The sequence below is a fragment of the Ammodytes marinus genome, assembly GCF_949987685.1.
Source record: "Ammodytes marinus genome assembly, chromosome: 6".
Lineage (NCBI taxonomy): Eukaryota > Metazoa > Chordata > Actinopteri > Uranoscopiformes > Ammodytidae > Ammodytes > Ammodytes marinus.
Window position 1 is genome coordinate 30908852 of NC_137235.1, and position 71631 is coordinate 30980482.

Here is a 71631-nt window from a genome sequence, read left to right on the forward strand (position 1 = left end):
GTTTGGTCAATTAAGCAAAGCAAGTTTTCTAAACACTTGAAAGTAACTCTGAACAAATTCAAATACAACATATTATAATTCAAAAGGTTTTAGTAAGATTCAAATGACAGATAGAACCAGTTAGATTAGAACACAGTCTGGGGGTCAGAACACAGGACCCTTGGAGCCAGCTTGTGTCTGGGGGTCAAAGCATAGGAAAATCAGAACCAACAAGAACAGCCTGGGACTCAGAACACAGGAGAAGACCCAACTGGATTATAACATCAGCCTGTCATACTCTAGGCCTACTCTACATTCCAGCCCTGAAGATTACAGGGAAAGATGAGAAGGTGCTCTTTCCGTGTGGTTGCCCCAGGTCGTCTTCCTGGTGTATTTCCTTGGCATGATGGCTTTTCTAAAATGTGTATGCCATTAAAATAAAACATGTTATGTAATATTACATTAAAATATGTTTAAGACTAAACTTAACTTGTGCCTCATGGTGGGGGAAAGTGACAGTGTCTCACTCTCCCCCACAGCATTTGGCTCACTTTCCCCCACCACCACAATTTGAGAAAAAACTACCTCTCTTAGCATTTCAGGCTAATCTTTAGCTAATATCATCACATGGTTTTTATATGTTGGTAGTTCATCAACACGTATGATAGAAGTTTTTCTAGTGAATCAATTTGCTTTGGCACAACAGTTGATTAAGTTGACAGCAAGAAAATTTACTTTTATTCATGCACTTTTTCAAAATACCTATTTTGGTGAAAAAAACATGCTTACCACAGCACCATGAGGTCCTCTTTTTCAGGGCCATGGGGAAATGAGAGGGGCTTGAAAACATATATCTCACATGACCAAAAATGTTTTCCGTTGCCTTGATACAGGGGGTGGCTCACATTACCCTATGCCTCAGATTCCCCCGTTCTCCCCTATGTTGTGTGTAGCTTTGAGGGGCTTCAACTTTCAACCCTGTGGTAAAATGATAATTCACTCATTACAGTCAAGAGTATTTATCAATATTAACCGATAAATTGAAAGGTTAAAAACAAGCCATAACACATAAAACACATACGTGACGTGAGATAGACAACTGAGGAGGGCTCGTCGACCGCATCCCAGCTCTCCGCTCAGTGATCCGCCTCCTCAGTCGAGCTGCCTCCGCTCGCTGATAGAGGAAACCCATCGCGAGGGCAAAGGAAATACTGGTCGGATCCATCCGATCGTGTGTTTGTGTTTCTATTCTAATCTGTGTATAATTTCTATATAGGAACAGTTAAAAAATATAACAAATGTAGGCCTATTCATTCAACATATTTATATACTATTTTAAAATGAAAGAGGCTAGGCTAGGGCTGTAGCACAGTTAACAGACGAGACGAGCTGATGATGACGTCATAGAGTCCGCTGCCGTTCCAATTGCACAAGTCCGAACTTTGCGTACTTGGAATTGAGAAACGGCTTAAGACTTGGTTACACGTGCTCTGAGTCTTCGTCTTGTTCTTTGTTAAAGCCATTATTCTACAACCACACACACCCACCCACCCACTCACACACACACACACACACACACACACACACACACACACACACACACACACACACACACACACACACACACACACACACACACAGAGAAACACTTATGAACAGATGCTCCTGCCTCTGCACGTGCGGAAGATTCACGTATGCTCTTCTTGTATTGTCCGTCTTCTTTTTATCTTACACATGCACACGCCCACACACGCACACACAGACACACACACACACACACACACAAATTCCGGCTTTCTTCTAAACACGGACAACTGAAACCTGATGTGTTTTTTTCCCACACAGCCTTGTACTTCGCTGGGAGAACTTTTATTCAGCAACTCACAATCATAACTCCCAAGTTTAACAAACTCAAAAGCCTTGCGTTTGTTATTCACTTATTGTGGATTCAATGTTGTTGCACACACCAAGGTCGGTCTATGAGCGGAGGCCGGAGGTTATGGAGTCAGCAGCTCAGCCGTTAGATAAACTGATGTTGTATTACAATTTTCTGTTCAGTTCTTGTTAATGTAAAAGGAATTTTATCTCCTTTTCTCAAATCTTCCAATTTCTCTGATGTTCTTAGATATTTGAGTTGCTTTGTTAAGGGCTGGTTTAGGAGCTGATGTTGGTGTGGCCTGCAAAGCCCACTGAGACACAAAGGGTTTTATACAAATAAACTTAACTTGTCTACAAATATGTAAATGTGACTTCCTCATATATATGATTTCAGATTTCCTTATGTTGAACTCACACAAACGGTGGGATCAGAACACCCACTACTGCTGCTGTCACATCATTCCCTGACTTTCCATGACTCCAATCATGAGGGGGCAATGTGAGCATGTCTGCACCTAGTGTATGGAGAGCTGTGTTTGTCAACGGTCCAATCAGGCACTGGTTTACAGCAGCTGGGGGCGAGATCATGCCACAGCGATAAGGAAGGATGATGGAGAAAACAGCTTGTCACACTATTAGACAACAGAAAAATGAAATAATTGATGTGCGATGGAAAAAGTGCACACACGGAGCACTGGCCTCCAGCGGATAGACTCACACAGCTGAACACTTGGTAGATTAAATATATGCATATGTTTGCTGTAGTCGAAGAAGTTTGCTTTGCCTACGGTGCCAAGTCATGTGACCAAACATACTTGGGCCATGAAATATTCCTTCTAATTGTAACTTTGACTGCAATTTCTTTCATATATTGATGACTATGTCTTATCTACATTACAATAAAAGTTAAATGTTCCTTTTATAAATGCTTGTTCTTCTTAGATTTTTCCCCAGAGATGACCGTTTTGGAGATGCTTACAAGGGGAAGCTTGGATCCCAGGTTGCACCCTGCTTATGCTGGACATATTATGCAGCCACATCAGGTGCTCAAAACCAAAATCCACACAAAGGTAAAAAAGTACTTTACACATAATGTATGGGTGTTCTCACAGTAATACATCACTTTGTTATGGGACAAGCAAACAAAGTAAAGCACACTCTCTCTCTCTCGCTCAACGGAGAGCGAGAGAGAAAGAGAGAGAAACAAACCTTTGCAGGCTATACAGCTGTTTATAAACAGGTATAAAAGTGTCATAAAAGAATGCGATTAATTTAGATGAATTAATCACAGAGCCTGTAATTAATTAGATTATTTTTTTTAATCGCTTGACAGCCCTAGTATATACGTAACATTACATTTCAGAGAGTTGTAACAAATAATAATAAAATTAATAACATTTTATGCATTTTATTACTGCAAAATACAGTGGTCAATATGAAAAAAGTGTATAAGGAATTATATCCGAAAGCATTTTATACTTTAAGAATTAGCTTTATAGCTTATAAAATTGACCGTGAACTCGCATTACGCAAAAAAAAAAGTCGGTTAAATTCAGTTTTATTGTCTTTGTAATTACTGTGTTTACTTTTTAATCAGCTAAGAAAGATGCAGCTGTCATTCTACAGAAGGAATAGGGAAATAGGGTTCATCAAATTACAAAATGAGTTTCTGTCAGTTTAAACTCAACAATAACATTATAAACATAATGAATTAGAACTGAAGTAGAAGAAAGACAAATAAATATAAATAGGCCTACAAATGAATGAACTATGGATGTAATGGGTCTTGGCTCTAGTTAGGCCTATAGTGAATGTGGCTTGGAGTGTTGTTCTGGTTCAACCTGACAAATTCAGAGGTTGTCATTTAAACCAAGTTGCAGTGTCCCCAGAAGCTGGTATTTGACTCTAACAAACACAGTCACTGTGCCTGTATAAAAGGCTCTGACTGTCGCTTTAAGAGCAGTTGCTCCCAGTCTATAGTGTATAAGTTAAGTTTCGTTTTCTGACAGTTAGTGCGAGAGAGAGATTCATGCAAGCCAGCAGGTTGCTCATCGTCCCTCTGTTACCTGCCTTATTATTTAATTCTCCTGTATTGAGTTCATGAAAATGTAAGTGCCTGTTACCTTGTTCCTTTATTGTGAGTGTCAATAATGTGTATGTGCAAGTTTGACGTTGGTTGTTAAACAGTGGTGTAGTCTATCTACGTGATACGCAGGTATACGCAGTATACCCACTAAGAAAGCTCCAGCATTTCCGTATGCCCACTAAAAAATGCGAAATGACACGTAACAAATTCGATATAGTGACAAAACTCAACTGTCATACTTTCATTCATAAATTCAACCTGTGCGCTGTGTCCCTGTGGAAGTCGCAACGGACTTATAATAGATAAGCGGGACCAGGCATTACCCCACGGCCCGTTTCATTGCGAACGGTTGGGTAAAAGAAAGGGCGATGCCCAACCCGAAAATACTGGCAGTGCGACGCAACATTCAGCTCAGTAGTCCCCTCGGGAGACGCGCACGGTGCTGTCGGAGCACACCAAAAGCGCGCAGGGACTTATTTTCTCTCAATGAGGAAAAAGTAATATTCTCAGTTTGCATAACCGGTCTGAAATTCATATTAACTTTTGCGAGCACTTCAAGATCGGATCAACAGTGCAGTTTTCATAGGCTTAGGTGGCGATTGATTCACCCTGTCAACTCATGCACTTTTTTTTTTTTTTTTTTTTTTTTTTTTTTAGTTTGTAGGCTATGTTTGATATCAACATCATATTATGCAAATGTAATGTACCATACAAAAAAATGTGGAATACAATGTGTTGGTCTGGATAGTTAATAGTCTAATACTTGAATCAGTTCATCTGGGAGATAATCCGAGGTTAATTGATCACGTCACGTTCACGTCCATGCACAGTGTGTATTGAGTTTATTTAAAAAAAAATGGAAATGGGACTGCCCTCAGTTGCACATGCACTGTATAGTCTATAGCCTATTTCTGCCTCGTCTGTGGAAAAAAAGATAGCTGGACAACAGAGTTCTACTGCTTAGTTCCTCTCACTGCATTTAAATGAATTCATTATATTACAGAGAAATATGTCCCGTAAAAGAAAAAGAGCACCACGCCCATCCCAGAGGACCCTGCATAATATTTTATTTTAAATTAATATTTTTATGGAAAATCCAAGTGTCTTTCTTCAATAGCTTCTAATTCACCCGACCCAGTGTCTCCAAATTCTTTGTTCACACAATTCTGCAGATTTAGCCTCTTAATTTTCCTCTCAAAGTACACCAGATTCATGCATTTCACTTAAAAAAGGTAAAAAAAATCTCCCGGGGGGGCATACCCCCGGATCCCCCTACAAGGGCCTAGAACAGACTTACTGATTTTTGTGTTTTTCTATTGTGTCACCAGAGGGCGGGAAACAATGTATTTTAATATAAAAAAAATCTGGGGGAGACCCCCATTCCCCCCCAATTTCATTTGGTAATAGAAATCCTAAACTCTGTGTTTCTAAAGGCAGGCTAAGGTGTAAAATGTGTTTTGCCTTTGCTGCACCTAATGCAGAAACAACAAAATTGTAAACTAACCACGGTGTAAGCCATATGTTTAATGTACAAATGCTATGCTGCATATTCAAGAAGAGGCTAGGAGGGAATCATCACAGTATACCCACTACAAAAAACTAGACTACACCACTTGTTAAGCTAAGTTAAGCAGCGTCGTTTGGTTGCTATGGCAGTTGGCTTATCACGTGAAAGGGAGATGTCCTGCACATGCAGTGTAGCCGCTCAGCCCCATGTCTGCTCTTTGGCGCGGCCATAGAGTCCCTTTATTTATCTGAGTATATTTTGTGTATGACCTTTTCCTGTATAATGAATGTTTAGTTATACCAGCCTGCTATACTGTATATGTTTAGCCAATAGGTATTTATTTATTATGCCTTATAAAACTAATGGTGTTTTATTTTACTGTTTTATAGAAAACTGGAAGACAATACAGAGGATTTAAATAAATACGTCTGAAAATAATATAGTCTAAAGAAAGCAACGTCTCATCATCATCATTCCTTGCACTCTGATCGGTGCACCATTCCTGGATGCTATTCATACCTTTGATCTAGCCCTCCTGCATTATCACTAAAACAGTGCCAGTGGTTTGGTAGGTGGCTGTTACTTGCAGGCATGCATGGTTAAACAGAGATCTGATGGCATAGACTTCTACGTAGCTTCTACAGTTAACCTTAAATTCTCAATTTCTAAGTTAAACATTTTCATAATTAACAATCGTACAAAAGGAAATAGCCTGCCGTCATAAGTATCAAACTTATGTTATCTGAGAGTTGAAGAAAAGCTGTCACAGCTTTGTCCATTTCCGTTCACTAGTTCACAAAGAGGGTTACTGTGTAGGCTACTGACTATGTGACAAAGAGGCAGAATGATAGGAACATGAAAACTATAGTTAATGCAATGGGACAAGTTCAGACACACAACCAGGTTTAGTAATGCAGTCGGGTTGAGACTTGTGACTCAAAGCCAGTGAAATGAAACTATCCCAGTAAACAAACAGTTGAACATTGTTATTTGAAAAGTGGGTGTGTTCTGTACGGTGGCGCTGAGCATTCACCAAATAAAAAAAAGTTTCAGAGCAGGATCTCGTAATTACGAGATAATATCTCGTAATTACGAGATAAGGATCTCGTAATTACGAGATAAGGATCTCGTAATTACGAGATAAGGATCACCCTCTCATTCATCAATAACGATGTGTGTGTGTGTGTGTGTGTGTGTGTTTGTGTGCAGACGAGGTGAACCTAGCCATAGGAAAACGTAGGCAATAGCCTTGGTTTCCGGACTACAATGGGCCCCATAATCAATACAATTATTTTAAATATTTGTTTACTGTTCATTCATTAATCAGCGATCGCATTGGGAAATGAGGGACACACTTTCACTTTGTATATGCAGTTTGTTCATTATGAGCCACCGGAGCCACCGTACTGTGTTGCCTCATCCAATCACAATGCCCGGTGGGCTAGTTCACTTTTACCTCCTGTTTGTTACTGTATCGGAACGCAGTTTTATTGAATGCTTTGATTAAATGCAGTCGTTAAACTCGGTGTAATCCATGACTCATACAAACACATAAGAACTTTCTACAAGGAGGGCATGACAATGATAGCCATGTCAACTTTGTGCAGATATGCAGTCACTGGGACTATTCAGGAGAAAAGCCCAGTCGGACCTCAGCAGCTGATCACGGGCGTAAAGCCGAAAGTGTGTCCCTCAGTAGCCTACCCGATGCGATCGCTGATTAATGAATGAACAGTAGCCTAAACAAATATTTAAAATAAGTTTATTGATTATGGGGCCCATTGTAGTCCGGAAACCAAGGCTATTGCCTACGTTTTCCTATGGCTAGGTTCACCTCGTCTGCACACAAATACACACACACAGACATCGTTATTGATGAATGAGAGGGCGATCCTTATCTCGTAATTACGAGATCCTTATCTCGGAATTACGAGATCTTTATCTCGTAATTACGAGATCCTTATCTCGTAATTACGAGATAATTATCTCGTAATTACGATTACGAGATATTATCTCGTAATTACGAGATACTTATCTCGTAATTACGAGATCCTGCAGTGAAACTTTTTTTTATTTGGTGAATGCTCAGCGCCACCGTAGTTCTGATAGTTTTGCTATAAAAGACTCTCCACTTGTCAACATAACATTCAGCTGAGGAAACACTTGTAAAGGTATGCTGTTTAAATTGAATGTAAGAAGAAAGCTTTGACTACATTGACTGATTATGTGACCAAACAATCTATGTTACCATTTATTTGATCAGTACTTGTTTTGATAGACTTTCTTCGTATTTTTCTTTTTTTTGTCTGTGAAGTTTTTGACAGAGATTACTGTTATGGAGATGCTACGAGGAAATGCTTGGATCCTTGGATGCACCCTGCTTCTGCTGGTCACATTTTGTGGTCAAAGTGCTCACTGCCAAAATCAACACGAAGGTATGTGACATAAAGACAGCAGCGTGACAGGCACAGTCAGGCCCGGATTAAATGGAAAGATTACACTAGGCATACCGCATTTTTTCGGTCCCCCTCCAAACGGATACTTTTTGATTTGGTGAAAAAACGACATACATTTGAACTGCCACACTGGTAACACTTTACAATAAGGTACACAAAAAAGAGTAGTTTCTGTTTTAAAAAGAGTAGTTACTGTTCCTAAAAGAGTATTTAGAGTAGTTACTGTTCCTAAAAGAGTATTTACTGTTCCTAAAAGAGTATTTACTGTTCCTAAAAGAGTATTTAGAGTAGTTACTGTTTCTACCTTATTGTAAAGTGTTACCGCCACACGATTATTATTATGCTCATTTATTTATTTAGGTATTTTCATGCAGCTTTCAAGCTTTGTTTCACTGTTTATATACAAATTGTTATATTGTTCAATAGTTGAAAGCATATATTCTAGGGATTCACCGAAAGTTCGGCCACCGAAATGGCAAAATAAATCATGTTCAATTACCAAATATTGACGAAATACTGACGAAATATTTGTTTAAGAGTTGTGCGTTTGTAAACAGGAGTAAAGAGAAACGTAACCGTGTTTGCGAGTTCACTTCTGTTCGTGAGCTCACTGCAGAAGCAGTTCTGTAAGGTGCGTGCAGAGTCTAGTGTGGGAGCAATTTTTCAAACTGGATGAAAAACAGTGCAGTGCAATGCTTTAATATATCATAAAGTTAAAACGGGAGATTTTTTTACCTTTTTATAGTGAAATGCATAAATCTGGTAGCCTGGAAATCCTGACCCTGATATCTTGAACGATAGAGGGTCTGGCGACGATCAATAGTAATTTCCAACTCTAGGGGCGGCTCCTACTCGTGCATTTCAAATGCCACTGCACGCAGTTGGATAGCACTACAACCAATCAGAGCGATGCACAAGTGACGTAAGCCCCGTTCGTTTAGCGAACAGCTGTTAAACTGTTCAATTAAACGTTTGCCGTTGTCGGTCGGCAAAACAGAACATTCCACTTACTTGCTAGTGAAAGCTATGAGTCCCGTCTTCCAATTCGTTAAGGGTCGAGGCCAAAGCAGTCTCAAACTCACACAACATATCCGCAGCCATCTTTGATGTTTACTATCACAGCTTCGACGTCGCATGCACGTCACTGTCGTCATCCGGTTACGTCCTCCCCAGAGCACCATATAAAGGGCTCTGGCGCGCCCATATTAGATAGAACCAATTGAAACGTTATACCAGATTTCTGGTAGTCTTGATAAGCTTCAACGGAGCGTCTCCAGACCAACACGCGCAGCAAATTTAATTTGCCAGCGCCTAGTGGCAGGTCTGGGAATGCCAGGCTATAAATCTGGTGCACTTTGAGAGGGAAATTAAGAGGCTAAATCTGAGGGATTTTGTGTGAACAAATATTTTGGAGACACTAGGTCAGATGAATTAGAATTAAAATCTATTGAAGAAAGACACATGGATTTTCCATAAAAATATTAATATTACAAAATAAAAATTCAGTGTCCTCTGGGATGGGCTTGGAGCTTTTTTATTTTACGGGACATATTTCTCTGTAATATAGTGAATGCATTTAAATGCAGTGAGAGGAACGAAGCAGAAGAACTCTGTTGTCCAGCTATATTTTTTTCCACAGATGAGGCTGAAATAGGCTATATACTATGCGAGGGCATAGGCGAGGGCAGCCCATAAACTCAAAACCGAGTGATAAGTTAACCTCGGATGAACTGATTCAATTATTAGGCTATTAACTATCCAGATGAAATCTTACATTTGCATAATTTGATGTCAATATCAAACACACATAGGTACTAAAATGTTATTATTTTTTTTTATTGCCTCTCACTGGGCCCCCAAGTGGAAATGGGCCTTAGGCACGTGCCTAGAATGCCTATGCCTAGATCCGGCCCTGGGCACAGGTGTGTCATGAGAGGAGAGCAAAACGAGTCCATCAACTGACAAAATATTTCTAAACAATACACTGCAGTTTGCCATTCTTTTCAGCATAAATGCACTGATACACTAAACATAGCAGGGTTTGATTTGAAACACAGTACGGGTACTGTTTTCATTAAAGAACACAATGGAAATAAGTTTAAATAAAAAACCTCTAAGTTGCCTCAGTTAGTTGACTTTTTTATAATTTGCTTATCATGCTTTGGCTACTTTTACAACAATGTATTGAGTAATGTTAAAGCAGTATGCATACTAGTATGTGGAGGATTCACTGGCTGGTGCAGCCTTTTATGATTAAAGTTACAAATCAGCTTGGCTGAAGTAAAATATACAATTGATTCTTGAAAAATGATTTGAAATATTCATACACATTCATCACACTTCTTGAAATCAACAACTTGAATCAATGACACCAATGTTTTATCAACTGTCCACAGATCCTGACTTGAGACTCATTCTGGTTGGAAAAACTGGGACAGGTAAAAGTGCTTCTGGGAACACCATCCTGGGTCGTGAAGACGTCTTTAAAGAGGAATGTTCTCCTGAATCTGTGACTAAAGGCTGTCAAGTAGAAGAGGCAAAAGATGGCAAGAGGAACATCGTTGTCATCGACAGCCCAGGGCTGTTTGACACAAACAAAACACAAGAAGAAGTGAAAGCGAATATTGAGGAGTGTGTTGACAAGTCAGTTCCTGGACCCCATGCTTTTCTGTTAGTGATCAGTCTCAAGTCAAGATTCACAGAAGAGGAAAGGTCCGCTGTGAAGTGGATCCAGGATAATTTTGGCTCAGATTCTTCCATGTATACCATTGTCCTGTTCACACATGCTGACTGGCTAGAGAAAGAGGGTAAATCTGTGCACGAATTTCTGAGAAAGAGCGAAAATCTGCGAAGGCTGGTAAACGAGTGCGGAGGAAGATACCATTCACTCAGCAATGACAAGAGACAAAACAGATCACAGGTCAGAGAGCTTATGGAAAAGATAGAGAAAATGGTGAAGTCCAATGGAGGAGGACACTACACCAATGCCATGTACCAGAAAGCCCAAGAGAAACTTGAAAAGGAGAGGAAAGAGAGGGAGGAGGAAGAGGAGCGAAGAGAGAAGGATGAGGAAGAGAGAATCAGAGAGGAGGAGAAAAAGAGGGCTTGGTGTAAATATGCAGCTTATACTTCCGTGGGACTTTTTTTAACAGGACAATGGTATGCCTCAACCGCTATCAGAGCAGCGGCTGTAGCACTTGGACTCAGTGAAGGTTATGATTGCACAAAAGAAATGTTTACTTAGTTATGAGACCTGTGTGAACAAAAGAAAATATGGAGGAGTAAATAATGGCTACACCTGAAAGTAATTGCCTCCACTCAGATTCATGTTAACTAAATCCTAACTTGATGTACAGCAGTGTGCATTTTACTTTTCTGTTTCCATTTTAACCTGTACTTTTTATTTTATTTAAATGTTTTACTTCTTTTCATTCGCTTTTAAATGTCTTCTAATGTGTTTTATGTATTTTAATCTTGCCCCTGTAAAGCACTTTGAGTGGCCTTGTGTTTGAATTGTGCTATATAAATAAACTTGCCTTGACTTGCCTTGCCTTGCATGCATTATTTGATATTGGAATGTATTTCAAGGTTTTCAATTGTGAGGGCCGAAAAATATTTTCAATAAAGTTTTAAATTCGCCTTGGATTCATTGCTAATTTTATTTATTCACTTTTTTGTATTTTTGGTTTTCTTTATGCCATAGCTTCAATGGCTTTCTGAACAAACTTTTAATGTGAGACAGAGTACTCCGTCAAATCCCAGAAATAAATTAGTAGACAACGACATATTCCTATGAAAATCTAAGAAAATCATGACTGTGCCAGGCCGTCAAATGTTAACCGTATTTGAGCCATCTGTGTTTTAGAAGGAAAAACTCACATTAGTATGACTAAAGGCTGATAGGTATAACTATATCAAAAGTGCATGCATTGTTTTTGGTATGTTGGAGATATTTAAAGCTCCCATATTAAAGTGTAACTGAACCCTTTTACTTGTTTTTTGAGATAGAAGCTGAATTAAATCACTATGTTGTTAAGGAACACTTATATGCTGGTGTTAACATTGAAAACAATTGCAATATGTTAAATATCGGCAATTTAAGAAATGTTTTGTATTGTAAATCATTTGAGAACTTTACTAAGATTTGAAAAAAACTTTTTTCCATCGGGTTCGAAAAATGACGTACTACTGTACTTTTGGTTCAGTAGTACGTCATCACGTCGCCGCAAAGCCGGTCACGCTCTTCATAGGTCCATGGCTGATCCATGAGCTACTACTGTTATACCATCCCTCCAAGGATGTTATTTCGGGGGTTAACACACTTCACTTCTATCGGCAGTGTGTCTGCATTATCTCACACTGTATAACACACACACACACACACACACACACACACGGACCCGGACTTGTTCATTACTTCACTTGATTGACACACGCTACCGCTCGCTCGCTCACACACAGACACACACAGACTGCCGCTCGTTCACTTGCGCTACTCGGTCTCCTAACACTACGATAGAAACACCCGCCAACAATTTAGAATAAGAAAGTCCTCCACCTCAGACGACCCATCTGTGTGGCATATGAGCTCACTGTGTAGCGATAGTGCCGTTAGACTTTGTGTCACTCGATATTTCAATGAAGTCATGTCATTCAGATCTTCCTGAGTGACAGCTACTAGCAGCTAGCCCCCTCCTTCACAGACATCGCGCGCCCCCTCCCTCCCGAAAGTCGGCCGGCTGATGTCGGAATGTTTTAAAACAATGGTTCTCAAACGGAATTCAGAATCCATGGTCTGAAAGCATTTTTCAAAATCGTGCAGTAGCTCAAACAGGGGGTTCAGTTACCCTTTAAACACTTTTCGGTTCTATTATACACCATATTATATGGTCTTAGTGGTCCCTAATACGTTTTTCTTTAATTGATTGCTGAAAAAAACTTTCAGATAATTTATTGTACTATGCTGATGTTCAGCTAATCTCACAATGGCCTATTTTTTAAAAAGAGCTGCAGCTCCCCTCGTAAATATACAATCTTTGAGCTCCCCCCGCCCCCTGTCCGGAAGCGAAGCCAGATACGCCTCGCCCTCTGTCAGTCGGGGCCGTGGACCAATAAGAAATAAGGGTGTGGGCTGCACAGTGGAAGCTTCTGGCTTTCCAGTTCCAGGTCAGAAACGAGGAGAATTCTGACTGGAGTATATTGGGGGGGAGGGGTGGGTGTTTCAGAAAGGGGGAGAGTGAGAAAAGGAGAGATTGTTATTTTTTAAAATATTTTGGCAGTCTCTAGGCACTAGGGTTGCTGAAATTTCCCGAAATGGCCCCTTTTCAAATCCCGGGATTTCAGAGCTCCTCACGGGATTTCCCGGGATTTCCCGTTGAAACCATTATTGCCCTTTAATACTACTTTAATGGGACTAAATCAATGCCAATAGATAAATAAATGCAGCAGAACAACGCTGTATTACATCACGTTTTATTTCTACTTAAATAACATGAAGAAAAGCCATTCAAATTAGGCAAAATATTTTCCAGAAGATGCCTATTGAAAACGGTGTTTTTATGAAGAAAATACGAAAACATTTTCACAGAGGTTCAATATCAAAACATGGCCAAAAAACGGTGTTTGGCGAACAAATGTATTTCAAACAATCTATTTTTATTTCTATGAACGAAATCAGTTTAAATTGAATATTTTCCAAAGGATAGGCAAATAACAAAAAATGCACTACCGATTGCTCTTAACGTGTGAAATAAGACATGACAGAACTAACAGCCTATTCAAACTGACACGCTAAGCAAGATTACTTTCCAGCTTTCCTTTCTTTTATTTTCATGAAGTGTGACTTCAAGAAACACTGCTCAGCCTGTTTCTGAGCTTTGTCACGAACTGACCACACCGAGAACGCTCTTTCTTCCACGGACGTCGGCTGTATGGTGGAAAGTGCAGAGTAGAGCTGCTGCAGGTGTTTGGGTCGCTCTTTGGTTGCCTCGAAGAGCGCAAACTCTTTTGAAATTATTTTGTGGAGGTCATTCCCATACCTCTGGTCTGGCTCGGGACATTGCATGCAGTCATTAGCCTCGTTCGACTTGGAGCCGTCTTGCTCAGACCTGCGCAACTATGAAGCCCGTCTTGCTGAGCGCACAACAAAAATGCTGTGCGCTCAGCAAGCCGAGCGTCATAATTGCGCAGGTCTGAGCAAGACGGCGACATCTCTAACGAGGCTAATGACTGCCTGCTGCAGATGTGCAGTAAGGCTCTGGGTCATCGTCTGCTCGCGTGGCTCTGGCTGATACGCATATTCTTGGGTATCATCAGACTCTTCCTCGGACACAGCACTTTCAGTATTGTAGAGGCGCTGGTATTTCGTATGCCTGCCTGTCTAAATAATATTTAAAAATATATCCCCCCTCAAAAAAAACTAAAAAAAAAAAAAAACGGGAGGACGGGTCCCGCGGCCAATTTCCGGTACTCCCGGACTGACTCATTTCACGGGAATCCCGAAATCCCGGGACCCGTCCAGCAACCCTACTAGGCACCCCGTCAACTCATGCACTTTTTTTTTTTTTTTTTTTAGTTTGTAGGCTATGCTTGATATCATATTATGCAAATGTAATGTACCATACAAAAAAATTTGGAATACAATGTGTTGGTCTGGATAGTTAATAGCCTAATACTTGAATCAGTTCATCTGGGAGATAATCCGAGGTTAATTGATCACGTCACGTTCACGTCCATGCACAGTGTGTATTGAGTTTATTTAAAAAAAAATGGAAATGGGACTGCCCTCAGTTGCACATGCACTGTGTATAGTCTATAGCCTATTTCTGCCTCGTCTGTGGAAAAAAAGATAGCTGGACAACAGAGTTCTACTGCTTAGTTCCTCTCACTGCATTTAAATGAATTCATTATATTACAGAGAAATATGTCCCGTAAAAGAAAAAGAGCACCAAGCCCATCCCAGAGGACCCTGCATAATATTTTATTTTAAATTAATATTTTTATGGAAAATCCAAGTGTCTTTCTTCAATAGCTTCTAATTCACCCGACCCAGTGTCTCCAAATTCTTTGTTCACACAATTCTGCAGATTTAGCCTCTTAATTTTCCTCTCAAAGTACACCAGATTCATGCATTTCACTTAAAAAAGGTAAAAAAAATCTCCCGGGGGGGCATACCCCCGGATCCCCCTACAAGGGCCTAGAACAGACTTACTGATTTGTGTGTTTTTCTATTGTGTCACCAGAGGGCGGGAAACAATGTATTTTAAAATAAAAAAAATCTGTGGGAGACCCCCATTCCCCCCCAATTTCATTTGGTAATAGAAATCCTAAAGTCTGTGTTTCTAAAGGCAGGCTAAGGTGTAAAATGTTTTTTGCCTTTGCTGCACCTAATGCAGAAACAACAAAATTGTAAACTAACCACGGTGTAAGCCATATGTTTAATGTATAAATGCTATGCTGCATATTCAAGAAGAGGCTAGGAGGGAATCATCACAGTATACCCACTACAAAAAACTAGACTACACCACTGGTTGTTAAGCTAAGTTAAGCAGCGTCGTTTGGTTGCTATGGCAGTTGGCTTATCACGTGAAAGGGAGATGTCCTGCACATGCAGTGTAGCCGCTTGGCCCCATGTCTGCTCTTTGGCGCGGCCATAGAGTCCCTTTATTTATCTGAGTATATTTTGTGTATGACCTTTTCCTGTATAATGAATGTTTAGTTATATCAGCCTGCTATACTGTATATGTTTAGCCAATAGGTATTTATTTATTATGCTTTATAAAACTAATGGTGTTTTATTTTACTGTTTTATAGAAAACTGGAAGACAATACAGAGGATTTAAATAAATACGGCTGAAAATAATATAGTCTAAAGAAAGCAACGTCTCATCATCATCATTCCTTGCACTCTGATCGGTGCACCATTCCTGGATGCTATTCATACCTATTGATCTAGCCCTCCTGCATTATCACTAAAACAGTGCCAGTGGTTTGGTAGGTGGCTGTTACTTGCAGGCATGCATGGTTAAACAGAGATCTGACGGCATAGACTTCTACGTAGCTTCTACAGTTAACCTTAAATTCTCAATTTCTAAGTTAAACATTTTCATAATTAACAATCGTACAAAAGGAAATAGCCTGCCGTCATAAGTATCAAACTTATGTTATCTGAGAGTTGAAGAAAAGCTGTCACAGCTTTGTCCATTTCCGTTCACTAGTTCACAAAGAGGGTTACTGTAGGCTACTGACTATGTGACAAAGAGGCAGAATGATAGGAACATGAAAACTATAGTTTATGCAATGGGACAAGTGCAGACACACAACCAGGGGTGGACTGGGACAAAAATTCAGCCCTGGCATTTTTGGCCATGGCAGCCCAACATGATTATTTATACGATATATGGAGGCAGGGGCGTTGCTCCAAATTCTGGGCCCCTATACAGGAAGTCCTGATGGGCCCTCTGATAGGCCTTTCACACCGCCGCAAAATCGGAGCTAGTTCTGGGCTTGTTCGGAGTTAGAGCCAGTGTTTTGGTTTCACACCGCCAGAGAGCCTGCTCCGGGCCGTAAAAACCGGGGGAACTCATACCCCAGGATTGAGCAGGGTTTGATAAGAACTGCTTGCGCGAACGGTTGGGGGAGGGATTATCCTGACCAACCAGAGCAACTCAAACCTCATGCCCGCCATATTTAAAAACACCGCTACTACGAGACGTAAACATAACATAATTACCGAACGTAGCGATCAAATTGACCGGCGAGAATACGCTGTATGGGTCCTGTTTGCTTAAGAAAGCAAAGCGAGAGCCAACAAGTGTAAAAATAAGACGTATTCGCCGCTGTTGTTGTGCTTAAAGCTAGCGGTAGCTTTAGCGTTAGCCACAAGAGCAGCGGCGTCGGGTGACGTACACACACGTTTACAGTGACGTCATGACGTTGCTCTCTTGCCGGCTCCATGGCTGTCTCCGGTCGATGTGAAACCAACCGGTTCATAACTGGGATAAGGCTGTAACCAGTTTTGAACTGACCCCAACACCAGCCTGGAACTGACTCTTGGTTCATTTTGGTGTGAAAGGCCTATGAGAGGCAGTCTTACAATACAAACATGTAAAAGCTATGTTTGTCTATAGTCCAAAACGTATGAGTGACTGGTCACTCTCTGAGCCAGATAACAACACAATGTTTCTATTGATGAATGACCAAATCATTACGCGTACTTGAACACAACCCCTGGTCTAATGACTCTTAATAACCATGCACACACACAGTGTTTCTCACAGGAATTTGGGAGACTGTGTCGTGGACCCTGGACCTTCTAGAGCAGGGGTTCTCAACCTTCTGCAAGCTGGGCCCCCCCAAAGCTGGGTCATTGCAGTTGGGCCCCCCCACCGACCCTGACACCCCCCCCCCCCCCCCCACACACACACACACCACCCTACACAGATAGATAGATAGATAGATAGATAGATAGATAGATAGATAGATAGATAGATAGATAGATAGATAGATAGATACTCTATTATTGTTATTATCACAAGGGCTAGGCCAGTGGCGCACCTTTGAGTTGAACATTGGGTTTAGGGTTGGGGTCCGGAAATTTCTTATAATTTAACGTTAAATTCTGGTGCACTTTTATGTGACACTGAGGAAATGTTTTTTTTTTAAATCTCCTTAGAAGAGAAGAAAATAGTAGCCTAAATAGAACATACACAGAATACATTCTACAATAGGTATACCTGTTATGAAAAAGCTTCACAAAACAAAGTCTATGATCAATGGGAAACACTGCTGTCTGACAACCCAGTTCAGAGAATGTTTCAACTATTGAGTCTTGGATTTGGAAAGTGGCCAGATTTAGCTCAAAATGCTACCTGCGATTAATGTGCTGTGCAGCCTGAACGCGGAGTTGTGTGTGTCTCAGTGGCGATTCCAGGAAATTTTGACTGGGGGTGGCCAAGGTGGGCCACAGAGCTAGAGTGGGGTGGCCATCACACCCCTGAATGAATAGCATGTGATATGCTGTACAACCAATTCAAAGATGATTTATAATCCCAAATGCCCAAATCATGTTAGTATCCATTGTAATGTTTGTCAGAAAACTAAACCCCTGAAGGGGGGTCTGGGGGCATCCCCCCCAGAATATTTTTTTGTGTTTTTAACATGTAATCTAAGCATTCTGGTGCATTCTGGCGAAGATAATAAAGGAAAAAGTCAATATTCATTTCAGTTCAGATGAATAGTAAAATTAGCAAGACAACATAACTTGCTAGCAGCCAGATGCCTAACAACTGGACAGAGGGACGGATGACCACTAGCTTTTGACCAAATATCTTGCTAAAAAAATAAACCTTTATTTATGAAATTCTGCCCTAAGAACATGTTACACTCGCTAACTACAAACTTACATTTTTTTATTCAGATTTCAAAAATCTGCTGGGACACGTGCCCATACACATGCATGGGTGGCACACATGTCACAAGCACACTTATGCTGTTTTCAAGACCTTTGCTGACCAGAGACCAGTTCTAGTGGCCACAGTCCTACCATTAATTCAGTACTTGAAAATTGCAAACTGATCTCATATCAGTGGATTGGAGTGTTTGTGTGATGAACTTGGCAACTACCTATCAAAAAAATTTAAGAAAGAAAAAAAAATACATATCATCTCTGAACTAGGCTACATATCAGGAATAAAATTTAAATTACAAAAAATAAAAAAAAAATAAAAAAAAAATTAAGATTAAGATTTTTTTTTTGTGGGGGGGAGCGCGCCCCACCGGTTGAGAACCACTGTTCTAGAGGGGTCCGGGGGAATGCTCCCCCGGAAGATTTTTTTTTAAATGTTAAAGTAAAATTCATCAATCTGGTGCACTTTGAAGAGAAAACTAAGGATAAATCAACTGTTTCCTATGTAAGCTATTTAGTAGGCTATTATTTGCTGGAATAATGTATAGACACAGATGACCAAAAAGCAGAAAGAAGAAATGTATGTACATGTTTAAAAAATCCAGTCAGTTTCGGGATTTTTTTTCCTTTGTTTGTATTTTTTAATGGCCCAATATAGGCCCCTGATCTTCGTAGCCCCGAACAATGTTATTTAAAAAATAACATAAATGTACTGACCGGGGCATACCGGGACGATGCCCGGTATGCCAGATGGCCAGTCCACCCCTGCACACAACCAGCTTTTAGTAATGCAGTCGGGTTGAGACTTGTGACTCAAAGCCAGTGAAATGAAACTATCCAGTAAACCAACAGTTGAACATTGTTATTTGAAAAGTGGGTGTGTTCTGATAGTTTTGCTATAAAAGACTCTCCACTTGTCAACATAACATTCAGCTGAGGAAACACTTGTAAAGGTATGCTGTTTAAATTGAATGTAAGAAGAAAGCTTTGACTACATTGACTGATTATGTAACCAAACAATCTATGTTACCATTTATTTGATCAGTACCTGTTTTGATAAACTTTCTTCGTATTTTTCTTTTTTTTGTCTGTGAAGTTTTTGACAGAGATTACTGTTATGGAGATGCTACGAGGAAATGCTTGGATCCTTGGATGCACCCTGCTTCTGCTGGTCACATTTTGTGGTCAAAGTGCTCACTGCCAAAATCAACACGAAGGTACGTGACATAAAGACAGCAGCGTGACAGGCACAGGTGTGTCATGAGAGGAGAGCAAAACGAGTCCATCAACTGACAAAATATTTCTAAACAATACACTGCAGTTTGCCATTCTTTTCAGCATGAATGCACTGATACACTAAACATAGCAGGGTTTGATTTGAAACACAGTACGGATACTGTTTTCATTAAAGAACACAATGGAAATAAGTTTAAATAAAAAACCTCTAAGTTGCCTCAGTTAGTTGACTTTTTTATAATTTGCTTATCATGCTTTGGCTACTTTTACAGCAATGTATTGAGTAATTTTAAAGCAGTATGCATACTAATATGTGGAGGATTCAAATGGCACTGGCTGGTGCAGTCTTTTATGATTAAAGTTACAAATCAGCTTGGCTGAAGTAAAATATACAATTGATTCTTGAAAAATGATTTAAAATATTCATACTAGGGCTGTCAAGCGATTAAAAAAATGTATCTAATTAATTACAGGCTCTGTGATTAATTAATCTAAATTAATCGCATACTTATATGACACTTTTATGCCTGTTTATAAACAACTGTATAGCCTAAGGTCTCTCTCTCTCTCTCAACTGCCGACTCGTTAACCATCGTCCTACTCATAGCCAAAAATAGTGACACACACACACACACACACACACACACACACACACACACACACACAAAAGAGGACAAAAAGGCAGGCTGCATATGCTAGGAAGAGTGGCGGGGGGGGGGGGGGAACGACGACGACGAGGCTGCTAACAAACAAAATAAGATAACTTCCTACCTTCATGCTTATTTGCCCGAAGCTTCCCATAAAACGTCCATAGAGCCCTCTCGCTTCTTTCTTTACTCTTTAATCCCGTGCAGGCCGTGTCCGCAAACTAGGTGCAGCTCCGCTATCGTCTCACCCCTTTTGCACCGGGTCAAAGGGCACTATAGAAGTGCGATTAATCTGCGTTAATTTTTTTAATCGCGTTAATTTTTCTGTGATTAATTAATCGATATTAACGCGTTAATTTGACAGCCCTAATTCATACACATTCATCACACTTCTTGAAATCAACAACTTGAATCAATGACACCAATGTTTTATCAACTGTCCACAGATCCTGACTTGAGACTCCTTCTGGTTGGAAAAACTGGGACAGGTAAAAGTGCTTCTGGGAACACCATCCTGGGTCGTGAAGACGTCTTTAAAGAGGGAATGTCTCCTGAATCTGTGACTAAAGGCTGTCAAGTAGAAGAGGCAAAACATGGCAAGAGGAACATCGTTGTCATCGACAGCCCAGGGCTGTTTGACACAAACAAATCACAAGAAGAAGTGAAAGTGAATATTGAGGAGTGTGTTGACAAGTCAGTCCCTGGACCCCATGCTTTTCTGTTAGTGATCAGTCTCAAGTCAAGATTCACAGAAGAGGAAAGGTCCGCTGTGAAGTGGATCCAGGATAATTTTGGCTCAGATTCTTCCATGTATACCATTGTCCTGTTCACACATGCTGACTTGCTAGAGAAAGAGGGTAAATCTGTGGACGAATTTCTGAACGAGAGCAAAAATCTACGAACGCTGATAAACGAGTGCGGAGGAAGAAACCATTCACTCAGCAAAGACAAGAGACAAAGCAGAACCCAGGTCATAGAGCTTATAGAAAAGATAGATACAATGGTGAAGTCCAATGGAGGAGGACACTACACCAATGCCATGTACCGGAAAGCCCAGGAGAAACTTGAAAAGGAGAGGAAAGAGAGGGAGAAGGAAGAGGAGCGAAGAAAGAAGGAGGAGAAAGAGAGGGCTTGGTGTAAAAAAGTATTTTATACTTCCGTGGGACTCTTTTTAACAGGACAATGGTATGCCTCAACCGCTATCAAAGCAGTGGCTGTAGCAATTGCACTCACTCAAGGTTATAATTGCACAACAGAACTGTTTACTTAGATACCTTAGAGACCTGTGTGAACAAAAGAAAATATGGAGGAGTAAATAATGGCTAAACCTGAGTAATTGCCTCTACTCAGATTCATGTTAACTAAATCCTAACTTGATGTACAGCAGTGTGCATTTTACTTTTCTGTTTCCATTTTAACCTGTACTTTTTATTTTATTTAAATGTTTTACTTCTTTTCATTCGCTTTTAAATGTCTTCTAATGTGTTTTATGTATTTTAATCTTGCCCCTGTAAAGCACTTTGAGTGGCCTTGTGTTTGAATTGTGCTATATAAATAAACTTGCCTTGCCTTGCCTTGCCTTGCCTTGCATTATTTGATATTGGAATGTATTTCAAGGTTTTCAATTGTGAGGGCCGAAAAATATTTTCAATAAAGTTTTAAATTCACCTTGGATTCATTGCTAATTTTATTTATTCACTTTTTTATGTTTTTGGTTTTCTTTATGCCATAGCTTCAATGGCTTTCTGAACAAACTTTTAATGTGAGACAGAGTACTCCGTCAAATCCCAGAAATAAATTAGTAGACAACGACATATTCCTATGAAAATCTAAGAAAATCATGACTGTGCCAGGCCGTCAAATGTTAACCGTATTTGAGCCATCTGTGTTTTAGAAAGAAAAACTCACATTAGTATGACTTAAGGCTGATAGGTATAACTATATCAAAAGTGCATGCATTGTTTTTGGTATGTTGGAGATATTTAAAGCTCCCATATTAAAGTGTAACTGAACCCTTTTACTTGTTTTTTGAGATAGAAGCTGAATTAAATCACTATGTTGTTAAGGAACACTTATATGCTGGTGTTAACATTGAAAACAATTGCAATATGTTAAATATCGGCAATTTAAGAAATGTTTTGTATTGTAAATCATTTGAGAACTTTACTAAGATTTGAAAAAAACTTTTTTCCATCGGGTTCGAAAAATGACGTACTACTGTACTTTTGGTACAGTAGTACGTCATCACGTCGCCGCAAAGCCGGTCACGCTCTTCATAGGTCCATGGCTGATCCATGAGCTACTACTGTTATACCATCCCTCCAAGGATGTTATTTCGGGGGTTAACACACTTCACTTCTATCGGCAGTGTGTCTGCATTATCTCACACTGTATAACACACACACACACACACACACACACACACACACACGGACCCGGACTTGTTCATTACTTCACTTGATTGACACACGCTACCGCTCGCTCGCTCACACACAGACACACACAGACTGCCGCTCGTTCACTTGCGCTACTCGGTCTCCTAACACTACGATAGAAACACCCGCCAACAATTTAGAATAAGAAAGTCCTCCACCTCAGACGACCCATCTGTGTGGCATATGAGCTCACTGTGTAGCGATAGTGCCGTTAGACTTTGTGTCACTCGATATTTCAATGAAGTCATGTCATTCAGATCTCCCTGAGTGACAGCTACTCCTTCACAGACACCGCGCGCCCCCTCCCTCCCGAAAGTCGGCCGGCTGATGTCGGAATGTTTAAAAACAATGGTTCTCAAACGGAATTCAGAATCCATGGTCTGAAAGCATTTTTCAAAATCGTGCAGTAGCTCAAACAGGGGGTTCAGTTACCCTTTAAACACTTTTCGGTTCTATTATACACCATATTATATGGTCTTAGTGGTCCCTAATACGTTTTTCTTTAATTGATTGCTGAAAAAAACTTTCAGATAATTTATTGTACTATGCTGATGTTCAGCTAATCTCACAATGGCCTATTTTTTAAAAAGAGCTGCAGCTCCCCTCGTAAATATACAATCTTTGAGCTCCCCCCGCCCCCTGTCCGGAAGCGAAGCCAGATACGCCTCGCCCTCTGTCAGTCGGGGCCGTGGACCAATAAGAAATAAGGGTGTGGGCTGCACAGTGGAAGCTTCTGGCTTTCCAGTTTGTGAGGTCAGAAACGAGGAGAATTCTGACTGGAGTATATTGGGGGGGAGGGGTGGGTGTTTCAGAAAGGGGGAGAGTGAGAAAAGGAGAGATTGTTATTTTTTAAAATATTTTGGCAGTCTCTAGGCACCCCGTCAACTCATGCACTTTTTTTTTTTTTTTTTAGTTTGTAGGCTATGCTTGATATATTATGCAAATGTAATGTACCATACAAAAAAATTTGGAATACAATGTGTTGGTCTGGATAGTTAATAGCCTAATACTTGAATCAGTTCATCTGGGAGATAATCCGAGGTTAATTGATCACGTCACGTTCACGTCCATGCACAGTGTGTATTGAGTTTATTTAAAAAAAAATGGAAATGGGACTGCCCTCAGTTGCACATGCACTGTGTATAGTCTATAGCCTATTTCTGCCTCGTCTGTGGAAAAAAAGATAGCTGGACAACAGAGTTCTACTGCTTAGTTCCTCTCACTGCATTTAAATGAATTCATTATATTACAGAGAAATATGTCCCGTAAAAGAAAAAGAGCACCAAGCCCATCCCAGAGGACCCTGCATAATATTTTATTTTAAATTAATATTTTTATGGAAAATCCAAGTGTCTTTCTTCAATAGCTTCTAATTCACCCGACCCAGTGTCTCCAAATTCTTTGTTCACACAATTCTGCAGATTTAGCCTCTTAATGTTCCTCTCAAAGTACACCAGATTCATGCATTTCACTTAAAAAAGGTAAAAAAAATCTCCCGGGGGGGCATACCCCCGGATCCCCCTACAAGGGCCTAGAACAGACTTACTGATTTTTGTGTTTTTCTATTGTGTCACCAGAGGGCGGGAAACAATGTATTTTAATATAAAAAAAATCTGGGGGAGACCCCCATTCCCCCCCAATTTCATTTGGTAATAGAAATCCTAAACTCTGTGTTTCTAAAGGCAGGCTAAGGTGTAAAATGTTTTTTGCCTTTGCTGCACCTAATGCAGAAACAACAAAATTGTAAACTAACCACGGTGTAAGCCATATGTTTAATGTATAAATGCTATGCTGCATATTCAAGAAGAGGCTAGGAGGGAATCATCACAGTATACCCACTACAAAAAACTAGACTACACCACTGGTTGTTAAGCTAAGTTAAGCAGCGTCGTTTGGTTGCTATGGCAGTTGGCTTATCACGTGAAAGGGAGATGTCCTGCACATGCAGTGTAGCCGCTTGGCCCCATGTCTGCTCTTTGGCGCGGCCATAGAGTCCCTTTATTTATCTGAGTATATTTTGTGTATGACCTTTTCCTGTATAATGAATGTTTAGTTATATCAGCCTGCTATACTGTATATGTTTAGCCAATAGGTATTTATTTATTATGCTTTATAAAACTAATGGTGTTTTATTTTACTGTTTTATAGAAAACTGGAAGACAATACAGAGGATTTAAATAAATACGGCTGAAAATAATATAGTCTTAAGAAAGCAACGTCTCATCATCATCATTCCTTGCACTCTGATCGGTGCACCATTCCTGGATGCTATTCATACCTATTGATCTAGCCCTCCTGCATTATCACTAAAACAGTGCCAGTGGTTTGGTAGGTGGCTGTTACTTGCAGGCATGCATGGTTAAACAGAGATCTGACGGCATAGACTTCTACGTAGCTTCTACAGTTAACCTTAAATTCTCAATTTCTAAGTTAAACATTTTCATAATTAACAATCGTACAAAAGGAAATAGCCTGCCGTCATAAGTATCAAACTTATGTTATCTGAGAGTTGAAGAAAAGCTATCACAGCTTTGTCCATTTCCGTTCACTAGTTCACAAAGAGGGTTACTGTAGGCTACTGACTATGTGACAAAGAGGCAGAATGATAGGAACATGAAAACTATTAGTTTATGCAATGGGACAAGTGCAGACACACAACCAGGGGTGGACTGGGACAAAAATTCAGCCCTGGCATTTTTGGCCATGGCAGCCCACCATGATTATTTATACGATATATGGAGGCAGGGGCGTTGCTCCAAATTCTGGGCCCCTATACAGGAAGTCCTGATGGGCCCTCTGATAGGCCTTTCACACCGCCGCAAAATCGGAGCTAGTTCTGGGCTTGTTCGGAGTTAGAGCCAGTGTTTTGGTTTCACACCGCCAGAGAGCCTGCTCCGGGCCGTAAAAACCGGGGGAACTCATACCCCAGGATTGAGCAGGGTTTGATAAGAACTGCTTGCGCGAACGGTTGGGGGAGGGATTATCCTGACCAACCAGAGCAACTCAAACCTCAGGCCCGCCATATTTAAAAACACCGCTACTACGAGACGTAAACATAACATAATTACCGAACGTAGCGATCAAATTGACCGGCGAGAATACGCTGTATGGGTCCTGTTTGCTTAAGAAAGCAAAGCGAGAGCCAACAAGTGTAAAAATAAGACGTATTCGCCGCTGTTGTTGTGCTTAAAGCTAGCGGTAGCTTTAGCGTTAGCCACAAGAGCAGCGGCGTCGGGTGACGTACACACCCGTTTACAGTGACGTCATGACGTTGCTCTCTTGCCGGCTCCATGGCTGTCTCCGGTCGATGTGAAACCAACCGGTTCATAACTGGGATAAGGCTGTAACCAGTTTTGAACTGACCCCAACACCAGCCTGGAACTGACTCTTGGTTCATTTTGGTGTGAAAGGCCTATGAGAGGCAGTCTTACAATACAAACATGTAAAAGCTATGTTTGTCTATAGTCCAAAACGTATGAGTGACTGGTCACTCTCTGAGCCAGATAACAACACAATGTTTCTATTGATGAATGACCAAATCATTACGCGTACTTGAACACAACCCCTGGTCTAATGACTCTTAATAACCATGCACACACACAGTGTTTCTCACAGGAATTTGGGAGACTGTGTCGTGGACCCTGGACCTTCTAGAGCAGGGGTTCTCAACCTTCTGCAAGCTGGGCCCCCCCAAAGCTGGGTCATTGCAGTTGGGCCCCCCCACCGACCCTGACACCCCCCCCTCCCCACACACACACACACACACCACCCTACACAGATAGATAGATAGATAGATAGATAGATAGATAGATAGATAGATAGATAGATAGATAGATAGATAGATAGATAGATAGATAGATAGATAGATAGATAGATAGATAGATAGATAGATAGATAGATAGATACTCTATTATTGTTATTATCACAAGGGCTAGGCCAGTGGCGCACCTTTGAGTTGAACATTGGGTTTAGGGTTGGGGTCCGGAAATTTCTTATAATTTAACGTTAAATTCTGGTGCACTTTTATGTGACACTGAGGAAATGTTTTTAAAAAAAAAATCTCCTTAGAAGAGAAGAATGTATTCTGGCGAAGATAATAAAGGAAAAAGTCAATATTAATTTCAGTTCAGATGAATAGTAAAATTAGCAAGACAACATAACTTGCTAGCAGCCAGATGCCTAACAACTGGACAGAGGGACGGATGACCACTAGCTTTTGACCAAATATCTTGCTAAAAAAATAAACCTTTATTTATGAAATTCTGCCCTAAGAACATGTTACACTCGCTAACTACAAACTTACATTTTTTTATTCAGATTTCAAAAATCTGCTGGGACACGTGCCCATACACATGCATGGGTGGCACGCATGTCACAAGCACACTTATGCTGTTTTCAAGACCTTTGCTGACCAGAGACCAGTTCTAGTGGCCACAGTCCTACCATTAATTCAGTACTTGAAAATTGCAAACTGATCTCATATCAGTGGATTGGAGTGTTTGTGTGATGAACTTGGCAACTACCTATCAAAAAAATTTAAGAAAGAAAAAAAAATACATATCATCTCTGAACTAGGCTACATATCAGGAATAAAATTTAAATTACAAAAAAAAAAAAAAAAATTAAGATTAAGATTTTTTTTTTTTTTTTCATCCCCCTCGGGGGGATGAAAAAAGAGTGGGGGGGAGCGCGCCCCACCGGTTGAGAACCACTGTTCTAGAGGGGTCTGGGGGAATGCTCCCCCGGAAGATTTTTTTTTAAATGTTAAAGTAAAATTCATCAATCTGGTGCACTTTGAAGAGAAAACTAAGGATAAATCAACTGTTTCCTATGTAAGCTATTTAGTAGGCTATTATTTGCTGGAATAATGTATAGACACAGATGACCAAAAAGCAGAAAGAAGAAATGTATGTACATGTTTAAAAAATCCAGTCAGTTTCGGGATTTTTTTTCCTTTGTTTGTATTTTTTAATGGCCCAATATAGGCCCCTGATCTTCGTAGCCCCGAACAATGTTATTTAAAAAATAACATAAATGTACTGACCGGGGCATACCGGGACGATGCCCGGTATGCCAGATGGCCAGTCCACCCCTGCACACAACCAGTTTTTAGTAATGCAGTCGGGTTGAGACTTGTGACTCAAAGCCAGTGAAATGAAACTATCCAGTAAACCAACAGTTGAACATTGTTATTTGAAAAGTGGGTGTGTTCTGATAGTTTTGCTATAAAAGGCTCTCCACTTGTCAACATAACATTCAGCTGAGGAAACACTTGTAAAGGTATGCTGTTTAAATTGAATGTAAGAAGAAAGCTTTGACTACATTGACTGATTATGTAACCAAACAATCTATGTTACCATTTATTTGATCAGTACCTGTTTTGATAGACTTTCTTCGTATTTTTCTTTTTTTTGTCTGTGAAGTTTTTGACAGAGATTACTGTTATGGAGATGCTACGAGGAAATGCTTGGATCCTTGGATGCACCCTGCTTCTGCTGGTCACATTTTGTGGTCAAAGTGCTCACTGCCAAAATCAACACGAAGGTACGTGACATAAAGACAGCAGCGTGACAGGCACAGGTGTGTCATGAGAGGAGAGCAAAACGAGTCCATCAACTGACAAAATATTTCTAAACAATACACTGCAGTTTGCCATTCTTTTCAGCATGAATGCACTGATACACTAAACATAGCAGGGTTTGATTTGAAACATTCATTAAAGAACACAATGGAAATAAGTTTAAATAAAAAACCTCTAAGTTGCCTCAGTTAGTTGACTTTTTTATAATTTGCTTATCATGCTTTGGCTACTTTTACAGCAATGTATTGAGTAATGTTAAAGCAGTATGCATACTAATATGTGGAAGATTCAAATGGCACTGGCTGGTGCAGTCTTTTATGATTGAAGTTACAAATCAGCTTGGCTGAAGTAAAATATACAATTGATTCTTGAAAAATGATTTAAAATATTCATACTAGGGCTGTCAAGCGATTAAAAAAATGTATCTAATTAATTACAGGCTCTGTGATTAATTAATCTAAATTAATCGCATACTTATATGACACTTTTATGCCTGTTTATAAACAGCTGTATAGCCTAAGGTCTCTCTCTCTCTCTCAACTGCCGACTCGTTAACCATCGTCCTACTCATAGCCAAAAATAGTGACAGACACACACACACACACACACACACACAAAAGAGGACAAAAAGGCAGGCTGCATATGCTAGGAAGAGTGGCGGGGGGGGGGGGGGGGGGAACGACGACGACGAGGCTGCTAACAAACAAAAGTGAGACGGAAGATCGAGAGATACTGAGAGTTTTGAACCTACATTGTTAATTAGGCACCCACTAAATCAATAATGCACAGACACTGCGGAGAATAACATAAGATAACTTCCTACCTTCATGCTTATTTGCCCGAAGCTTCCCATAAAACGTCCATAGAGCCCTCTCTATGCTTCTTTCTTTACTCTTTAATCCCGTGCAGGCCGTGTCCGCAAACTACAGGTGCAGTTGCGCTATCGTCTCACCCCTTTTGCACCGGGTCAAAGGGCAATATAGAAGTGCGATTAATCACCGGTAATTTTTTTAATCGCGTTAATTTTTCTGTGATTAATTAATCGATATTAACGCGTTAATTTGACAGCCCTAATTCATACACATTCATCACACTTCTTGAAATCAACAACTTGAATCAATGACACCAATGTTTTATCAACTGTCCACAGATCCTGACTTGAGACTCCTTCTGGTTGGAAAAACTGGGACAGGTAAAAGTGCTTCTGGGAACACCATCCTGGGTCGTGAAGACGTCTTTAAAGAGGGAATGTCTCCTGAATCTGTGACTAAAGGCTGTCAAAGAGAAGAGGCAAAACATGGCAAGAGGAACATCGTTGTCATCGACAGCCCAGGGCTGTTTGACACAAACAAATCACAAGAAGAAGTGAAAGTGAATATTGAGGAGTGTGTTGTCAAGTCAGTCCCTGGACCCCATGCTTTTCTGTTAGTGATCAGTCTCAAGTCAAGATTCACAGAAGAGGAAAGGTCCGCTGTGAAGTGGATCAAGGATAATTTTGGCTCAGATTCTTCCATGTATACCATTGTCCTGTTCACACATGCTGACTGGCTAGAGAAAGAGGGTAAATCTGTGGACGAATTTCTGAACGAGAGCAAAAATCTACGAACGCTGATAAACGAGTGCGGAGGAAGATACCGTTCACTCAGCAAAGACAAGAGACAAAGCAGAACCCAGGTCATAGAGCTTATAGAAACGATAGATACAATGGTGAAGTTCAATGGAGGAGGACACTACACCAATGCCATGTACCGGAAAGCCCAGGAGAAACTTGAAAAGGAGAGGAAAGAGAGGGAGAAGGAAGAGGAGCGAAGAAAGAAGGATGAGGAAGAGAGAATCAGAGAGGAGGAGAAAGAGAGGGCTTGGTGTAAATATATAGCTGGTACTTCCGTGGTACTTTTTTTAACAGGACAATGGTATGCCTCAATTCCTATCACAGCAGCGGCTGTAGCACTTGGACTCACTCAAGGTTATAATTGCACTTCAGAATTTTTTCCTTAGTTATGGGAACTGTGACCCCAAGAAAATATGGAGGAGTAAATAATGGCTAAACCTAAGTAATTGCCTCCACTAAGATGCCTGTTAACTAAATTGTAACTTGATGTACAGCAGTGTGCATGTTTTGTTTGTTATAGGAATGTGTTTCTAAGTTTCAATTGTGAGGGCCGAAAAATATTTTCAATAAAGTTTTAAATTCGCCTTGGATTCATTGCTAATTTGAATTAATTCACTTTTTTATGTTTTTGGTTTTCTTTATGCCATAGCTTCAATGGCTTTCTGAACACACTTTTAATGTGAGACAGAGTACTCCGTCAAATCCCAGAAAGAAATGAGTAGACAACGACATATTCCTATGAAAATCTAAGAAAATCATGACTGTGCCAAGCCGTCAAATGTTAACCGTATTTGAGCCATCTGTGTTTTAGAAAGAATGTAGTATGACTAAAGGCTGATAGGTATAACTATATCAAAAGTATATGCATTGTTTTTGGTATGTTGGAGATATTTAAGAGTCATTGACAATGGAAGTGTTGTGCTCTCCTGAGGTTTTCTTATTTTAAAACGAGCAGGCCTCATTATACATTATATTATTATAATATAATTCAATGTTTATCAGCTTGAATGCTGTTCTCTTGTTGTGGTGAAACTTAGTAAAACACACCAGCCATGCCCATTCACAAAACCTGCTAAGAATATTCAGCGAGCGGTGGACTGCCCTTGTGTGGGGATGCACCTCTTTAGATGTAAACTAAAGACAATGCAAGGAAATAGGAAGCCCCTTGTGCATAGGCCAGCCTTCCAGAAGTTTCCCAGAAAACTAATGCGTAAGGCAAGCCACAGAGCTTGTCTTAGTTAACTACTCAGGCCTGGAACAAGACTTTTGGCCACCTGGGGACTGGGGAAAGTAAATCCAAAAGTAATGGCTGAAGGTAAGACCCTCTTTCTAACTTAATGTTAAGAAACAAACCAGCATTGATTACTGTAAGATGTAGCACTCGACTGTGATACTGTGAGACTGGAAAGAGCACAAGAGGGAAACAGAAACAACTGAAATGTAGACCTTGACAGTGATGTCTGTGACTAATAGTTTGTTTTTCTTTGGTGTCTCTATGGTATCATTTCATCTCCCAGCAATTCCACTGCGAGAAAAGAAGCAGAAAACTCTGCCTCGCTCGGATGGGTGTGGTCTGAATAACTTTGACGGTATGCTCATTCATTGTCTCTCATGAAATACACATATATAATAGTCGGTATATCACTTCATATGAGGAACATTATAAAACTTTATAAAAGCTTTGTTAGAGTTATTATTGTTAGATCAGTATCACATCTGAGGTTGCCAGGTTGCGAACAATTCTTTGTTCTTCCCTTGTATGACTAGCTCTATATTTGTGGCTGATCTATTCTGATGGCTTTTCAGAAACTGAAAAAAAAATGCAGAATTCTATAATAATGACTTTCTAACGTCTATAAGTGCAGACTGAATTGCTTATTAGATCATAGTACATGACTTATTTTCATAATAAGCCAAGAGTACTGAAGTTATCAATGTCTCTTAGTCCTTCATAAAATGGCTCTTCCACTATATAGATATAGTATATATACTAGTGTATTTCTTCTTCCTGGGGGACTACAGCAGCCCTAACTTATATATACATGTTTCTCAGCAAAGCACACTGTGGGTTATCCTCTAAATCTAACAGATGTGTTAAATGTATTTCCTTTCTCATAAAACGCAGAAGATACTTATTATATTGTAAATTGTGCAATGTTTAAGTGCATACATGTTTATCAAAACTTTAGTATAGGAACTGAATGATAATAACTCCCAAAGCACATAAGTCATAAACGTTTTAGAGTCTGGGCTTGCTTAGGCTTTGTGTCCCGCTGCACACGCACATTAGTGTTTTCTGCAGCTGGCCCCACCCTCAAAATCCCATCCGCCCCATAGACTTTACTCTGCTGGGATGAAGTCACAAGTTTATAGCATCAATACTCCAGTTGGCCATCTTGGGAAAATTGGCAGTAAGACTGACTGGTTGCTTTTTCCTGCTCTTGAAGTACATATGGTTTAAATCCATGTTTGCTAGCATGCAGAATCATTTTGCCTATGTTGGCACAAACGCTTTACTTCTTTGCACATTGCTGCCCCTGTGTGGCAAAAAAACATTCATTTTTGCGTTATGCTCAACATAAATTTTGTTTCTGTCGTTTCAGCTCTGGATTTTTCTAGAGGGTTAAGGATAGTCCTGGTCGGCAAGACCGGATCAGGGAAGAGCGCATCAGGAAACACCATCCTTGGGAGAGCCGCCTTTAAGGAGGACCCAAGCTCTGAGTCTGTGACCACACACTGTGAGGCCCAGAGCGGGGAGCTGGACGGCACCGTGGTCCAGGTGATTGACACTCCAGGTCTGTTTGATACAGCCATCTCGGAGAAGGAATTGAAAACCCGAATAGAAGAATGCGTCATGATGTCGGTGCCCGGCCCTCACGCCTTCTTACTGGTGATCAGGCTTGGAGTACGCTTCACCGAGGAGGAGAGGAACGCTGTCAAGTGGATCCAGGATAACTTTGGGGACGATGCCTCCATGTACACTATCATGCTGTTCACGTGTAAAGACCAAGCCAAAGCTGACAATGCTCTGAAGGAGTGCAAGGAGCTGCGGAGGCTCTCCATCACGTTCGGACGCAGATACCACGCCTTCAACAACAACGACGCAGACGACCGGGAGCAGGTGGAAGACCTGATCACCATGGTCAAGGAAATGGTCCAGGAGAACGGGGGGAAGCACTACACCAACGAGATGTACGAGAAAGCCCAGAGGAAGCTGAGAGAGGAAGAGGAGCGCAAGATGCAGGAGGAGGAGGAGAAGAAAGAAGAGGAGAAGAAAATGTGGGATGCAGAGCGGGAGAAGAAAGAGAAAGAGAAGGAGAAGGAGAAAAAGGTCAGAAAGAAGAATATACGCGTGGCCTCGGCTGCTGCTGTTGTGTTGGTGGCAGCTGGGGCGATCATAGCAGTGGGAGCTGACACCGTGGTGGCTCTGGCTCTAGGAGCTCCTGTGCTCCTCCTGGGAGTGTTATGTGGCTTAGCGGCTATCTGCATATGGAAGGGCATTAAATGCAAAGCCAAAGCCAACGTTCCAGTATGATCGGTGGAGGCGACTGTAAAAGGACACATTCCATCTGCAGTATGTGACACTGAATATACAGTAGAAGTATTGCAAACATTACTATTTACTGTTCAGAACCGGCCAGTTAATGTTGTTTTCTGCTTTTTTTGCATTCTGCCTCAAAAATCTTCATTCTTTGATACCACGTTGCAATGACTGAAGTATGTGAATTTATAGCTGAAAGTAAAGGTATGAAATGCACCTCTTTTGTTTTCTTTGTTTGTTGTTTGGAGGTGAAGTATCCAACCTTCATCATGGTTTATACTTGAACAGATATTTGTTTTGACTATGAGAAACCAATTTAATCCAGATAAAAATTCATTGAGATTTATTACTTTTCTAAAGTGAAACGTGGTTGCACACCTCCCTCTTTATTATTAGTAACATTACCAGCTCACTTCCTGCAAGGAAATGGGAGACAATGGTCAACGTCCGCCCAGCGATGACATTTAAGTGAGGAAACATTCCTAACAGAGAAACCCCCGTCACTAGACTGCCACTACATCACTGACAGTACACAACAACAGATAAGACAAAATGAGCAAGGACGGCTGTAATAGTGAACTGCCAGCCAAGTATGGGTATATTAATTTTTTTTCATGCAGTGATCAAGATGAATCAATCCCATTTCTTTGCAAGCCAACTTCAATGCTCAATCACTAAAACCTTCAGCAATGTGAAGGGGTGTTATTCAAATCTTGGAAAATATGAATTAAAGTGAATTTTGTCAGTAGGTAACTGAGATTCAAAGTTTGAAACAGTCCATCCTTTTTGCTTGCTTTTTAGTTCAAGTAAAACAAACATATTTTCATTGCATATGAAGATTTTATGCCAAGAAAGGCAATCTCCTGTTTGTAGCTTTACATCTCAAATGAAAAGCCACTTAAACATTTCCCAAGTATTCTCTTCTTATAATTCAATAGCAAGACTTTCCATCGTAGAGGTTAATGATGTGTAAACCTATTCAATACTTTATTTTCTGCTATTTGATGAATCTCAATTTCCCATTTTTTTCCAGATGCAATATTTTCCCTTAGTGAAGTCATTATTTTATTAAGATCAACTTTTAATTAAAACAATTTACTCCAGCTAGAGCTATTGCATTAAGGTTTTAAAAATTTAACTATTTACTACCTATGCAATTAAGGGCTTAGTAGTTATGGAATTTGACATGTGGCATTTGCAGTATCTGATCCGATCAGAATGAGGTGTATTGCCCAATAGGTTTTTTTCCATAGTTTATTGGTGCATAATAATGAAGATAGTAAGAGAAAAGAAAAAAGAAAATACTTCCAAGAGTCAGGAATCATTCATAGAAAATAAAGAATATGAAAAATATATCAGACAATTAAATATAACCATTGTCTGATAATGTGCAGTTGCCATTGTCTGACAACTGCACATTATTTGAAAAAAGAGGATGGGAGGGCATAATAAAATGGGAAGTAAAATGTCAAAGGTAGAGAAAATAAAGAAAATGTGCATAATCATCCAAAATGTCCCTCCTTTAGATATTTTTTTTGTACTATAAACAATAAGTCAGTTTTTGATGGCTTATCCACACAATCTCTATGAAAATAGTTGAGTGTGAGGCCGGTGGACTATCCAGAAAAAATGTATGGTGGAAAGTAGCAGAAAGGAAGTTATGGCACTTTAAGATTACTGCCCGCAAAGCAGCATAATACAGCAATAATTCTTTCCAGTTTATCGTGTATTTTCCTTACACTATAACCCATAACTTAGCAAAAAAGTTTAAAGTTGAGGGGGCGACAGGGTAAGTAATCCTGGGTAACATTTAATAAATTGGTGTTTTTAGTTTTTTTAAGACAGCAGTTAGAGCCAGCTGACTGATGAGTTCAACACAATGGACAGTGATGCTTTTGAGTTATTAGTTGTCTCTGTAAGTTGGATTTTGGCAAATGCATATCTCACAACAAAACCAAACAACATTTTTTGAAGTTGCCGTTAAATACATGTAGTTTTATTTCATTCTTAAGAATCCAACACAAAAATTACAATATTGTTTTGAGCAAAAATGACATTAAGGATGAGAGTGTGCAGCATCGTCATTTAAAACATTTGTCATAATAAATACATTTTAATTTTCAAAGCAGGAAAGCTGTGACTAATATATTCGTGTATAAATGTACATTCATAAAATGAAATGCAATGGAACACAAGTTCGCTTAAAGTGTCATGGCTTCACACAACTTAGCCGTCTTCTTTTTTGGGTTTCATCCACCACCCGATAGCTTTAGAAGTCCCTGCACCTGCAAACATTACAATTGATGTCATGGATGCAGGGGATTTAGCTGAGGCTGCTAGTCCTACCATCATCAACTGATTACCCAAATTATTCATAGTGTCTCCCTTCTCACTCCACCATTGTTTGGAAGCCATCTTTCTCTGGACCTCTTGGTATATGCTGCTGGTATAATGGTCACCATTGAGTTGTACCATCTGGTCTATCTTTTTAAACAGATCAGCCACCTGAGTGCGATTGTCACTGCATGTGTTGTCAAACACAATGTACCCAGCTGTACAGCCACTGATAAACTCTCTGAGGCTAGAACTTTGGTCTAAACAAGTCTCTATTGACCTTCCCTTGAGTTGATCTCCCCTCGTGAAAAGCACCAGTGTGTGTTTGGAGCTTTCGTCACCAAAGTTGTCCTTCATCCACTTGAGGGCATTCATCTCCTCTTCTGTGAAGCGGACATCCAGTCTGACCACCAGCAGGAAAACATGTGGTCCTGGGACAGACAGCATGATACATTTCTCTATTTCACTTTTCAACTGGACTTCCTCAATCGATGTATCACACACCCCAGGGGTGTCGACAACACACACACTTCTTTCATCAAAGTGTCCCGTTTCTTTTTTACATGTCTTTGTCACAGAAGTGAAAGAAATATCTGTTGTCTCAAAAGCCTTCCATTGCAGGATGGAGTTCCCTGTTGCACTCTTTCCTGACCCAGTCTTCCCCAGCAGAACAATCCTCAGGTCTGTGATAACTGGAGAGTCTGTGGACAAAGAGACAGAGGCACAGTTTAGACTCTTGGGTTTTGGTTCAGCTTAGTGTTAAAAGCCTGTATATATGCCTGCACACAAGTAAAGACACTCACCTTCGGTTGAGCTTAAATCCATCTTGTTGTAGAGACAGAAATACCAGGACACAAAGGTCAAACCGAACTATGATCCAAGAAATGTGTCCGGACCTTTACTTCCAGATCAGTATGTCTGCTCCTGTGTGCTAGTTTAGAGTTACTCCTCCCTCTCCCCCTCTCTCCCTCTCTCCCTCCCATTGCCTCAGTTGTTTCCAGAGAAGTGAAACTCACTCCCTTTCTGGCTCTACACTTAATAATTGATAAGTTTTATATAGCACTTTATTGCCTAGGCACTCAAAGACGCCCTACAGGGTTCCTGGTTCAATTTGTTCACACACAGTCATATCGGTGGTGGTAAACTACGAGAGTAGCCACAGCTGCCCTGGGGCAGACTGACGGAAGCGTGGCTGCCATTCAGCGCCAACGGCCCCTCCGACCACCACCTCAAACATACAGCAATCATACACATTCACACAAGGCAAGGTGGGTGAAGTGTAGGACACAACAACCATGACACAGGTGGCCTGGCGGGGATCGAACCACCAACCCTTGGATCGTTGGCCAACCCGCTTAACCACCTGAGCCACAGTCGCCCTTCAACAGGTTTATATAACATTGTTGGCATAGTTTAGATGAGGACCTCTCTTTTGCTATGGGACTGACAGCCTAAGCCCAGCTTTGAAATAGTCATGATAGGATTCTTGGCATCATCATTAATTTGCATTTACTTTTAATAACAGTAACTAGAGATATAGACAGCAATATCTGTCGACTATCTTTTATATTGATATATCCCATTAATCATTAATTAAGGTTAATTTTTAATGGCATTGCATCGTACAGGATTGCACAATGAAATGCAGTTGTCACTCCTCCATGTACCACACAAAGTAAATTGTATAAATAAGAGAAAATAATTTGAATCTGAATAGAATCAGAAAGAATAAGTTAAAAAGGAACAAAATAAGTAACAATAAATAAAGAAAAAACTAAAAAAACTACTCCATATTAACAAAATATACTCACATATTGTACATCCACAAACACAATAGGTGTAATAAAAATAAAAAGGAGTGTCCCTGGGCAAGACATTGAACCCCAAATTGCTCCCGATAGTTAGCTTAGTTAGCCTTAGCACCCTTAATGCTAAGCTTAGTTACCCTGCGTGGTAGCTGCTGCTATCGGTGTATGAATGTGTGTATGAATGTGTGTGTGATTGGGTGCAGGGTTCTCAACCCTCACGCAATGAGAGTGAGACACACGCATTTCAGGCAATTCACACGCTCCACGCCACACCTTGCATTTCTCACGCAAATTATAACTCTGCCAAACAATTTTTTTTATATATAGCCTATAGCTTCGATAAATCCTGGCCTTCACCACCATCACCTAGTGTTGCCACCTTATTTATACTATCTATGGTTGCCACCCGTCCCGTTTTTCCCGAAATTGTTCTCTTTTTTCACCAGCTGTCCCGAGGAAGGAAAAATCTCTCCCGGGACACAATTTGTCCCGTTTTTTTGGGGAAAAACTCATTCGTTTTTTTGGGGAAAAACTAATTTGATTTCCTTCGTTCAGTAGTTAAGGCCGTTTCACACGGGCCGTGGCGTTTGTTGCGCCCACTAATGCATTCTGCGAGAGCCGAGCGGGCAGAGAGAAGGCGCAGCGTTTCGTCAGGCTACACGACAAGCGTGCAGGGGCGGTCCTAACGATCTCGGGGCCCGTTTCAAGACCCTGTGTGGGCCCCCCACATTTATTTTTTATTTTTTTCTATGAATAATGCTTGTGCATGCTCCCCGCAAAAATAAAAAAGATTGTGGAAACTAGTTGGTTCATAGACGGATTATGAGATAATAGGCCCAGACTCTTAAAGCCCCCCCGCCCCCCTCCCTATCCAGTCAGTTACATTGACTTTTCCGCAAAGATACATACGTTTACTGGCATAAACATATTAAGGGAGTCAGTGTTTCCCACAGGATTTTGGGATACTGTGGGAGATATCCTGTACCTTGTTGGGGGGTCCGGGGGCATGCCCCCCTGGAAGAAAATTGTTACAGTTTTAAAGAAAATGCATCAATCTGAAAAATCAATCTGGAAAATTTAGATTTAAATCAAATCTTGAGCTGCAGAAGGAACATTATTTTTCTTAAACAGGCAGCTCTCTTTACTCTGCAACTGTAAAAACATTTCAGAAGATTGGTCTGCAGACCCATGTTATATGGTGGAGGGGCCCATTGCAACAGATACAGGGTGGAAAGCTACTTTTTATGAACAGTATATAATTTACATGTAGAAAGTTTATTCCTGTATGTGTGTGGGCCTTAGAGGCCCCTCATGAAGCCCATAAGACATAGCTAATAATGCTTTTGTTTTGCACTTGCTTTTCGATTTTTCACCTACTAGTTGAGGGGCCAAGTTGGTTTTAGTGCTCCCACATTCAAATGCGGACGCCGAAAGAGTCTTCGCCATGGTTGGTCTTCACCAGCACCAGAAACAGACTAGCCCTAGAAGGAACATTGTCCTCCATTATGATGGTCTAAATGGCTGGTGTGGAGCCACAGTGCTTCAAGTGGGAGCCAGAAAACCCCTATCCTGAAGGCCTCAAAATCTGCCACTCGAAGCTACAACAGCGAGCATCAGTAATATCCAGTATCCATATTTGCTGAACTGAACTAAGAGTTTTACTGAAATAACTACCCCGAAGAACTACCCTAGGCCCAACACCCATCTCACTAGTCTGACATTTGGTATTAATCCAGTTATACTTTCATCATAGAATTACTACAATAGGCTATATTTGAACTAAAACAAAGAAATTATATTGAACTGAACTTGTGTTAAAAACCATTATTATGCTTTAAATTAATAAATAAACACAATAAAATTTCGCTCTTGAGTATATTGCTGGATTTTGATCAAATACAGATTTCACTACAACACTTCTTGAAGTTTTCATCACTTAATTTTATTTTATTCTTCCAAATAAAACCAACAAAACAATACTTAAGTGTTCTCAACACAAAAGCATATTCATGATACGAGTGTACATCATCAACATTTAAAAGACTTACTGATTTCTCATTGCATTTATTGCTCAAAGCAGGCAAGTTGTGACAAAATGAATTTGGTCTCGTGTAAGAAAAGGCAATCAATGGAATGTCTTCACAAGTTTGCTTAAAGGTTCATGTCTTGATATAACTTAGGGTTCTTTTTTAGGTTTCATCCACCAGCCTATGGCTTTAGAAATCCCTGCACCTGCTAACATTACAATTGAGCTCATGGATGCAGCTGCTACTTCCTCTGCCACTACAGGCCCAGCAGCTAAAGGGGCAGCTGTGATTGCTGCCGTCACCATCAAGTGCTGACCCACAGTTTTCATAGTGTCTCCCTTCTCACTCCACCATTGTTTGGAAGCCATCTTTCTCTGGACCTCTTGGTATATGCTGCTGGTATAATGGTCACCATTGAGTTGTACCATCTGGTCTATCTTTTCAAACAGATCAGCCACCTGAGTGCGATTGTCACGGCATGTGTTGTCAAACACAATGTACCCAGCTGTACATTCACTGATGAACTCTCTGAGGGCAGAACTTTGGTCTAAATAAGTCTCTATTGACCTTCCCCTGAGTTGATCTCCCCTCGTGAAAAGCACCAGTGTGTGTTTGGAGCATTCGTCACCAAAGTTGTCCTTCATCCACTTGAGGGCATTCATCTCCTCTTCTGTGAAGCGGACATCCAGTCTGACCACCAGCAGGAAAACATGTGGTCCTGGGACAGACAGCATGATACATTTCTCTATTTCACTTTTCAACTGGCCTTTCTCAATCGATGTATCACACACCCCAGGGGTGTCGACAACACACACAGTTCTTTCATCAAAGTGCCCCGTTTCTTTTTTACATGTCTTTGTCACAGAATTGAAAGAAATATCTGTTGTCTCAAAAGCCTTCCATTGCAGGATGGAGTTCCCTGTTGCACTCTTTCCTGACCCAGTCTTCCCCAGCAGAACAATCCTCAGGTCTGTGATAACTGGAGAGTCTGTGGACAAAGAGACAGAGGCACAGTTTAGACTCTTGGGATTTGGTTCAGCTTTGATAAGTAGTGTAAGAAGCCTGTATAAATGCCTGCACACCAGTAAAGACACTCACCTTCAGTTGAGCTTAAACCCATCTTGTTAGAGACAGAAATACCAGGACGCATAGGTCAAGTAGAACTAAGAACTATGAACTATGAACGACGAAAGCTGTCTGCATTACTGAACCTTGTCTTCCAGATAACGTCTGTGCTCCTGTGTGCTAATTAGAGTTACTCCTCCCTCTGTAATAAAAATAAAAAGGTTAGTCATAGGAATGAGGTAGTAGTGCAAAGGGGAGTGATTAGTTAGTGTGCTACGTAGGTGTAGAACCTAATAACCGGCTCTACATATCACAAAATAAAACGAACAAAAGAGTGGCATAATGGCTCCAACAGTAGGTAATGAGCTTTGGTATGCTGTGGGCTCTGCGCCAACCCCTCCTCTCGCCGATGCCAACGTGTACAGAACAAAATCTCTATGGAAAGAGTTGAGTGTTATATTTTTTTATTGTCTAAAGTAGTGATTGTATGAGTGGAGGGGATTTGTAGACATACATTGACTCCCTCCAATATCTGTCTTTATTATCCAGGTTTGATTAAGTGATGTTACAAAGGTAAACTGTGATCGCTATGTTCCATTTGCTTGAATCAAATTGTGAGTCATTATGAAGGCATTTTGGCAGCTATGAGCACCTTTTCATAGTTATAGAGAACATATATGCCTGCACACCAGTAAAGACACTCACCTTCAGTTGAGCTTAAAACCCATCTTGTTGTGGAGACAGAAATACCAGGACACAAAGGTCAAACCGAACTCCGAACAACGAAATGTGTCTGCATTTCCGAACCTTCTCTTCCAGATCAGGTCTGTGCTCCTGTGTGCTAGTTAGAGTAAAGCCGGGAACACACCGCACTGGCCGCCTGCGCCGGTTGGCAACGCAGGAGGCTCGCCGCTTGGTCATATTGGGCCATATTCACCTCAGCCGCCGCCGCCGGCCGCCTCTTCGTAGGCGGCGGTTGGCCGCGTGAACGCAGGCGGCTCGCCGTGGTCATATTGGGCCATATATTCCTGACGCCGACGCCGAGATCAGACCCGTCACACTTAAGCCGGGAACACACCGCATTGGCTGCCTGCGGCGGTTGGCCGCGTGAACGAAGGAGGCTCGCCGCTTGGTCATATTGGGACATATTAACCGCAGCCGCCGCCGCGGCCGCCGGCCGCCACATCGAAGGCGGCGGTTGGCCGCGTGACCGCAAGAGGCTCGCCGCTTGATCATATTGGGCCATATATTCCTGACGCCGACGCCGAGATCAGACCCGTCACACTTACGGTGCAACAACAACAACAACATGGTCCAGCTGTGCCAAAAAATACAGATGTAGGTACACTGTGTAACCAGCGGCAGTCATGTCACAAACAGCATTAAAACAGCATGAAGACGAACCCCGATCGAAAATACACACATATTAATAGTAATTCAGCAACATATCTAAACACAATAACAACAGCAGTGTGTGCTCAGCTGCAAAAATAAAGGCAGACATCAGCCTACCTGAAAGTGAAAGTGTGCCGGCTGACGGAGGACAACACTAAAGCTGGGAACACACCGCACTGGCCGCGCGGCGAGATTACATACAAAGTCAATGTACTAGCGCGTGGCCGCGCGTCCACCCAATAATCGGCGTCCAGCGGCCGGCGGCGGGGGCTTGCGCGGCGCGTGGCCGCGCCTCATGAGAGGCGCGTGAATCGGGAGCGCGGCCATTAGCGGCGCATAGAAATTGTGTCATCGAAGGAGCGTGAACCGAAGGCTTGTGCGGCGAGCACGGCGCCGCAGAAAAAGATGAAAATGTTCATCTTTTTCTGCAGCGCCGCCGGGCGCCGCGCCTCCACAGCCAATCAGCGTTGAGATTGCCCGGTGGCGGTGGTCTGCAAGACGAGGTGGGCGTGTGGAGTGAGGACATTGGGCTTCCAATACATTCTGCAAATATGTGTATTTTGCATCTGTTTAGCTGTTGGTTGTACTTTAGCCAAGGTAGCGCCGGTTAGCATAGTGAAACTCACCCAGCTGTGTGCTGCTCCTGAGGATAATATGAACCCAAAGTTGATGGCAGTGTCCGTGTGGAATTCCATATAGTACAGCGAAGCACCGGTGTTGTCCTCCGTCAGCCGGCACACTTTCACTTTCAGGTAGGCTGATGTCTGCCTTTATTTGTGCTGCTGAGCACACACTGCTGTTGTTAATGTGTTTAGTATGTTGCTGAATTGCTGTTAATGTGTGTGTATTTGCGATCGGGGTGCGTGTTCAGGCTGTTTTAATGATATTTGTGACAAGACTGCCGCTGGTTACACAGTGAACCTACATCTGTATTTTTTGGCACAGCTGGACCATGTTATTGTTGTTGTTGTTGCACCGTAAGTGTGACGGGTCTGATCTCGGCGTCGGCGTCAGGAATATATGGCCCAATATGATCAAGCGGCGAGCCTCCTGCGGTCACGCAGCCAACCGCCGCCTACGATGAGGCGGCGGTTGGCCGTGGCGGCGACTGCGGTGAACATGGCCCAATATGACCAAGCGGCGAACCTCCTGCGTTCACGCGGCCAACCGCCGCAGGCGGCCAATGCGGTGTGTTCCCAGCTGAAGGCTTGTGCGTGTTCGCCGCACAAGCCTTCGATTCACGCTCCTTCGATGACGCAATTTCTACGCGCCGCAAATGGCCGCGCTCTCGATTCACGCGCCTCTCATGAGGCGCGGCCACGCGCCGCGCAAGCGCCCGCCGCTGGACGCCGATTATTGGGTGGATGCGCGGCCACGCGCTAGTACATTGACTTTGTATGTAATCTGGCCGCGCGGCCAGTGCGGTGTGTTCCCGGCTTAAAGCTGGGAACACACCGCACTGGCCGCGCGGCGAGATTACATACAAAGTCAATGTACTAGCGCGTGGCCGCGCGTCCACCCAATAATCGGCGTCCAGCGGCCGGCGGCGGGGGCTTGCGCGGCGCGTGGCCGCGCCTCATGAGAGGCGCGTGAATCGGGAGCGCGGCCATTAGCGGCGCGTAGAAATTGTGTCATCGAAGGAGCGTGAATCGAAGGCTTGTGCGGCGAGCACGGCGCCGCAGAAAAAGATGAAATTTTTCATCTTTTTCTGCAGCGCCGCCGGGCACCGCGCCTCCACAGCCAATCAGCGTTGAGATTGCCCGGTGGCCGTGGTCTGCAAGACGAGGTGGGCGTGTGGAGTGAGGACATCGGGCTTCCAATACATTCTGCAAATATGTGTAGGCTATTTTGCATCTGTTTAGCTGTTGGTTGTACTTTAGCCAAGGTAGCGCCGGTTAGCATAGTGAAACTCACCAAGCTGTGTGCTGTTCCTGAGGATAATATACCCAAACTTGACGGCGGTGTCCGTGTGGAATTCCAATATAGTGCAGCGAAGAACCGGTGTTGTCCTCCGTCAGCCGGCACACTTTCACTTTCAGGTAGGCTGATGTTTGCCTTTATTTTAGCCGCTGAGCACACACTGCTGTTGTTAATGTGTTTAGTATGTTGCTGAATTGCTGTTAATGTGTGTGTATTTGAGATCGGGGTGCGTGTTCAGGCTGTTTTAATGATATTTGTGACAAGACTGCCGCTGGTTACACAGTGAACCTACATCTGTATTTTTTGGCACAGCTGGACCATGTTATTGTTGTTGTTGCACCGTAAGTGTGACGGGTCTGATCTCGGCGTCGGCGTCAGGAATATATGGCCCAATATGATCAAGCGGCGAGCCTCCTGCTGTCACGCGGCCAACCGCTGCCTACGATGAGGCTGCGGTTGGCCGCGGCGGCGACTGCGGTGAACATGGCCCAATATGACCAAGCGGCGAACCTCCTGCATTCACGCGGCCAACCGCCGCAGGCGGCCAATGCGGTGTGTTCCCAGCTTTACTCCTTTTCTGGCACACCACTTCACCAGTTTTCCCAGGAAATGAAACTACACGGGTTATATAATGTTGTTGCCATAGTTTCCACGAGGACCTCTCATTTGCTAAAGCAGTGACAGCATAACCCCAGCTTTTTATTCAGGAGATGTGTAACATTAATTATTAATCAAGGTTTATTGGCATTACATAATACATTATTGCACAATGAAATGCAGTTGTCACTCCTTCACATTAATTACAAAGTACATTGTATAAATGCCTCAGCAATTTCCTGAGAAGTACTAGACAGGCTCAAAACATTATTAACAAAGTTTAGTTGGAGTGGAGACTTCCCGCATGAGAAGCAGATGACACCGTAATCAGTCAGCTTTGGCACATATACTAGGAGACTTGGCATCAAAAATCATTTGCATCAACTATTTATAAAGAAAAACCAGAGATCAGTCAACAATTACTGTCATGCATCCTACGAGGCAGTTTCATTACAAGCTAGCCTCTTTCTTTCTGGTGGAAAAAAAATGCAAATAATTAGCACACTGTGCCCGACTGTCTGAAAAGAAGGGGGTGTCTGTGTGGAAATATTGTCTCTAATGCCATCTAGTGGCTCTATGGAGCAATTTGTAATGTACTGTAGCACCTCTGCTCTTAACCATGGACAAATTATATAAGGGATGCCGAATCGAGAGTGTGTCCTATTAAGAAAATACAATCTAGTGAGCTGGGAAAACATGATTAAGCATGAAAATGCATGTCTCTTGTACAAAATCATACATGGCATGGCCCCTCCTCCACTTAGAGAATGTGTTACTATTAGAACAAACCAACATCGGATCACAAGAGGAGTCACGAGAGGGGACTGCATTATTCCATTTAGGAAAAGTGCCTTTAGTCAGTCAGCCTTCTCTGTTGCAGCTTCACGTGAATGGAATAACATCCCAACATGTATCAGAGACCTAAACACATCTCTGTCATTTAGTTCTAATATAAAACAGTGGCTCATTGATAATAGGTCCTGCCAGCACTAAACTTGACCCGCCTGCTCTTGCCTCCTTGCATCAGCGTGTCTGAATTTGTCCTGCGTCTTGCAACTCACTGTGTATGCTTGTTTGGTTGTATGCTTCTGGGTAGCTCATTCTATGTCTCTCCTGTGCTGCTTCATGTACTATTGTCATGTCGACTTTTTGTTTGTTTGTTGTGCATGTACTGTCTGCTTTGGTGGGCTACTGCCTCCATGTCTAACACATCTGATGTTGCTATAAGTCCTAGTCTACCTTTTTAACTTGTGTTTGTCTGATGCTGACTCTTGTTTGTCCTGCATGCTTTTATGTATTTTAATGCTTGAACTACTGAAAACTTGTATGTGGTTATAGTTAATGTTTTATCTGTTGCTTTTATATGTTCTTTTTTTTAACTCTTTCTGTTATTTGCTTCTTATGGAGCCTATTGTTACATCTGGCCAAGGACTGCAGATGGAAACTAGCCTTCTGGCTAAATCTGGCATATTTACAGATATGTTTATTAATATGCACTGACCCTGTCAAATAAACAAATAAATACATAAAATAAATAAATATTGCTCAGTGGCATATGGTGCCATTTGAAGTGGATATTTCCTGGTTAAAAGGGGCCCATAGAGCATGTAGTGTGTTCTTTTTCAAGGAACGCAAGCTTATTTACATGATTGGAAAAACCTGAAATTGAATTGGAAAAACCTTGGACACAGAGTGAAAAGACAGAGTATCTAAGTGTGACCTGTTTCATTGACAGAGCCGGGCACTGGGCCCTTTCTGAGGCAGAACCTAAACGGCATGATGATTTTAAGATAATTACGATTTTTTTTGGAGACAGAATCCTCTTTATCGTTAAAACTTAAGTGAATGGCGGGATCAACTTTTCTCTGCTTCTAAATGTGTGTTCAGTGTCAATTTCTACTACCTGGGAACCTCCCCAATGTATGTGTTGTGTCTTATCTGGGTCAGTACGAACGAATCAGCAAACCAAACATCCTCTTTAGGCAGGTCTTACGGCTGGCCACACCGCATCCAAAACCGTCCAACTGTGCAACATTTGCCATCATAAAGTTGGCCTTTGTATTCAAGATGAATTTTTTCTTATCTTACAATGTTTAAAGATATAGGCTACTTATAACTACAATTCAATGAATTGCCATATAGCCTAACACAACAAATACTATTTAAACAACAAATCATTTATTACTTCATAAATTGCCATGTCAAGGTATTTTAGCAAACAATTATTCATATTTTTAAATCACATTTCTAACATCATTGTTATTTTATTTAATATTTCACACATTAAACATGAACATTTATTACATTATTACTACACTTCACAAGTGCATTTAAAAACCAAATTCCCTTTAACTTAAAGTGGGCTAATTCTGCTAAACAAAGTGCTGAAGTTAACAGAATAGGTGAAATGTTCATTTTTAAGTTTTCACAACCTCTGTAGGCTACTTCTCTAACCAAAATTAGTCATCAGCTTACCAAGCGATTAATAGCTTTTATGATATATTTAAAAGTGCTGTAAGCGGAATGGTTCTTTTAGCTAACTTCCTGTCAGTTACTGCAGTTAGCAGTCCCCTCCCTCGTCCCTACGTCACCACATTAATGCACTGCGGTCTTCAAACAGCGAGTTATCTAGCACCATCTCAGATAAATAATTGTGATAAAACATGTATAATGATAAAAACCATCAAAACAGACATTGGGAAGGATTTTTACCTGCTCCGCCATTATAGGCGCATAAACATTCACCCATCTGTCGCTCTGGCGTGCACTGGCAGTGAGACCATGAGTGAGACGGGTTTCGGTTTGTAGCGTTCTCTCTTGTGATTGGATATTCATTTCGGGATACGACAAAAAGTTTATTTGCCGATTACATGCAGAGCAGCTGACTGAGAGATCGGCTTTATGAAACGTGCACATTATGTAAGTGATCACTGTATGAATAAATAGCGATGTAACACTTATATTAACATAAATAAATCGCTTACTTCACCTTTAAAACATTAGACAATGACACCATATGCACCAAAGTGGCCTACAGCGGAACAATTTGAAACCTTAATAACAACGTTTTGTTTTTTAGTAAAGATATCTGAACTTAAACAACATGTTAATTATCTAGCTAGCAAACAACAGATTAGCATGCGGCACGCCACACGTGCATAACTAACCTGAGTTTCAAAGACATTTATAACCCGACACGAGTTATCGAGTTATAGTTAAAAGTGAATTATATGATTAATCAAGGTTTTAACCCTATTTTCTGGCGTTCATGCTGTTGAATGCTCCGTCCATTCGTTGCCGTACAACCAGGCCTGCCCACACAAATGGCTGGGCCCCTGAAAACCTCCAGTCAATGGGTCCCCTTTACCCATTACTCCTATCAACAATGAGTGTGAGTGCGCTCATCCCTCAATAAACACATTCATGTATTTGTAGAGAGACTAACTATCTTATCAACCAGGGACTTGTAGGGACAGTTGGGAGAGCAAGGGCTCATTATTATTTTAAAATAGTAGCACCTTTCTGACTTAGCCCAGCCTACCTACCAATTTATTTTGATTCCCTTACACTCACACAATTGTTTAACAGATCAACAGATCTCTAGAAAATAATCAGTTCACACAGACATTGTTCTTCTTTAGTATTCACTAAAGCAAACAGTTTTTTCACAATTTGCACGTTTTCTATGCTACTAGTTTATGGTAAGATACATTTACACTAATTGACTGCACCAAATATTGCACTTTTTTGTATTTCTGCACATGACATTAAATCATTTGAAATATTTTGGTGGGATTGTTGAAAAGAATAACACTTAAAAAACAACATCAACTACAAATTCTTCACAAACAAATGAAAAAAAGGCGGTTCTCTACATGAATAACCAAACCAACCTACCCTCAAAACTATAAAGTTGGCCTATGTTTGGTTGCAACATTTAGGCTTCGTTCATTCTGCTCTCATCACTGCAAAAGCACTGAAATCATTACAAAAAAAGTTTTTAATCTTTGAACTCAAATCTGTTCCTTCAATTATTTCCAACTTCTTTGTGCCTTGTGTCTTTCTTTGCATTAAGAACTTTTTTAGGTCTATTTTTATTTTTTATTTTTAGAAACAATACAGAAAGCAGGACCTTGGTGGTTAAGGCAAAAATTAAAACAGGATGATCCTGCTCGTCAGCTTCATTGTGGTAGGACCCGGCTGGTTGGTCAATTAGCCAGGTTTCTGAAAAACTGGTCAGACCTGGCTGGCCGTGTCATCCTGAAGACTTATGTCAAAGCCTTTAGAAGTTATTGTCCCCAAAGGGAAATTCTTTTTCACAAAAATGTATGAGGGAGAGATAATTTAAACCTGTTTGTAGACCCAGGAAAATTACAGAGTAACTAGCCTGTCCTCTTTATAAGAATGTAGAAGAACTACAAAAGGTACCCAACCTGTTTTTTCATGGGGTCCAAATACTTTTCACAGCCACACCCAGACACAAGTAGCAGGTACATATGTTTTCCATGAGAAGGAACGACTCAGGAAATATATTCCAGCCAAAACTGTTTGATATCAAAACCCAATCTTGTCACCATTTGGCACACAAAGGGTTTATAGGATGGATTATGTTTGAAACATACACTCCGCTGTGCTCAATCTGAAACATTTTGAACATTTCTGCTTTTCTACTGCTTTTTAAATGGCCGTAAGCGGAGCTGCGGCTCTGTGTAAACACCCAACTTTGAATAGATATTGACATAAATATCTAAAAATCTAAAAATAAAGTTTAGCTTAGTTAGGTTCTTGGCTTCCAAAGACCATGGGCCCCCCAAGTGGCTTGGCCCTAGAAAGCCTTCCCACTTTCTACCCCTTATGGGCGGCCTTGCCCATAGGGCAAGTACAGGTAATGTTTTTCTTGCCCAAATGTCGTGTTCACTTTCCCCAAAAAAAACAAAAAAAAATGTTAAACAGTGATATATGCTTATTAAAATGTACATTTTAGCGAACCTTATCTCTTAAATGCAAACACTGCTTACTTGTTTCATCCTGACCACATACAACCAACAACAATTCATATAAGCCTAGATATCATGACATCACACATTCAGCCAAGGGCTTGGTCCTGCTGCAGCATTGTAAAAGGGCCTCTTTTTGCCATGCACCTGGCCTGGTTTTGGGGGTCTCAGAAAACTCAGTCTAGCTCAGAGTCAAGCTGAATGTTAGCTTCCACACAAATGTGTTCAGAAAAATGTGACTTATTTTACTTATTTGAAACGGTCACATTGTGCGATCGTAAGATAATTACGATTTTTTTGGAGACAGAATCCTCTTTATCGTTAAAACTTAAGTGAATGGCGGGATCAACTTTTCTCTGCTTCTAAATGTGTGTTCAGTGTCAATTTCTACTACCTGGGAACCTCCCCAATGTATGTGTTGTGTCTTATCTGGGTCAGTACGAATGAATCAGCAAACCAAACATCCTCTTTAGGCAGGTCTTACGGCTGGCCACACCGCATCCATAACCGTCCAACATTTGCCATCATAAAGTTGGCCTTTGTATTCAAGATGAATTTTTTCTTATCTTACAATGTTTAAAGATATAGGCTACTTATAACTACAATTCAATGAATTGCCATATAGCCTAACACAACAAATACTATTTAAACAACAAATCATTTATTACTTCATAAATTGCCATGTCAAGGTATTTTAGCAAACAATTATTCATATTTTTAAATCACATTTCTAACATCATTGTTATTTTATTTAATATTTCACACATTAAACATTAACATTTATTACATTATTACTACACTTCACAAGTGCATTTAAAAACCAAAATCCCTTTAACTTAAAGTGGGCTAATTCTGCTAAACAAAGGGCTGAAGTTAACAGAATAGGTGAAATGTTCATTTTTAAGTTTTCACAACCTCTGTAGGCTACTTCTCTAACCAAAATTAGTCATCAGCTTACCAAGCGATTAATAGCTTTTATGATATATTTAAAAGTGCTGTAAGCGGAATGGTTCTTTTAGCTAACTTCCTGTCAGTTACTGCAGATAGCAGTCCCCTCCCTCGTCCCTACGTCACCACAGTAATGCACTGCGGTCTTCAAACAGCGAGTTATCTAGCATCATCTCAGATAAATAATTGTGATAAAACATGTATAATGATAAAAACCATCAAAACAGACATTGGGAAGGATTTTTACCTGCTCCGCCATTGTAGGCGCATAAACATTCACCCATCTGTCCTCTGGCGTGCACTGGCAGTGAGACCATGAGTGAGACGGGTTTCGGTTTGTAGCGTTCTCTCTTGTGATTGGATATTCATTTCGGGATACGACAAAAAGTTTATTTGCCGATTACATGCAGAGCAGCTGACTGAGAGATCGGCTTTATGAAACGTGCACATTATGTAAGTGATCACTGTATGAATAAATAGCGATGTAACACTTATGTTAACATAAATAAATCGCTTACTTCACCTTTAAAACATTAGACAATGACACCATATGCACCAAAGTGGCCTACAGCGGAACAATTTGAATCCTTAATAACAACGTTTTGTTTTTTAGTAAAGATATCTGAACTTAAACAACATGTTAATTATCTAGCTAGCAAACAACAGATTAGCATGCGGCACGCCACACGTGCATAACTAACCTGAGTTTCAAAGACATTTATAACCCGACACGAGTTATCTTCCTTAGGTTCACATAAGTCGTTTCCTAAAAAAAAAAAAGTGAATTATATGATTAATCAAGGTTTTAACCCTATTTTCTGGCGTTCATGCTGTTGAATGCTCCGTCCATTCGTTGCCGTACAACCAGGCCTGCCCACACAAATGGCTGGGCCCCTGAAAACCTCCAGTCAATGGGCCCCCCTTACCCATTACTCCTATCAACAATGAGTGTGAGTGCGCTCATCCCTCAATAAACACATTCATGTATTTGTAGAGAGACTAACTATCTTATCAACCAGGGACTTGTAGGGACAGTTGGGAGAGCAAGGGCTCATTATTATTTTAAAATAGTAGCACCTTTCTGACTTAGCCCAGCATACCTACCAATTTATTTTGATTCCCTTACACTCACACAATTGTTTAACAGATCAACAGATCTCTAGAAAATAATCAGTTCACACAGACATTGTTCTTCTTTAGTATTCACTAAAGCAAACAGTTTTTTCACAATTTGCACGTTTTCTATGCTACTAGTTTATGGTAAGATACATTTACACTAATTGACTGCACCAAATTTTGCACTTTTTTGTATTTCTGCACATGACATTAAATCATTTGAAATATTTTGGTGGTATTGTTGAAAAGAATAACACTTAAAAAACAACATCAACTACAAATTCTTCACAAACAAATGAAAAAAAGGCGGTTCTCTACATGAATAACCAAACCAACCTACCCTCAAAACTATAAAGTTGGCCTATGTTTGGTTGCAACATTTAGGCTTCGTTCATTCTGCTCTCATCACTGCAAAAGCACTGAAATCATTACAAAAAAAGTTCTTAATCTTTGAACTCAAATCTGTTTCCTTCAATTATTTCCAACTTCTTTGTGACTTCTGTCTTTCTTTGCATTAAGAACTTTTTTAGGTCTATTTTTATTTTTTATTTTTTTAGAAACAATACAGAAAGCAGGACCTGGGTGGTTAAGGCAAAAATTAAAACAGGATGATGCTGCTCGTCAGCTTCATTGTGGTAGTACCCGGCTGGTTGGTCAATTAGCCAGGTTTCTGAAAAACTGGTCAGACCTGGCTGGCCGTGTCATCCTGAAGACTTATGCCAAAGCCTTTAGAAGTTATTGTCCCCAAAGGGAAATTCTTTTTCACAAAAATGTATGAGGGAGAGATAATTTAAACCTGTTTGTAGACCCAGGAAAATTACAGAGTAACTAGCCTGTCCTCTTTATAAGAATGTAGAAGAACTACAAAAGGTACCCAACCTGTTTTTTCATGGGGTCCAAATACTTTTCACAACCACACCCAGACACAAGTAGCAGGTACATATGTTTTCCATGAGAAGGAACGACTCAGGAAATATAATCCAGCCAAAACTGTTTGATATCAAAACCCAATCTTGTCACCATTTGGCACACAAAGGGTTTATAGGATGGATTATGTTTGAAACAGTTACACTCCGCTGTGCTCAATCTGAAACATTTAGAACATTTCTGCTTTTCTACTGCTTTTTAAATGGCCTTAAGCGGAGCTGCGGCTCTGTGTAAAGACCCAACTTTGAATAGATATTGACATAAATATCTAAAAATCTAAAAATAAAGTTTAGCTTAGTTAGGTTCTTGGCTTCCAAAGACCATGGGCCCCCCAAGTGGCTGGGCCCTAGAAAGCCTTCCCACTTTCTACCCCTTATGGGCGGCCTTGCCCATAGGGCAAGTACAGGTAATGTTTTTCTTGCCCAAATGTCGTGTTCACTTTCCCCAAAAAAAACAAAAAAAAATGTTAAACAGTGATATATGCTTATTAAAATGTACATTTTAGCGAACCTTATCTCTTAAATGCAAACACTGCTTACTTGTTTCATCCTGACCACATACAACCAACGACAATTCATATAAGCCTAGATATCATGACATCACACATACAGCCAAGGGTTTGGTCCTGCTGCAGCATCGTGAAAGGGCCTCTTTTTGCCATGCACCTGGCCTGGTTTTTGGGGTATCAGAAAACTCAGTCTAGCTCAGAGTCAAGCTGAATGTTAGCTTCCACACAAATGTGTTCAGAAAAATGTGACTTATTTTACTTATTTAAAACACATTGTGCCAAAAAGTGATAGTCTGCCATAAAATTATTAAAGTCCACCATGTTAAAGCTATTGCCCAGTTATACTGTAAGTAGGGAGGGGGATCATTAATTTCTTTTCATATTGATACCATTATAAAGACTCCACAAATCAAATCTTTATTGATACTTTTCTATTATTTTGTTAAAAGAGAAATGGTATTATTGCTTTAATTGCTTATAAGCTGAGCAGAGCTAAAGATAGGACTTTAAACAGGTCCATATCCAATCATTCCATATTTAGGCCTACTTATTATTTTATATTGCTGGGAAAACAAGCTTTTTACCCAAACTGTATTATTCAAGCTTCTCGCGAAAAAATTTAAATTCTTTTTTCTTGATGTTACATTTGAACACATCATGATGTCCTTTTATTGACCTTTGCCTAATAATCATACTGAGCCGACCTGAACACATCACATTTGAACGTTTGCGATTTTTTTTAAGCGAACTAGTTATTATCCTGCAGATTTTAATATGGATTTAGGGACTTGCTAAACAGTCTCTCGTTTGTTGATCACCGCTGTTTTGAATGAATGATGAGACGGTGCCGAGCCCGTCTGCAGCGGCTCAGCGGACGGGTTTTTTTTTCTTTTCTTTTGGAGACGGAGTTGAAGCGGGTTGAAGCAGTTTCTTCAACACAGTCGAAGGTACAACACTTTAGTTGAAGATGAACCGACTCTACTCGATATTTAAAATGACCTCATGTGCCCTACTGGACTCCATAGCGGTATCGATGAGCTCAAACGTTAGGCCTATTGATTTCTGGGTTTTGAATATAGCGGAACCAGGTCCGTAGCCTAATTAGAGCCGGCTTTCGGAACGTTGACAGCGAAACTGCGTGCACACAGGCTGTTGTGTATGTGTGTGTGTGTGTGTGTGTGTGAGAGAGAGAGAGAGAGAGAGAGAGAGAGAGAGAGAGAGAGAGAGAGAGAGAGAGAGAGAGAGAGAGAGAGAGAGAGAGAGCGTGATGCTGCTGGCTGCAGCGCGCAGCTGCTCAATTGCAAATATAGCTTTTCTATTTTGTGGGTTAGCGGAAAAAAAACAATTTGCGGACTCTGAAACACATGAATAAATAGCCTGGACTACTGACAACCCCTCTAAAATCCACTTTCCCGTCTGGGCAACCAAAAAGCAATCTTAACTTGCCCGAACATTATTTTCACTTGCCCCGGGCAAGCGGGAAACCGTTAGTGTCATCGGCTGATGTAGGCGTATCCCTATGTGCCTTTTTTCCAGACAAATACAAACAGTGGTGACCTCGTCCAGTAAACAGCCAGACTACCTCCCCTCCCCTTATGTGATGCCAAAGGTCCCTGCAGGAACCCTGTTTAAAAGACAGAGCCCTTGATGAACAATTCATTTCGACCCCTGAACTCAACACAATTCAGACCAAGCCAGTTTGAGTGCCACAATGGTGAGTTTTTAAATTGTAGTGATATGAAATTGTATTTTTCGGTAGCTGTTTTGTGACAAATAGTAGTAACACTTCCCTTTGACTCATTTTATGGAACATACCTCAAGTCTTTATTGTCAAAATGGCAGCACTTCACAGAATGATTCATCTGTGTTTTAGACATATGATACATTGTAGAACTATCTAAGGCGTTTCCCTGCTCTTTTTGCTAAATGCACGTTAGGATGCGTGTCCTGATTCAGGGTGAGATCAAATATTAAAACTATGATGTTTGTTTCTGTTTTCCTGTGAAGAAGTATTTGGCTGTGGCTTTGCTCCTATGTGCCCTGGTGTCACTTTCAACTGGTTCTTGCTACCACAAGGAAATTAAACCAGGTAAATGGCACACACACACACACACACGCATGCACACACACACACACACACACGCATGCACACACACACACACACACACACACACGCACACACACACACACACACATTTTATACACAACATAAGTTTACTTCATTAGAACAATATCCAAAGTTCACTAATGCCACACATGACTGATGAAACAAATATACTGCTTTTTCTTTCCACCCACAGGTTTAACATCTTGTCAGGATGATGTGGATAAAGATTGGCATCCAGTAGGATCTGAATGGAGAAACAGTAACTGTGAGGACTGTACTTGCAGTGGATGTTGCACTGGGTAAGTCCATAGATCACAACATCAACATTTTAAAATTGAAAGGTAAATGATTCACCACCTATGTGTCTAGGTATTCAGCTGTGTGTTATTTATTTATTTCCAGGTACACAACCCCGACGTCATTCCCTGCCGACTGTGTGTCAGTGTTTGATCAGGCGGCATGTGAATACATAGTGCACAAGTGGGACGACCCATCTGTACTTTGTCAAATATTTGGTGCAGTTGGAAAGTGATGGAGTTGTCTGAAACATTTTCCCTACCTGTTGCATCGGTTGGACCGCACAACCAAGCAGGAAGCGCAGCTGCCACAAATTGAAAATACAGAAACTGCTAAAAATGAATATGTTAAATGATTTAATAAACACATCGTACATTTCTTCATGATTTATGGCTTTTTGCATCCGTCTGTTAGCATGAGAAATACAATTATTTCTGAAACACTTGTGAAAACACAAGCCTTGTTAAAGGAGCACTCCACGGCTCCACATAAATGAATATCCAGTCCTTAGTGATATCATTTCATGCTGATTTATTGGAAGTTACAGGCAGATAGCACAGACCACCCCTCCCTCTTGTTTAATTCAGAATCCAGTTCCTGCACATTCAGACAAGCAGCAGGCTTCCTGAAAATGCAGAATATTTTATGATCTTACTCAAACATCAATGGAATCTAAAGAGTAAACACATATCAACATGACATTTTAATAGTTTATTTCAAATCTATTAGTTATTATTAAATTGTTTGGCAGGAAAAAGGAAACATTTAGGATTGTGTTCCAATGAGCCAAACTAACAGAAATATTCTCTTATTAGGTATTTTATCGAAAGATATAGCTAATATGAATATATAAACCAGTCATGTCATTCTAAGAGACTAATAGGTTATCGATCATGGTGATCAGGGAAATCCCATAGGACAGAGCATCAAAGGAACTTAAGAGATTGTTTCCTCATTTAGTCAATGATCAATACTTCAGAAGCATCCCTCAATACAAATGAAACCAAACGTTAAAAGAAAAACAGACTGAACATTGAAATTAGAGATGGTTGTCCCAAAAACGGAAGTCTTTCACAGTATTTAGGCTCACTGAGTTTACATTCATAGTGGGCTAGTGGTTTAAAAGCAGACACCAGCAACTAATCACCACCAGGTGGCAGGGCATTCCAGCAGATTCAGGTGTTTCCTTAAATTGCCTTGATCACTCTCTTCCCCTCTGGGGGGGAGAGAGAGAGAGAGGGAGAGAGAGAGAATAGAAAACAGAGAAAGTTTTGCAAAAACTCTTAGACATCCAGAGTCTGAGGATCTCTCCGTTGCATGGCCCAATCAATAACAAAACAACAGCAATAGTGGGAGGTTGTGTGTGTGTACACTGTATATATACAGTGGCTTGAAAAAGCATACCCCTTGAACTTTTCCACATTTTGTCACGTCACAACCACACACGTACATTTATTTTATTGGGATTTCATGTGATAGAACAACACAAAGTGGTGTATCATTGTGAAGTGGAATGAAAATGAAACATGGTTTTCAATTTTTTTTATAAATAAAAAACTGAAAAATGTGGCGTGCAAAACTATTCAGCCCCCCTGAGTAAATACGTTGTAGAACCACCTCTTGCTGCAATAACAGCTCCAAGTCTATTTGGCTATGTCTCTACCAGCTTTGTACATCTACAGACTGACATTTTTGCCCGTTCTTCTTTGCAAAATAGCTCGAGCTTCAGATTCAGCCTCAGATTGGATGTAAAGTGTCTGTGAACAGCAATTTTCAAATCTTTCCAGATATTCTCAATTGGATTTACGTCTGGACTTTGACTGGGCCATTCTAACACATGACTATGCTTTGATCTAAACCAGGGGTTTTCAAAGTGTGAGAGAGTGAGCCCCCCTCCCCCCCAGAGCTCGGAGCTCAAATCTGTTCCTTCAATTATTTCCAACTTCTTTGTGCCTTGTGTCTTTCTTTGCATTAAGAACTTTTTTAGGTCTATTTTTATTTTTAATTTTTAGAAACAATACAGAAAGCAGGACCTGGGTGGTTAAGGCAAAAATTAAAACAGGATGATGCTGCTCGTCAGCTTCATTGTGGTAGGACCCGGCTGGTTGGTCAATTAGCCAGGTTTCTGAAAAGCTGGTCAGACCTGGCTGGCCGTGTCATCCTGAAGACTTATGCCAAAGCCTTAGTAACTAGCCTGTCCTCTTTATAAGAATGTAGAAGAACTACAAAAGGTAACCAACCTGTTTTTTCATGGGGTCCAAATACTTTTCACAGCCACACCCAGACACAAGTAGCAGGTAGCCTACATGTTTTCCATGAGCAGGAACGACTCAGGAAATATAATCCAGCCAAAACTGTTTGATATCAAAACCCAATCTTGTCACCATTTGGCACACAAAGGGTTTATAGGATGGATTATGTTTGAAACAGTTACACTCCGTTGTGTGCTCAATCTGAAACATTTTGAACATTTCTGCTTTTCTACTGCTTTTTAAATGGCCGTAAGCGGAGCCGCAGCTCTGTGTAAACACCCAACTTTGAATAGATATTGACATACATATCTAAAAATCTAAAAATAAAGTTTAGCTTAGTTAGGTTCTTGGCTTCCAAAGACCATGGGCCCCCCAAGCCCTAGAAAGCCTTCCCACTTTCTACCCCTTATGGGCGGCCTTGCGTACAACTGACGTCTGCCAAGTGTTGCCATGCAGAAGTGGTTACCTTGTTCTTATTTTAGTTTTTTTATCCAGGCGGTTGGCAACAATGTAAATTGTGTGTTACTGCCACCTACTGCGCCGAGTATGTATCAGCTTAAATTATGTTACTTTCTTTTATAAACTGAAAAATACCCCAATGCCCATAGGCCAGGCAAAGTAAGGCATTTTGGGGCCAAAAATAGAATTAATTGTAAAATAGTTTTTTTCAGCTCAGATAATTTCTATGAGGTGTCCAGAACAACATACTAAAAGTCCTAAGAAATCCTAGTTGAGGAAATATGTTTAATTCTCATCAATCCGAGATGTGTGCCAATAAGGCGAGACAACAATACAACCCAATAGGGCTATTTTTTCCCTTTACTCCTATCAAAATGAAACTTTACACAATGAAAGTATCCATGAAAATTTACTTTTTTTGTATTACAAGTTTCTTTGAAAATGAATTTTAATATGCAAATGAGCTATACACTAATTGTACATGCCCAAAATAAACCCAAATAGGCTTAATTTTTTCCTTTACTCCTACCACAATAAAACTTTACATAGTAAAAGTATACTTAATGGATTGGATTTATATAGCGCTTTTCAAGGCACTCAAAGACGCTTTACAGGGTTCCAGGTTCCATTCATTCACACACAGTCATACTGGTGGTGGTAAACTACCATAGTAGCCACAGCTGCCCTGGGGCAGACTGACGGAAGCGTGGCTGCCATTCAGCGCCTACGGCCCCTCCGACCACCACCTCAAACATACAGCAGTCATACACATTCACACGAGGCAAGGTGGGTGAAGTGTCTTGCCCAAGGACACAACAACAATGACACAGGTGGCAGAGCGGGGATCGAACCGCCAACCCTTGGATCATTGGCCAACCCGCTTAACCACCTGAGCCACGGTCGCCCAAACTTGAAAAGTAACTATTTTTGTATTACAAGTTTCTTCTTAAATCAATTTGAATATGCACATGAGCTCCACACTTATTGAATATACTGCCAATGGGTGATGGCGATGCTGCTTTTAGACTGGCCTCTAACCTGAAAAACTGCCTGGCTTACCTGCCAGGGGTATAACAGGTGCCTCTCAGGAATTAGAACCCCCCCCCCTCCCCCAGTTAGTGTAATGTTTTACTTTTTTCAGTGCCATTCCCTCTCCTATGCTCGAGACGTAGAATCACAGCCTGAAATGGCATGGAGAAAGAGGAGATTGTCCCACACCTTGGGACCAAGTAACTCCTTTGTCTACCTCCTTTTCTATACACTATATCCGTCTTGTTTTTGTTGCTTTCTTTGGTTCTGGTGCCAGAAACAGCTCGTGTGCATTCAGATCAGCATGATGCAACAAGAGTACTAACAAGTCTGTGTCATCACCTACTGAGACTGTGTCTTTTGTTCTGGCAGAGGCATCGTGCTTTGCATGGTCTGTGATACACCATTTTTTGTATTACAAGTTTCTTTGAAAATGTATTTAATATGCAAATGAGCTATACACTTATCAAATATAGGCTACCCCAAATATATCGGATTGGATATTCAATAAGTGTGGAGCTCATGTGCATATTCAAATTGATTTAAAAAGAAACTTGTAATACAAAAAGGGTTACTTTTCAAGTATACTTTTACTATGTAAAGTTGTATTGTGTTAGGAGTAAAGGAAAAAAATTAAGCCTATTTGGGTTTATTTTGGGCATGTACGATTAGTGTATAGCTCATTTGCATATTAAAATACATTTTCAAAGAAACTTGTGATACAAAAAAATTTCATTGTCATGGATACTTTTATTGTGTAAAGTTTCATTCTGATAGGACTAAAGGAAAAAAATAGCCCCATTGGGTTGTATTGTTGTCTCGCCTTATTGGCACACATCTCGGATTGATGAGAATTAAACATATTTCCTCAACTAGGATTTCTTAGGACTTTTAGTATGTTGTTCTGGACACCCCATAGAAATTATCTGAGCTGAAAAAAATAATTTTACAATTTATTCTATGAAAAACGCTATTTTGCCTGGATTACCATTTACCAGGCCTCTTGGCAAATTCATCAATTTATTTACTTTCATGACATGGACTCCATTTTGTCTCAGCTGGTCCTGCATGTTTTGTCTTTTTTGACAGCATTCCTACTCTCCAGAATTGCATAATTACTGTTTCATCTGTAGGCCTATGGCAGTGTTCACATAAACCAGTTGGATGTTTACTATTATTTTGATAGTGCTATTTAAATTGGAATGACCAAATCTTATCATGTTGCAAATGACATGTTCTTTTCTGGTCCTACCTATGTTCCTTACTGTTGAATTTACATTATTGATTAAACGGTACAAAAATCTCCCCCTTGTAAAGTGGCAACCTTACAGGTCTACCAGTACACTCCCTACATTTTAATTACATAGTGTTGAGCGCTCTCTACTGGAGAAGAAATGCAATTGCATCTCTAAACAACATACAGTATAAGCGTTTATAATTATTCCAACTTTTTTATAAGTTCTTCATTTGTGACACCATGTTTTGATTATGATGGGATCTTCAATTATCACACTGTAGGTAACATGGAGAGGTTATGTATTAACTGTTCGTGAAGCAAACACCAGGAAACATTCACGGGCGTCTCACTTGACTCGACAGGGAACATTTTGTAAAGAAACATGCAGTCCGTGAGCACATGCTCTGCCTGTGGTTTTACACTACAATAAGACATGGGCTTTGTTTCATGGTTGTTAGTGAGGCTGCATCAGCTTTCACCTAGACCTCCTTGGCTCCCTCCATTGCTTCAATCTGGCCACACCAACTCAACGTAATGACAACATGGTGGCAATCAACAATGTAACAAAGTGTCCTTGTGCATGCTGTCATTTTTTGCATAACAAGATTGTGTGTGTGTGTGTGTGTGTGTGTGTGTGTGTGTGTGTGTGTGTGTATTTAATATTCAGTAGCCTATTAGGCTTCACATTGCTGCCCTCCTACACCCCTGTGTATGAGATCCAGAGGGACAAGCTGGCCAGTCATAACAGAAGAAAGACACCAAGCCCTCACACCACACGGCTACACCACAAAGAAACACAAGGATCCTCGGCACGCCATCTGTCACTGTGGACATCTGACTGCTTGATTAGTGACTGAAAAGTAAGTTTTATATATGAAAACCTGGTCTGCCTGGAGCCTAATAATGCTCTTATCTTTACTCATCTGACTGTTGTTTCCGCACACATTTTACAACTTCTCAATCATTATAACTGTTGTGCCTTTTTTGTTGTTGCTAAAACAGTTTGTAGGTGCCTAACAAGAAAGGACACTGAGGACAAGAAGGGGACTCATCTCAATAACTTACAATCACTGGAGATCTTTTCCTGAATGACTGAGAATATACTCTGTGAAGACTTGAGTTTCATCTACTCAACTCTATATAACCTCTAACCAGGGAATATCTGAACTGAGGTTTTTCTAAGGAACATTTCTATTTATTTTTTTGACGTTGAGAGTATCTCCAGCAACCAATGGCGTCCACCGGTCTCCAGCTGATGGGCTTGGCGTTGGCCATGCTGGGTTGGGTGTGTGGGGTGCTGGTGTGCGCGGCCCCCCTGTGGCGTGTGTCTGCCTTCATGGGTGGACAGCTGGTGATTGCCCAGGTGCTCTGGGAGGGACTGTGGATGAACTGCCTGTCTCAGAGCACAGGCCACATCCAGTGCAAGACCTACGACTCCACCCTGGCCCTGCCCCCATCTGCCCAAGCCGCCCGTGGCCTCACCGTTCTCTCCCTGCTCCTCTGCCTCCTGGCCCTCATGCTCGGGGTGGCGGGGGCCAAGTGCACTCACTGCATGGGCGACGGAAACCAGGCGTCCAAGGCTCGCACGGGTAGGATAGCAGGGGTCCTCTTCTTCGTGGCTGGCCTGGCCTTCTTGATACCCATCTGTTGGACCGCCCATGCGATCATCAGGGACTTCTACGATCCCAACGTTGCAGCGCCTTTAAAGAGGGAGCTGGGGCCGGCGCTGTACCTGGGCTGGGGGGCCTGCGTGATGCTACTGGTGGGGGGCGCCCTGCTGCACATCGGCTCCTCTCCGCCGGGAGGGAAAACGCAGCCTGTGTTTGGAGGAGCAGCCAAGGACAACCCACGTTCAGGGGCAGCAGGAGAGGTGAAGCCCCAGGATAAGTCCTTTGTATGAGGTCATTTTGGTTGGACATGTGAAGCACAAGACAAGGTTACAACCTCCTCAGACCAGCTTCTGGAAACTGCAAGGTCACAATTATATATTAGAGGATATTCAGCCTATACTGTGGTTTATGTCGTATGGAGCAGAGGTAGTGTATTTTTCTTTGAAGGTACTAAATGAAATTTTTCAGCAACAGACTTGCTAGAAATGGAATATAATATCAAAAGTATGTTTTAATTAGTGTATAAGTTTGTTCTTTCTTTTGCACCTTAGAATGAAGCCGCCATGTTGCAACCCCATGTTTCTACTGTAGCACAGAACTGAAAGACATAACAGATTGAAGTGTGTTTATATATAATGGGTGTCCGCTAGAAATGCACCTGTTGGAAGTTGAAATATAAGTATAGAATAATTAACTAAATATATCTTCTCCTTATTGATTGATATTGTATAAAGACTTAGTGCAGAGGTGGATAATGCAATCTTTAGTAACTTGCCTATTGTCCTTGAAGGCCACTGTAGCCTGTGTCAATTATCTGAAAAGGAGGGGTAAGCAAGTGAGCCTTGAATTCTTGAACTTTCATCACTAGATGACAGCAAATCATACCTTTATTAACACATCACCTCTAAATTATGATGTGGATGTCTTTGGTAAATGATGGTTTGACATTTATTAATAAATGTACGTGATAAACTAAGGGTTTCCAATACAATTTACAGTATCTAATAGTTTGCTTTCAGAGTGGGAGTTGACATGAATTGTGGGAGGATTTAAGACGTTTAGTGGTTTACTAATGTGTGTGACTTACATTTCTCAAATTCCACTCTGCCTCTGCTTGTGTGTGCGTGTGTGTGTGTGTGTGTGTGTGCGCGCGTGCGTGTGTGTGTGTGGGTAGTCTGTGTACAGAAGGCCAGTGTACAAAGTATATTTGTGTGATCACGGAAAATATGATTGCGCAGTCAGAGTTACGCCTGTTTGTTTACTATGTATGGATGAATTTATTGGGGGGGGGGGGGGTTACTCTTTATATTTGATTTTTCCCTTTTCATTGATTTCTTTATTCTTTTTTACATGTATATGTTCTGTGCTTGTTGACATAACAGCCCCTTTGTCCAAGTGTTAGAGCTTGTTTCATTTCTCCATATATAAGGAAATATAAGATTATTAAAGTTTGATTACTTTCAGTATTAGTAGTTTTGTTAATTCAGTTAAAGACCTACTTCACCGGTGGTAATATGAAGGTGTATTGAGCTCTGAGAACCTATGGAGTATAAATGTGCAAACATTTTTGAAATCAGTTCAGCCTGAGAAAAGGCAGAAAGAGTGTTTTATAGTCTCACTATTTTTACTACCATTTGTGACATCACACTAGTAAACATGTAGGGTTAGGATTAACAGGACAGCTGGGCCAAGAGAAGACTGAGGGAAGAAAACACTCATTCACTATATCATAATAGCGATTTTATAATGTTAGAACGCCGGTTCCGTATGGGTGAAGTATTCCTTTAAATGAAAATAATGTGTATGATAATTGTTCATGCTATGATGTTCATTTTTGACCTTGTGTCCTCTGACTTTAAGTCTGTTAACGCTCACCCTTACACAAAAGTAGTCTTTGGGCTTTCACTTGGTCCGGATAAAAAAAAATAAAAAAATGTGTTAGCTGTTGTCAGGGTAAGGAAACATAATCTGTCATTTTTTTCAATTATGTTTCAGCCATCTTTTGCCACCTTATAGATGATTTTTTTTTTAAAGGATCTGTGAATTGGGCTATAAGTCATATTAGATTCAATAACATTATATAGTACATTATTTGGTACATTCCATACATGTGTCCACTTTTGCTTTTTTGTACTGATTATCTTTTGTATAATTTACAACCACTTATAAATGTGTTGTATAGAAATGTTTTCATTCTTCTTAATCTGTCTTTCCTTATACATTAGATGTACGCCCCCTGATATGGAATGGATTGTTTGAATAAATACTAGATGTGTCCTCTTTACCATCTGTCATGTTTTCACAGACTATGATAGGTGTTATGCCATTGTGTTGAATAACCTGTTTTGTCGGTTGTGCTTCATGTCTGTCATATTAAGAGCTGGAGTAGTAGTATATGACAGTCGTCTCCATGTAGTCTTGCCGCCTGCGTGCTGCAAAACACAGAGGAAGAGATAGAGAATGGCTTTTGAGGGCAAAGGGCAAAAGGGTAGACCCGCTGCTCTGTGGACTGTGCAGAAAGTTCCTCTTTCTTGGAGAGGAACAAACAAGTCTGTGTGTAGGATATCTCTCCATGTTTATCACCAACCAACCTCACTGCAATGATTACACACTGAGTGAACAAAGAAATCCTATAAAGTAGGATCATTTAAAGGAGAATTAAGTGATATATTTTTTAAATAAACATGTTAAATCACTTCACATTCCTACAGCAATCACTTAAACAATATGCACAGTTCATAACACAGGTCTCCCAGTCACTCAGCTCTGCAGTAACTGCAAGATAACATTTTGAGTATCCCGCTGTTTTTATCCAATCAGGAGACAGAGCGCTATAAAGAGGCGGGTCTCTTTTCCCGTGAACGATGACTCGCTGCTCTCCATCGCGGCACTAGCTATCTGACAAAGACGACTGTGTGTTCATGTGGTGGTGACGTAGGGACGAGGGAGGGGACCGCTAACTACAGTCATTGACAGGAAGTTAGCTAAAAGGACCATATTACTTCTCCTTTAAGTCCATAGAAGATGTGCTTCAACTTAAAGCTGGGGTGGAGGATTTGGGGAGAAAATGGCAGTTGGGATAGAGATTTGAATCCAAATACCTCAACCGCTCCACTTGTTCTCTATGGTCCCTCCCTATGGTCCCTCCCTGACACGCTCTACACACCAACAAAGTTGTGCCAAAGTGAATGGACAGTCCCAATAGCCAATAAGAACAGAGAATCGGAGCCTCGCTCTGATTGGTCAAAGTGTCCGGCTCATTTTAACTTTGACCAATCAGAAATCACATACCCCAGCTTTAAACGACAAGTTATGCAAAATACACTTTTTCATGGTTTTTCAACATTAATATGGATCCCTGGTGTGACTAGAGACTCGAAAAGTATGACAAAAAAACAACTCAACCTAGGGGAGAAGCCACACACCCTATTTCCAACCTAACTAAGCACTAGATCTACCTGTGATAATCACACTCCCAGATCAGAGAATACAGGGCTTTTTGATAGGTAGGCCTCACAGAGATAGGCTTTAAAAATGAAGCATTTCAGACAGAGGCTGAACAGAGGAAAATCAGCAATGGCGCTGTGAGAAATGTAACTTTTTTTTTGGGACACCACACCATGAAAACAGTTTCTAGTAGAAACCCAAATTACAATTTTTACCTGAAAAATAATAGCATATTATGTGCCCTCTAAATAACTTTTCTCGTTCCTCTTGCATATAGGCCTAAAGCCTATGGGCCTATGTAATGTTTCTGATATTCACTCAGAATAAACTGAGTCACGCGCCTTTGCAGCTTCGAGCTCACGGTTTGATTCATGACTCTTTATTGTCTCAACTCTGAACCCAACAACCTCCAAATGTGTCTGAGCCTTGTAAAGAGACACCGCATGTGGACAAACGTTACGAATAATTGTAGCCAAACTATTTGCTCTGTGTTACAGCCTGCTCGCTTGAGAACGTCGACTATTGTCCCCTTAAAGAGACAGTGCCCCTTTCGCCTGTCTGTTTATAGGTGCTGCTGCAGGGAGGATGCGTATCACTTTAAAAACCCACATGACAGTTCATTGGGGGTGAAAGTGTGGGCCGTGCGAGTTTGTGCGGTTGGGGGCTTTAGCATTCTCGTCGTACCCCCGCTTGCCGACCTTTGGACCTCGCAGACCGGGGCGGGTAGGCAGCACCGCCGTCCACGGTGGCAATTGGCTGGCACTGCACTCTTCTCCTCTGTCTACAGCTGCTTCCTATAGCCTACTGCACCACACATCGTGGCCCGAAAAAAAACAGCACACGGCGCACGCGCTCACACACTCTTTTCCATGCACACACACGCATTATGTGGCGTGAGTGCGCGCGAAGCTGCCCAAAGTCCCCCGTTCCCTGGCGCAGTCTCCTATCGGAATGTTTGAAGATTAACGAGGTTACCCGCGACCTGTAGCAGACCACAGCAGCCTACACCAACAGAACCCTGCAGCAGGCCAGGAAGCCGACAGAGCAGGCGGACACCGTGTCGAGTCAGGACTTGGAGTGAAGGAAGTCACCATCTGCTGTAAACCCATCGTACCGCTGGCAAGAGCCCCAAGGAGCCATGACCGAGAAGCGGATGTCCCGGTGGTATTTCGGTGGGCTGGCGTCCTGCGGAGCCGCCTGCTGCACGCATCCTCTCGATCTGTTGAAGGTGAGGGGGCTGGAGAGAGGGAACGGTCGGCGCTGTGAGAGCGAGTGAGCAAGCGCAGGCCCGAACAGCTGTTTCCAGCGGGAGTCGTAGTGGACACGTTCTGCACGTCAGTGTGAGATAGACTCGCGTATTGCTCGCTAAAGCTGCACGGAGCTTTTAGTGCCCTCCATGAGGTATCGCATGTCTTCGGTGGCATCGCTCATATGTCTTGTCAGGATGTTCAAGGCTGCCAAAATATAGGACGAGAGTTAGGGCAAGTGGAAGTTGAGCACTTTAATTGCATACGGTGTTAATAATTATATAAATTTCTTTAGCATGTTTTTCCTCCCTGTCTTCACCTGACAGCAGCTGTGTGTCAGCTGGGTCATGCATGTTCACTCTTGTTCAACTCAACAGCACAGAGGAGTAGCCACGTTTTATGCCAGCACATATATACCATAGTGGGCAAAACCGTTCCTCACTTTAGCCTACTAATAGGCTACCTCTCTTTAGGTTATATTAATGGAAGGCTGTGGCACATGACCCTTATAACACTAACTGGTCCTGAGGATGTCACATGGTGTGTAATTGCTTAGACAAGGCCAGTAATCATCACGTTACAGTCCAACTGTCTGCTTGAGGGCTTCATGTCTGCCCAAACGTCCTTGTTGGCCGGTGGTCATTGTAAGTCATAGTAGGTATAGGACTGAAGGCGCTCCAATGTGTAAAGCTTGTGGCTCTACTTGTCATATTGAGAACCACCTTAGGCATTCAAACTGGAGTGTTTTCACATATAACTTTCTATCAACATTTTAAAAATGAAATAACTCAACCGATTACATTCTTAACACATTCAACCAAAGCGTGTTTCTGAGGCCTGTATCATCGTTGTAAAAAAAAAAAAAAGGCGAAATAAAATAAAAGTCTGATGTCACCGTCAGGAACAAACCTTTCACAAATACTTGTGTTCGGAAGTGATCTGAGGGATTTCAACATAAGCTGACTTGTGCACAATTAACTCCTTTGTCTCAGGAGCTTTACTGGCACAGACCAGAGTGAACCTGCTGTTTTTTTTCAATGTCACTGCATTGCCATTCCAAGCCTACCTGTTAACAGTGAACAGTGAGCTTTTGGTAAACAGTAACCCATTCTTTGGTGGGTAAAAACTAGTTCAGATAATTGAATTTTAAACTGGTATTTATCTGTATGTACCTGATTCTCTTAATGTCAGAAAAGGGTTGGAATTAAGGAAAAACTACGGTGAGCTGGCTGGAGGTCAGTTGTTTGCGGCGCAGATTGACAACTGACGATCTCTACTGGGAGACGATTTATAGGTGTTTGAATTGGTAGGGTTCCTGAGTTGTGGTTGTGTGCGTGTGTGTGTTTGTGTGCATATGACTTACAGTGGCTTGAAAAAGTATTCATACCCCTTGAACTTTTCCACATTTTGTCACGTAACAACCAAACACGTACATTTATTTTATCGGGATTTCATGTGATAGAACAACACAAAGTGCAGCATAAGTGGGAAGTGGAATGAAAATGAAACATGGTTTTTAAAAAAAAATTATAAATAAAAAACTGAAAAGTGTGGCGTGCAAAAGTATTCAGCCCCCCTGAGTAAATACGTTGTGGAACCACCTATCGCTGCAATTACAGCTCCAATTCTATTGGAGTTTGTCTCTACCAGCTTTGTACATCTACAGACTAACATTTTTGTCCATTCATCTTTGCAAAATAGCTCGAGCTTCAGATTCAGCGTCAGATTGGATGGAAAGCGTCTGTGAACAGCAATTTTCAAATCTTTCCAGATATTCTCAATTGGATTTAGGTCTGGACTTTGACTGGGCCATTCTAACACATGACTATGCTTTGATCTAAACCATTCCATTGTAGATATGGCTGTATGTTTAGGGTAGTTGTCCTCATTGAAGGTGAACCTCCAACCAGTCTCAAGTCTTTTGCAGACTCTAACAGGTTGTGTGCCCTGTATTTGGCTCCATCCATCTTCCCATCAACTCTGACCAGTTTCCCTGTCCCTGCTGAAGAACAGGACCCCCACAGCATGATGCTGCCACCACCATGTTTCATGGTGAGGATGGTGTGTAGTATAGGGTAATGTGCAGTGTGAGTTTTCCACCACACATTGCATTTTGCATTATGGCCAAAAACTTCAATTTTGGTCTCATCTGACCAGAGCACCTTAGTCCAACCCTTGCCACAAACCATTCGGGGGACGCAGCATATGCAGATAAGACCAAAGTTGAAGTTTCTGGCCTAAATGCAAAATGCAATGTGTGGTGGAAAACTCACACTGCACATCACCCTGAAAACACCATCCCTACCGTGAAACATGGTGGGGGCAGCATCATGCTGTGGGGGTCCTGTTCTTCAGCAGGGACAGGGAAGCTGGTCAGAGTTGATGGGAAGATGGATGGAGCCAAATACAGGACAGAAAACCTGTTAGAGTCTACAAAAGACTTGAGACTGGGTGGAGGTTCATCTTCAATGAGGACAACTACCCTGATACAGCCATATCTACAATGGAATGGTTTAGATCAAAGCATAGTCATGTGTTAGAATGGCCCAGTCAAAGTCCAGACCTAAATACAATTGAGAATATCTGGAAAGACTTGAAAATTGCTGTTCACAGACACTTTACATCCAATCTGATGCTGAATCTGAAGCTCGAGCTATTTTGCAAAGAAGAACGGGCAAAAATGTTAGTCTGTAGATGTACAAAGCTGGTAGAGACATACCCAAATAGACTTGGAGCTGTTATTGCAGCGAGAGGTGGTTCTACAACGTATTGACTCAGGGGGCTGAATACTTTTGCACACCACACTTTTCAGTTTTTTATTTATAAATTTGTATTTTTAAATCATATTTCATTTTCATTCCACTTCACACTTATGCACCACTTTGTGTTGGTCTATCACATGAAATCCCAATAAAATAAATGTACGTGTGTGGTTGTGACGTGACAATGTGGAAAAGTTCAAGGGGTATGAAGTATACCAGCAGATTGGGTTTGAAATTAGCTCATGGTAGAGGCATAATGCTTTCTTTCTGCTTCAACAGTGGTCTGAGGGTGACCTGAGGCCTCATTTTATTTATACCCCCCGCACCTCCCTCCCCATTTTAGAATAATACCACAAGACAATCACAAGGCCATACATACACAGTGCCATGTATAGTCATGTATTTTTACACTTGTCAAACTGCTAAATTGACATGTCATGTGAGTGAGTGTTACTAGTTTAGAATGTAGCTGACACCAAATGTGGTCCACTATCAGTACTGCTGGTGGTCCAGCTAGTAACACTGTTTAGGGGAGGAATTTTAGGGACGGCTAATATCACATTTGTAGAAATTAGAAAATTACCTGACCCTAACCCTTTGATAAAAGCTGGAGCTACTGTAGTTCTGTTGATATGATTGTGCCCTGCTGTGGCAAAGAAAATCAGCTACTCACTGAGAACATTGTTGCAATTTGCACAACGTTAAGTGAATTTCGACCGCTATTTTTGTGCCCATTTCCCTGTGCTGCAAGCATGGTTTGCAACACAACTTCTCCCACCGCTTCTTGAGCAATGGAGGCTTGAAAGATAACATTATCTATGGCTTAGATCATTGTAATAATATTAACAATAGATATCACGGCAAGGCAAATTTATGAAAAACAAAATCATATAGAAATTTTAAGAAAATGGTCCAGGAGTGATCTATGCTCTATTGGCATGTATTATGTGAGACCAAGCTTTTTCATATTTTAACAGCTTCTTTATTAACTGATAGATGTTAATTTTTAGTTTAGTTGGGATCATTGATTTGGGCAACAGAGTTTTGTAAAGTAATAACATGATATTGAATCATTACTAGATGACACAGCTGAAAGTGGATGGCCCCGTCTTTATTGTGAAGCCCTACTGCACATTTGTTCTTTAACTCTTGTAACACAACCTCGGATGGCTCAATTGTTATCAGCTGAATAATAGCGTGACCTCCCCCTCCCCCCCGAGAGCTGCCATTGTAGAATGAAATGAAATAGTGAGCCCACACACTGTCGACTGGCAAGGTGACCTGCTTCTTCTGCTGTAGATCCTTCCTCTCATAACCCGGCAAATTCAACACACACACACACACACACACACACACACACACACACACACACTCCTCAAAGTTTATTCTGTAGTCGGAGGGGCAGATGGTGACTTGTGAAACAAACAGTGAATGGCTTCATGATGCTATATGCTCTTAACACATACATGTGGAAGCTAACAGCAGAGTTACATATTAAAAGGAATGAGGTGTAATCTAGAGAAGACATTTTTTTGTGAATGTGTCTTTCAGTAAAGGGCTCGACCAAACACACATATCACATAGCTAATTGCCAGTCATGGTTTATGACTTATCAATTTCCTTCCAGGTAGCCATTACATCATCAGATAGGCTGCTCTATTGTTTCCCTGAACGGAACTGATACAGTAGAGTTTCCAAACAAAATTGTCCTGACCTCACCCCTATGAACTTAGTGCTAAGAACATCTTAGACACTTATCAACTCAACGGGGTGTAATATTTCACCACAGTGTTTGTGTGTGTAAGAGCGCGACAGTGACAGTGTCCCCGTTGCACATACACATTAACTTGCTGACAGGCTCAATATGACATTGTCTCCTTAACACACTCAGTGGTTCCCTGTCTATCAGAGCTTTAAGGAGATTAGATTGCTGCAACCAGTGTGTAGTGTTTGTTGACAGGGACTTAACGGACCTATCAAGAAAGGTTGAAAGAGTAATGAGTTGAGTCCAGCAAGACTACAGTGCTGAGACTGGGAACCGTTACATTTTGCTAGTTTAGGTGCCTTTATACTCGATTACTTATTGAAAGGATAAGACAAAGGACACATTGTAGAGTTGCTGACTTTCAACAAAGGGTGGGCTATTTAGAAAACATGTTTATGGTATTCAAACTGCCTG

The 71631-nt window shown here is 41.1% G+C and overlaps 7 protein-coding genes across 10 annotated transcripts in view; 5 read left to right on the forward strand and 2 right to left on the reverse strand.

Annotated features, from left to right (window-relative positions):
* Positions 1–3838: 3838 nt before the first annotated feature.
* Positions 3839–21768, forward strand: LOC307251536 (GTPase IMAP family member 8-like). The gene is made up of 7 exons (XM_080028904.1): positions 3839–3965; positions 7765–7885; positions 10303–11149; positions 15886–15893; positions 19250–19284; positions 19408–19528; positions 20641–21768. Exons 2-7 carry the CDS (start codon positions 7786–7788, stop codon positions 21462–21464), a joined length of 1935 nt encoding a protein of 644 aa, XP_079885030.1. The 5' UTR covers positions 3839–3965; positions 7765–7785; the 3' UTR covers positions 21465–21768.
* A 3146-nt stretch (positions 21769–24914) lies between these two features.
* Positions 24915–30412, forward strand: LOC307251682 (GTPase IMAP family member 7-like; the record flags this gene model as incomplete). 4 transcript variants are annotated; one of them, XM_080029076.1, is made up of 3 exons in its annotated part: positions 24915–24957; positions 28053–28173; positions 29361–30412. In XM_080029076.1, 2 exons carry the CDS (start codon positions 28074–28076, stop codon positions 30206–30208), a joined length of 948 nt encoding a protein of 315 aa, XP_079885202.1. In that variant the 3' UTR covers positions 30209–30412. The 4 variants fall into 4 exon arrangements, with proteins under 4 accessions (XP_079885202.1, XP_079885201.1, XP_079885199.1 ...); XM_080029075.1 differs by lacking the exon at positions 24915–24957 and adding an exon at positions 27869–27909; XM_080029073.1 differs by lacking the exon at positions 24915–24957 and adding an exon at positions 27912–27929.
* A 620-nt stretch (positions 30413–31032) lies between these two features.
* On the forward strand, positions 31033–33522 carry LOC307251653 (GTPase IMAP family member 9-like). Its single transcript, XM_080029036.1, has 3 exons — positions 31033–31137; positions 31340–31411; positions 32426–33522. The coding sequence occupies exons 1-3, from the start codon at positions 31128–31130 to the stop codon at positions 33355–33357; spliced, it is 1014 nt and encodes a 337-aa protein (XP_079885162.1). The 5' UTR covers positions 31033–31127; the 3' UTR covers positions 33358–33522.
* Positions 33523–35438: 1916 nt separating this feature from the next.
* Positions 35439–36613, reverse strand: LOC307251604 (GTPase IMAP family member 2-like). The gene is made up of 2 exons (XM_080028979.1): positions 36501–36613; positions 35439–36398 (listed from the first exon to the last, which is right to left on the reverse strand). Exons 1-2 carry the CDS (start codon positions 36520–36522, stop codon positions 35590–35592), a joined length of 831 nt encoding a protein of 276 aa, XP_079885105.1. The 5' UTR covers positions 36523–36613; the 3' UTR covers positions 35439–35589.
* A 2782-nt stretch (positions 36614–39395) lies between these two features.
* LOC307252346 (GTPase IMAP family member 2-like) lies at positions 39396–40769 on the reverse strand. Its single transcript, XM_080029991.1, has 2 exons — positions 40631–40769; positions 39396–40520 (listed from the first exon to the last, which is right to left on the reverse strand). The coding sequence occupies exons 1-2, from the start codon at positions 40680–40682 to the stop codon at positions 39682–39684; spliced, it is 891 nt and encodes a 296-aa protein (XP_079886117.1). The 5' UTR covers positions 40683–40769; the 3' UTR covers positions 39396–39681.
* A 20848-nt stretch (positions 40770–61617) lies between these two features.
* Positions 61618–62286, forward strand: LOC307252457 (claudin-4-like; the record flags this gene model as incomplete). Its single annotated transcript, XM_080030128.1, has 1 exon — positions 61618–62286. One exon carries the CDS (start codon positions 61618–61620, stop codon positions 62284–62286), a length of 669 nt encoding a protein of 222 aa, XP_079886254.1.
* Positions 62287–66064: 3778 nt separating this feature from the next.
* slc25a10b (solute carrier family 25 member 10b) overlaps positions 66065–71631 on the forward strand; it is a 13227-nt gene continuing 7660 nt past the window's right edge. Inside the window, exon 1 of the mRNA XM_080029253.1 lies at positions 66065–66671. Within this exon, the coding sequence (XP_079885379.1) occupies positions 66582–66671 (90 nt within the window). The 5' untranslated portion in view covers positions 66065–66581. The remainder of the gene's footprint in view (positions 66672–71631) is intronic.

Bases quoted from the DNA above. Each gene is read 5' to 3' on its own strand.
- LOC307251536 (XM_080028904.1), top strand. From the start codon at position 7,786: ATGGAGATGCTACGAGGAAATGCTTGGATCCTTGGATGCACCCTGCTT. The intron at 7,886-10,302 runs GTATGTGACATA...AACTGTCCACAG, and splicing joins CTGCCAAAATCAACACGAAG to ATCCTGACTTGAGACTCATT. The intron at 19,529-20,640 runs GTACGTGACATA...AACTGTCCACAG, and splicing joins CTGCCAAAATCAACACGAAG to ATCCTGACTTGAGACTCCTT.
- LOC307251653 (XM_080029036.1), top strand. The intron at 31,412-32,425 runs GTATGCTCATTC...CTGTCGTTTCAG, and splicing joins TGGTCTGAATAACTTTGACG to CTCTGGATTTTTCTAGAGGG.
- LOC307251604 (XM_080028979.1), bottom strand. From the start codon at position 36,522: ATGGATTTAAGCTCAACCGAAG. The intron at 36,399-36,500 runs GTGAGTGTCTTT...CTTTGTCCACAG, and splicing joins GGATTTAAGCTCAACCGAAG to ACTCTCCAGTTATCACAGAC.
- LOC307252346 (XM_080029991.1), bottom strand. From the start codon at position 40,682: ATGCGTCCTGGTATTTCTGTCTCTAACAAGATGGGTTTAAGCTCAACT. The intron at 40,521-40,630 runs GTGAGTGTCTTT...CTTTGTCCACAG, and splicing joins GGGTTTAAGCTCAACTGAAG to ACTCTCCAGTTATCACAGAC.